Source organism: Bos indicus x Bos taurus, chromosome 7 (assembly GCF_003369695.1).
Source record: "Bos indicus x Bos taurus breed Angus x Brahman F1 hybrid chromosome 7, Bos_hybrid_MaternalHap_v2.0, whole genome shotgun sequence".
Classification (NCBI taxonomy): Eukaryota; Metazoa; Chordata; class Mammalia; order Artiodactyla; family Bovidae; genus Bos; species Bos indicus x Bos taurus.
The window spans coordinates 96,606,582-96,678,670 of NC_040082.1; the positions used below are offsets into that span (position 1 = coordinate 96,606,582).

The window sequence follows — 72,089 nt, forward strand, 5'->3', positions numbered from 1 at the left end:
TTTGTGTTTCCTGTCTAGAGAATATCCTTTAGTATTTGTTGGAGAGCTGGTTTGGTGGTGCTGAATTCTCTCAGCTTTTGCTTGTCTGTAAAGCTTTTGATTTCTCCTTCATATTTGAATGAGATCCTTGCTGGGTACAAGAATCTGGGCTGTAGGTTATTTTCTTTCATCACTTTAAGTATGTCTTGCCATTCCCTCCTGACTTGAAGAGTTTCTTCTGAAAGATCAGCTGTTATCCTTATGGGAATTCCCTTGTGTGTTATTTGTTGTTTTTCCCTTGCTGCTTTTAATATTTGTTCTTTGTGTTTGATCTTTGTTAATTTGATTAATATGTGTCTTGGGGTGTTTCGCCTTGGGTTTATCCTGTTTGGGACTCTCTGGGTTTCTTGGACTTTGGTGATTATTTCCTTCCCCATTTTAGGGAAGTTTTCAACTATTATCTCCTCAAGTATTTTCTCATGGTCTTTCTTTTTGTCTTCTTCTTCTGGGACCCCTATGATTCGAATGTTGTAGCGTTTAATATTGTCCTGGAGGTCTCGGAGATTGTCCTCATTTCTTTTAATTCGTTTTTCTTTTATCCTCTCTGATTCATTTATTTCTACCATTCTATCTTCAAATTCACTAATGCTATCTTCTGCCTCTGTTATTCTACTATTTGTTGCCTCCAGAGTGTTTTTAATTTCATTTATTGCATTATTCATTATATATTGACTCTCTTTTATTTCTTCTAGGTCCTTGTTAAACCTTTCTTGCATCTTCTCAATCTTTGTCTCCAAGCTATTTATCTGTGATTCCACTTTGATTTCAAGATTTTGGATCAATTTCACTATCATTATTTGGAATTCTTTATCAGGTAAATTCTCTATCTCTTCCTCTTTTGTTTGGTTTGATGGGCGTTTATCCTGTTCCTTTATCTGCTGGGTATTCCTCTGTCTCTTCATCTTGTTTAAATTGCTGAGTTTGGGGTGTCCTTTTTGTATTCTGGCAGTTTGTGGAGTTCTCTTTATTGTGGCGTTTCCTCGCTCTATGTGGGTTTGTACAGAAGGCTTGTCAAGGTTTCTTGGTTAGGGAAGCTTGTGTCGGTGTTCTGGTGGGTGGAGTTGTATTACTTCTCTCTGGAGTGCAATGAAATGTCCAGTAATGAGTTATGGGATGTCTATGATTTTGGGGTGACTTTGTGCTGCCTGTATCTTGGAGCTCAGGCCTGTGTTCCTTGCTGCTGGAGAATTTGCTTGGTATGTCTTGCCCTGAAACTTGTTTCACCCAGAGAGGTTTACAGCGTTATATGGAGAAGAGAAGAGTGAGGAGGGAGTTAGAGGTGACCCGAATGAGATGAGGTGGAATCAATAGAGGAGAGAGTGGGCTATTTAGTAATCTCTTCCTTATGTGCACTCCACAACTGGCCCGCTCAGAGTTGTTCACAGAGTTATACAGAGAAGAGAAGAAGGAGGAAGGTGGCAGAGGTAGCCAGGAGGATAAATGGGGGGAATGAAAAGGAGGGAGACAGATCCAGCCAGTAATCAGTCCCTAAGTGTTCTCCACCGTCTGGAACACACAGAAATTCACAGAGTTGGGTAGAGTAGAGAGGGGTTAGGGAGGAGACACAGGCGACCTGGTGGAGAAAAAGGAGAGTCCAAAGGGCGAGAGAGCAGTTAAGCCAATAATCTCGCTGCCTAGTGAAAAATGGGTACTGAAGTTTGAGTTCTTAAAGGTACAAACTTGGTAACAAATACATAAAAGCAAAAATTAAAAATCTAGAGTAGAGTTTGGGATTTCAAAAATACGATGTTAAAGAAAAGAAGAAGGAAAAGAAAGAGAGAAAAAACTAACAAACAAAAACAAACAAGGTCACGAAAAGTATAAAGAAAATATAGGTGCAAGATTGATAACTAATACAAAAAGCAAAAGTTAAAAATCTAGAGTAGAGTTTGGAATTTCAAAAATACAATGTTAAAAAAAGAAGAAGAAAAAGAAAGAGAGAGAAAAACAATCAAACAAGAACAAACAAAGTTGCATAAATTATATAAAAAAATACAGGTACAAAATTGATAACAAATACGAAAAAGCAAATTAAAAATCTAGAGTAGAGTTTGAAATTTCAGATATACAATGTTTTTTAAAAGAAGAAGAGAAAGAAACAGAGAAAAAGAAAAAATAAAAAAGGGTCACAGAAATTATAGAAAAGAAAAAAGAAAAAAAAAAAAAACTATAGGTACAAAATTGATAACGAATACCAAAAAGCTAAAATTAAAAATCTAGAGTAGAGTTTGGAATTTCAAAAATACAATGTTAAAGAAAAGAAGGGGAAAAAAAAAAGGTCAAAAAATTATAAAATATATATATATATATGAAGTTTGCTTTAAAAATAAATACGGTCTTCTTTTTTTTCTTTGTGCCAAGTATTCGGTTATAAAAGTGGGAATTAAAGGAATAATAGAGGACTTAAAATTTTTCTGTAAAAATTTAAAAAAATAATTAAAAAAAAAAGAAAGAATGATCATACAAATAGTAAAAATATATCTAGGACTTTCTCCGGTTTTGTTGTGAGTGTTGTGGGTTCAGTTCATTTTTGGCTAGTTCCTTGGTCCGACTTATATTTCTCAAGATCTATAGGCCCCTTCCTATGTAGTTGGTTGTAACCACAGGGTTTTAATCTATTGCCTGTAGCTTCCAAGGCGGTTCCCTCTGTAATAGCTTCTGTTTGCTGGTCTCTTCAGTGTCTGGTTTCCACCCTGACGCAAAGAGGATGGTGGAGGACACTTTTTTTTTTTTTTTAGGCTCACTTGTTCAGTCGCGCTGTGGGGAGGTAGGGAGGGATGATGCAAACAAATAACACTGGCGTGTGCTCGCAGTGCTTCAGCCACACTGGGTCCGCCCCCCCCCCCCCCCCCCCCCCCCCCCCCCCCGTTCACGGCGCGTGTAGCCTCTCTGCCCACGCTGCTCAGGCTCTAGGTTGCTCTGCTGGGAACCATCTGTGGCTGGCCCTGGGCTGCCTGTACTTCCCAGGTCCAAGCCGCTCAGGTTCAGGCACTCGGGTAGTTCTCAGAGGCACAGACTCTCAGTTGGGCCTGTGTTTTGTGCTCTTCCCAGATCTGAGCAGCTCAGGTGATGAGGTGTTTAGCAAGCGCAATTGCTGCGACTTATCGCCTCCCCACCGCTCGTTTATCTAGGTGTGCACCCGCACACCTTCTCAGGCAGATGTTGACCGTCTAGACCCCCAAGAAGTTTTAGTTAGCAAAGAAGCCTGCTTACAGTTTTATAGATAATGTCTCTCTGGGGCTGCGATTGTCCCCTTCTGGCTCTGGCTGCCTATCACCGGAGGGAGATGGTCTGCTGCCAGCTATCTCTGTTCAGTCCTTTGTTCCGTGCATGGGCCTGGCGGTGTCATAGGTTAGGGCTGGTTTTTCGCTTGGTAGATATCCCACAGTCTGGTTTGCTAGCCCAAATTATTTCACTCAGATAGCGCTCGGGGTATTCAGGCCAGATTCTTGCAATGCAGCCTGCGCCACACCTCACTGCCCAGCCCCCGCTTGCTAATGGTGGATGCAGGTGTCTGCACTGCTTCTCCGCTGGGGGAGTTACCATAGGGCTGGCAATGTGCGGGTTTTAATTGTTTATTTATTTTTCCTCCCTGTTATGTTGCCCTCTGTGCTTCCAAGGCTCAGCACAGATTCAGCAGTTAGAAGGTTTCCTGGTGTTTGGAAACTTCTCTCTTTTTAAGACTCCCTTCCCGGGACGGAACTCCATCCCTCTCTCTTTTGTCCATTTTTTTGTCTTTTATATTTTTTCCTACCTCCTTTCGAAGACTTGGGTTGCTTTTCTGGGTGCCTGATGTCCTCTGCCAGCATTCAGAAGTTGTTTTGTGGAATTTACTCGGCTTTTAAATGTTCTTTTGATGAATTTGTGGGGGAGAAAGTGTTCTCCCCATCCTACTCCTCCGCCATCTTAGCTCCTCCCTTATGATATTATTTTAAATAGTGAAATGTGAATATGTGTCTATTGACAGATGAATAAAGAAAATGTGCTGTGTATATATAAATGATGGGCTATTATTTAGCCATAAAAACAAGGAAATCTTGCCATTTGTGACAACATGGATGGACCTAAGAAGTATTTGCATATTAAAATATATACACCAGACATAGTCAAATACTGTATGATCTCACTTATGTATGGAAGCGAAGAATATCAAGCTCTTAGCACTATAGTTTAAACTGTAGTTGTGAGGATTGGTGGTGGAGAAAGTGGGGAGATGTTGGTCAAAGGGTACAAACTTTCAGTTATAAAATGAGTAAGTTCTGTGGATCTAATGTACACAGTGCAGAATTATTAGCTATAATCACTTGATTATAGCTAATAATTCTGCACTGTGTTGTTGAGATTTGCTAAAAGAGGTTGGCTTACCTGTTAACACACACACACACACACACACACACACACGCATACACACACACAAAGAAACTATGCGAGGTGACGGATATATTAATTAACTTGACTGTGGTAATCATTCCCTGTGTGTATATGTATTTAAATCATCCTTTTGTATATCTTTAAAACGTTTCATCTCACACAACCCACCCAAATATACGCCATTTTGTCAATCACGTCAATAAACTGAAAAAAAGAAAAACAATGAAGTAGTATTATCCTGTCAGTACAGAACAGAGTTCAAGAAATGTAAAGTGGCCTCATACTTCAGACATTTTACTGAGATGGTTCGAAACAAATAATCCTGTATAAGATAAAAAATTTCAAGAGGGTCACTTAAATTTCATTATCATTTAATCATCGACAATACTGTGCACATGAACATTATCTATGTAGTCACCAACACATTAGATCTTGTCCTCTTAATTAAACAAAGTTGATTAGAATTTCAAGTCCACCAAAGTCAAAGATATGGAGTATATACTAAATGACTTCTGAAAGACAGCTCTGATATTTGAGTAATCTCTATTTCATGAAGGAAGGAAGACAGAAAAACAAAGGGTGAATAAAACTCTGAAGATCAAAAAAATGTTTCCAATTATGAACATTCATCTTTGATTTAGAATCCAGGTGACATAGTCTTGAATTTCATAGAGATTTGTAAATAGAAAAGTGAGAGAAATATCTAGAATTGTATTTGAGAAAATAAGATTTATATAAATGACTTAATTTTTTAATATTTGAATTATTATATATTTCTTAGACAGGGAAGGGGATCTCTTATTCTATAAGGGAGTCTCTTATCATCTCTAAAGAAGTAGGCTGTATTTAACTGAGGTCATGAATATATTACCTCTGACGTTCTTATTTCTTTCACTTTTCAGTGAAGTTTTATAAAGTAAGAGTGCATAGACAGATGTGAATAACACAGAAACCAATGAAGAAAGAATTCTAAGCAGATAGTACTTGTCACACTGAGAAATATTGCTGAAGGAAATGGGGTGTATGGTCTTAGAAATGAATTGCTTGAATCCAAAATATGGACACAGTACTGCATGTCATTTACTTGTTTTCTTTCTTCCAAATCTCGTTTCTTTTTTAAAGGTGTCCAAGGTACATACAACCACAAAATCTAACACAGAATCTAACCAGTGTCTCAGAATTCTTCCTCCTGGGCCTCTCAGATAATGCAGAACTGCAGCCTTTGCTCTGTGTCCTGTTTCTGTACATGTACCTGGTCACCATGCTGGGGAACCTGCTCATCATCCTGACTGTCACCTCTGACCCCCACCTCCACACTCCCATGTACTTCTTCCTCTCCAACCTCTCCTTGGCTGACATTGGTTTCGTTTCCACCACAGTCCCCAAGATGATTGTGAACATCCTAACTCACAGCAGAGTCATCTCCTATGGGGGCTGCCTGACACAGATGTCTTTTTTAATCCTTTTTGGATGTATGGATGGTATGCTGCTGTCTATGATGGCCTATGACAGGTTTGTGGCCATCTGTCACCCACTGCACTACCCAGTCATCATGAACCCACGCCTCTGTTTCTCTTTAGTTTTTGTGTCTTTTTTTGGTAGCCTTATGGACTCCCAGGTACACAATTTGATTGTTCTACAACTTACCTGCTTCAAAGATGTAGAAATTTCTAATTACTTCTGTGACCCTTCTCTGCTCCTTAAGCTTGCCTGTTCTGACACTTTCACCAATAATATAATCCTGTATTTTTCTGGTGCCATTTTTGCTTTTGTCCTTGTCTCAGGGATCTTTTTCTCTTATTACAAAATTATTTCCTCCATTTTGAGAGTCCCGTCATCAGGTGGGAGGTATAAAGCATTCTCTACCTGTGGCTCTCACCTGACAGTTGTTTGCTTATATTATGGAACAGGTCTTGGTATGTACCTCAGCTCAGCCATCTCACAGTCTCCCAGGAAGGATTCACTGGCCTCAGTTATCTACACTGTGGTCACCCCCATGCTGAACCCCTTCATCTACAGCCTGAGGAACCGAGACATCAAAAGGGCCTTGTGCAGATTCCTCAACAAAACAATCTAACCTCCATTTGGAGTGTGGGTTGGAAAATGTAGCAAAATTAACACCTGGATCTGAAAATTCTCTCTCTCTGATGACATCATTTGTAGCCCTTAGGGCCTTCTTGCCTCTCCTTGTTTTATACCTGAATATTGCTTTTTAGATATGTTTTTGATGGGGCTGGAAGGGTCTTCTGGGATTCTGTAGATGTCAAAAATACTGCATAACTGAATCTTATTGTATTTAAGGAGGAGTCTCTCATTTATCGTGGTGACCCACATACTAGAAAAATGAACAACTCCATTTTTACAGATTACTATGATTTAAAGCTGTGTATGCAGTCTATGTGGAGGAGGCAATGGCAAACCACTCCAGTACTCTTGTCTGGAAAATCCCATGGACGGGGGAGCCTGGTGGGCTGCAGTCCATGGGGTCGCAAAGAGTCGGACACAACTGAGCGACTTCACTTCCCTCATTTCACTCCCTTCATACTTTATCACTGGAGAAGGAAATGGCAACCCACTCCAGTATTCTTGCCTGGAGAATCCCATGGACGGAGGAGCCTGGTGGGCCATTGTCCATGGGGTCACAGAGAGTTGGACATGACTGTAGTGACTGAGCACACATGAACACACTGTGTTAGGATACATGTCACTGCTTCTCAGCCTTGGCTTTTCTCAAAATCATCTGGGAGGCTTAAAAATACTCACTGTTTTGCAACATTGTGAATCAACTATACTACAATAAAATAAACTAAAAAATAAACTGACAACTGAGTCTCACTGCCAAAGAGTCTATTTATTTTATTCTTATTTATTTATTTTTAAATTTATTTACTTATTTTAAAGGAGGATAATTCCTTCACAATGTTAGACTTAGGGTGTCCTAAACTGAAGATTTAAAAAAATTACTTATTTTTATTTTTGGTCATACCATGCAGCATGTGGGGTCTTAAGTCCGAGACCAAGGGTTGAATTCATGCCTCCTGCATTGAAAGGTGGAACCTAATCCACTGGAGCACCAGGGAGGTCCCAGCATGAGGGTTTTTAAACACACTGAGGCTGGTTTTAGCATGTGGCCAAGGTTTGAACTTCTGATCTAAGCCAAATCTTTCAGTCAAATGTGACCTTTATGTCATGTGTCCTAACTCCTCATGGACAAATGTCCCAGATCCTAAAGAGATCTGAACTCATGGGGGAAAATATGAAGAGCCTGCTGTAGTAACAGGCAATGTGCCTGTGTGCATACTCAGTCAGTAAGTTGAGTCTGACTCTTTAGCGACCCTGTGAATCGTAGTCTGCCAGGCTCCTCTCTCCATGATATTTTCCAGGCAAAAATACTGGAGTTGCCATTTCTTTCTCCAGGGGGTCTTCCTGACCCAAGGATGGAACCCACATCTCTTAAATTGGAAGGCAGTTTCTTTACTACTGAGAAGCCCAACAGGCAGTGTGTTTTCCCCATTATTGCTGATAATGATTCTTCACATATAGCCTCTCTACACCATAGAATTTGGTCTCCATAGCCTATGTGCTGTTTATAAAACTATTGTCTCTACTCCAAACTCACACTTATATACACTGCTTTGGGGTGTGGCTCTTGAAATGTTTGTTCCATTTTCTAACTTACCTACATTCAATAGTGGTCAGTAAATTCTCTTTGCCGTAAATGCTCAGCTCTTCATTTTATACTCCTCAAGCCCTTGGTGGAGTAACATCTTTCTTTGCTCATAAATGCTATGTTACTGCTTTGTTATTTTTTTGCCTGTTAGCCTCTCAATATCTTTTAAACGAACTCCCAGTTTCAGTTTAGTTTAGTTCAGTTGCTCAGTTGTGTCTGACTCTTTGCGATGCCTTGGACTACAGTATGCCAGGCCTGTTCATCACCAACTCCCAGAGCTTGCTCAAACTTATGTTGATCGAGTCGGTGATGCCATCCAACCATCTTATTCTCTGTCGTCCCCTTCTCCTCCTGCCTTTGATCTTTTCCAGCCTCAGGGACTTTTTCAATGAGTCAGGTTTTCACATTAGGTGGCCAAAGTATTGGAGCTTCAGCTTCAGCATTAGTCCTTCCAAAGAATATTCAGGACTGATTTCCTTTAGCATTGACTTGTTTGATATCCTGGCTGTGCAAGGGACTCTCAAGAGTCTTCTCCAACACCACAGTTCAGAAGCATCAATTCTTTGGTGCTCAGCTTTCTTTACAGTCCAACTTTCAGACACATACATGACCACTGGAAAAACTGTAGCTTTGATTAGATGGACCTTTGTCACCAAAGTATGTCTCTGCTTTTAATATGATGTCTAGGTTTGTCACAGCTCTTCTTCCAAAGAGCAAGCATCTTTTAATTTCATGGCTTCAGTCACCATCTGCAGTGATTTTAGAGCCCAAGAAAATAAAGCCTCTCACTATTTCCATTGTTTCCCCATCTATTTGCCATGAAGTGATGGGACCAGAAGCCATGATCTTTGTTTTTTGAATGTTGAGTTTAAGCCAGCTTTTTCACTCTCCTCTTTCACTTTCATCAAGAGGCTCTTTAGTTCCTCTTTGCTTTCTGCCATAAGGTGGTGTCATCTGCATATCTGATGTTATTGATACTCCTCCCTGCAATCTTGATTCCAGCTTGTGCTTTATCCAGCCTGGCATTTCATACAGTATACTCTGCATATAAGTCAAATAAGCAGGGTGACAATATATAGCTTTGATGTACTCCTTTAGCAATTTGGAACCAGTCTTTTGTTCTATGTCCAGTTCTGTTACTTCTTGACCTGCATACAGATTTCTCAGGAGGAAGGGAAGGTGGTCTGGTATTCCTATCTCTCTAAGAATTTTCCACAGTTTGTTGTGATCCACACAGTCAATGACTCTAGCATACTCAACGAAGAAGTAAATAGTTTTCTGGAATTCCCTTGCTTTTTCTATGACTACTTGATCTCTGTTTCCTCTGCCTTTTCTAAATCCAGCTTGTCCATCTGGAAGTTCTTGGTTCACATAGTGTTGAAGTTTAGCTTGAAGGATTTTGAGCATTACCTTACTAGTGTGTGTAAGTGAGCACAAAATGTGCAGTGGTTTGGACAATCTTTGGTATTGCCCTTCTTTGCAGTTGGATGAGAAATGTCGTTTTCCGGTCCTGTGAAAAATGGAAAACTCTGAAAATGGATAGTGTATCACATCATTGGTCTAGACCTCATGCTGCAAAGATTTCAAGATTGATACAATGAATTTCAACATATCAAAATCACACATTGAGTGGTAAATTGAGAAAAAAAGGTCTGATGTTACGTTAAGATCCTGCAGCTTGGAAGTAAGAAGCAAGAGTACGTGATATTTCCTCCTGAGATGAAAAGGGACCCAGACCCTTCCCAGGACATTCACTCTTCTCCTTTTCCTGTTCTTTTAATATTAACAAGTCCCCAGAGATGAGGACAACATGGACCAAGTGGCTAATGATGAGCTTTGGGTGTTGAGCTCTAAGGTCATGCCATTGTAAATAATTGGCCAATGCCTCCAAGCTCATTATTTTGGCTGTTCTAATATTGTGAATCCACACCTATGTCTCCATCCTTTGTAGGAACCTACATCAGAATGTCCAGGCTGAGTCTGTTTTCCTGCCCATCCTGAGGAGGGACCCTGAGACTTCATCACACACCAGGCAGGAGAGAGGCAGTGAGTCTGTGGTCCTTGGTCATGCTTCAGCAGAGATACAGCCGACCTAGTAAGTGCTAGGGAGACAGGAATGGTGAAGAGGTGTTGGGAGCAATCCACAAGGGTTTGGAATAGAGTGCTTTGAAGTTCACATTCTTTGTTTTGGTTGAGCTGTGAGAACTTTCGTTCAGAGTTCTGCTTTCACCCTCACTGGCTCTGGCTGGCATCCCTCCCAATAGAGAAGCAAGTGTACCTCTGTAAACTTTCCCCTTGTGCAGTTGTGGTTCAGTCACTCAGTCATGTCTGACTCTTTCCAACCCCATGGACTGCAACACCAGGCTTCCCTGTCCTTCACCATCTCCTGGAGTTTGCTCAAACTCATGTCCATTGAGTCGATGATGCCATCCAACCATCTTATCCTCTGTCCCCCTCCCCTCTACCTCTTCAGTTCATCATGGGATCAGTGATGAGGATGAGGACAAGCATGATGAGGATGACATGAGCCATACCATCCTGTTCTGGTATTGAAGGCCTCCTAAGTGTCGGGCTCTGATGTATACATTTTGTATTTCCTTCTTGATTATATGCACATAATTTCTCCCCAATGATATGTACATAACATTACTATTATTTTAATAAGAGGAAAGAAGTGAAACATTTTATATAACATGTGCCAGTTCTTGGGGCTTCCCTGGTGGCTCAAGTGGTGAAGGATCTGCCTGCCAATACAGGAGACTTAAGTTTGATCCCTGGGTCATAAAGATCCCCTGCAGAAGGAAATGGCAACCCACCCCAGTGTTCGTGCCTGGGAAATCCCATGGACAGAGGAGCCTGGCGGGCTACAGTCCTTGGTGTCACAAAGAGTCAGACACAACTTAGGGACTAAACAACAGCAACCAGATCATGAATTAAAGAATGGTAAAATCATGTTTGAAGTCAGTCATTTTGGACAGACTGATTCCAGATGCTAGGTATGTGGGCAATGCCTCTGCCACCCCAAACCATCATGTCACTAACTTCCCTGTCAGTCCTGGCAGAGACTCCTCGATCCCTGCTCACTGTTATGGGAACACTTGTACTCGGTTAGTGGGAATGAATAATGATACAGCCATTACAGAAAACAGAATGGAGGTTCCTTAAAAAAATTAAAAGCTGCATCTAATTGAAATAGAACTACCATAGGATCTAGCAACCCACTTCAGGTTAGGTGCCAAAGAACTCAAATCAGAACTTCTAAGAGATATTTACATTCCCCTGTCATCATCATTTATTTTAAATAGTGAAAATGTGTTTATTGACTGTTGAATAGGTAAAAAATGTTGTGTGTTTATATAAATAATGGGATATTACTCAGCCATAAAAACAAGGAAATCCTGCCATTTGTGACAACATGGAATGATCTGGAGAATATTATGCCTGTTAAAAAAATAATTTATTTTAATTGGAGCATGATTACAATGTTGGGATGGTTTTTGCCATACATCATCATGAATCAAAATTTCAAGAGAGTTTCTTAAATTTTATTACCATTTAATCATTAACATTGTTCTGTACAGTAATACCACCTTTGTAGTCATCAATGCATCATGATCCTGCATTTAATTACGCCATACTGATCAAAATTTGAATTCAACTAAAGTCAAAGATATGAAGAATATACTAAAAGCTTTAAAAGACCCCTCTGATGTTTGAGTAATGACTTATTTCATGAAGAAGGGAAGGTAGAAAACAAAGAATGATAAAACTCTGAATATCATATAAAATGTGTTCTCATTTTAACATTCATTTTTAATTAAGAATCAGGAGGACCTAGTTCTGCATTTCATAGATTTGTCAATATTGAAAATGAGGAAAATATCTAGAATTGTTTTTGACTGAATTAAGATTTGTATAAATATGCATGTCTTAATTTCTTTAGATCAAATTTTATATTTTATTAGAGGGGAAGAGAATTTCTCCTTCTACATTATATCTAAAGAAGTTGGCTATATTTAACTGAGACCATGGATGTTTTAACTCTAATATTCTTGTTCCCTTTCATTTTTCCATGAAGTTTTATAAAGTAAGGGTGTATAGGCAGAGATGAATAACATAGAAACTAAGGAGAAAACATTTCTAAGCAGGTAGAATTTGTCACACTGAGAAATATTGCTGAAGATACTGGGATGTATAATCTTAAAATGAATTGTTTGAATCCAAAGTATGGGCACAGCGCTCAGTGCCCATTTACTTATGTCCTTTGTTTCCAGACCTCTTTTCTTTTTCCAGAGGTGTCCAAGCTACATAGAAATGGAAATCTAACAAGTGTCTCAGAATTCTTCCTCCTGGGCCTCTCAGATGATGCAGAACTGCAGCCTTTGCTCTGTGTCCTGTTTCTGTCCATGTACCTGGTCACCGTGCTGGGGAACCTACTCATCATATTAGCCGTCACCTCTGACCCCCATCTCCACACCCCCATGTACTTCTTCCTCTCCAACCTGTCTTTGGCTGACATCAGTTTCATCTCTACCACTGTTCCCAAGATGATTGTGGACATCCAAACTCACAGCAGAGTCATCTCCTATGGGGGCTGCCTGACACAGATGTCTATTTTTATCCTTTTTGGGTGTATGGATAGTATGCTTCTGTCTGTGATGGCTTATGACAGGTTTGTGGCCATCTGTCACCCACTGCATTATACAATCATCATGAACCCATGCACCTGTTGCATCTTCATTTTGGTGTCTTTTTTTGTTAGCCTTTTGGATTCCCAGATGCATAATGTGATGGTGTTACAACTTACCTGCTTCAAGGATATAGAAATTTCTAGTTTCTTCTGTGACCCTTCTCAGCTGCTCAACCTTGGCTGTTCTGATACTTTCATGAATAATATAGTCAGCTATATTATCGTTGCCATCTCTGGTTTTCTCCCTACCTCAGGAATCTTTTTCTCTTACTATAAAGTTCTTGTCTCCATTCTGAGAGTCCCCTCATCAAGTGGGATGTATAAAGCCTTTGCCACCTGTGGCTCTCACCTGGCAGTGGTATGCTTGTTTTATGGAACAGCCCTGGGGGTATATCTCAGCTCAGCCATCTCCCTTTCTCCAAGGAAGGATGTAGCAGCCTCAGTGGTTTACACTGTGGTCACCCCCATGCTAAACCCCTTCATCTATAGTCTGAGGAACAAAGACATCAAAAAGGCCATGTGGAGGTTCCTCAGCAGAACAATCTCAGCTTAGGACCTGGCCACCCATTTGAGTGTAGGCTAGAAAATGTAGCAAAAAAACAAAAACAAAAACAAAACCAAAACCTGGAGATTTAAAATTCTACTTTTATTATGTCATCAGTTTTGCAACTCTTATGACCTTCATATTTTTCTTTGCTTTCCACCTGAATATTGTTTCTGTTTCTGGTTTAACATGACAGTGGGAGATCGAGGATCCTTTGTGTGTCATAATCACTTCTTACCTGAATTTCTTTATATCTATGGAGATTCTATGATTTATCTTTGGTGGCACAAACATCCTTGAAGAATGAGTACTTCCCTTTCAATATACTGAAAATTTATGAGTTTTGCACAGCTGTTACATCATTTCCATAGTAAATTCTGTATCTATGTTTTAAATTCACACATACAGTTATGGGTGAGGAGGCATGTCACTGCTTCTCAACCTAGGCTTTTATTGAAAATATCTGGGAAGATTAAAAATACTGACCTTGTGTTTCACCACCAGACACTCTAACTGTACTTGGTTGTGGCCTAAATATGAGTATTTTTCAAAGCACTCAGGTGGTTCTAGTGTGTGGCCAAGATTGAGAACTACTGATGTAAGTCAGAATTTTCCTTTAAAAGTGACCTTTATACTTTGGGTCATAACTGCTCATGGACAAATGCTAAAGATCTAGAAGAGATCAGAGGTCAAAGGGTGGAAGTTATGAAGACTCTGCTGTAGTAACAAGCAATGCATTTACCCCATTATTTCCAATAATCTTCACATGGATTATTCTACACCATATGCATGGACTTTGCTCTGGGGTGGGATGCTCAGAATCACTCCTCTATATTGCATCTTGTGTTGATCTTACGTACTTTCAACATAATCTGTAAATATCTCTTTGCCCTAAATGCTCAGGTGATCCCTTTAAACCCCTCAAGCCCTTGGTGGAGTAGCTTCTTCCTTCACTTATGATGGCTATGTTACTTCATTTTCTTTCTTTCTTTCTTTTTTTTATCTTTCAGCCATTCAATAACTATTTAACCAACTCTCTGTGTTAAAACTTTTCACTAAAATGATTAAATGAATTATTCCTGGATGACTGCCACTCAGCCAAAAAAATAATGAAATAATGCCATTTGCAGCCACCTGAATGGACCTAGAGATTGTCATACTGCATGAGGTATGTCAGAGAAAAATAAATATCATATGATATCACTTATATGTAGGATATATGCTGTTGCTAAGTTGCTTCAGTTGTGTCTGACTCTGTGCGACGTCATGGATGGCAGCCCACCAGGCTCCCCTGTCCCTGGGATTCTCCAGGCAAGAATACTGGAGTGGGTTGCCATTTCCTTCTCCAATTCATGAAGGTGAAAAGTGAAAGTGAAGTTGCTCAGTCCTGTCCGATTCTCAGTGACCCCATGGACTGCAGCCTACCGGGCTCCTCCATCCATGGGATTTTCCAGGCAAGAGTACTGGAGTGGGATGGATTATCTACAAAACAGAAATAGTGTTACAGATGTAGAAAACAAATTTATGCTGAGTAAGGGGCAGTAAGGGATAAATTGGAAGGCTGGAACTGACATATGAAAGTGATGAAGTCGCTCAGCCGTGTCCGACTCTGTGCGACCCCGTGGACTGTAGCCCACCAGGCTCCTCCATCCATGGGATTCTCCAGGCAAGAGTACTGGACATATAAACACAACTGTATCCAAATAGATAGATGTTAAGAACCTGCTGCTGCTGCTGCTAACTCACTTCAGTCGTGTCCAACTCTGTACGACCCCATAGACGGCAGCCCACTAGGCTCCTCTGTCCTTGGGATTCTCCAGGCAAGAATACTGGAGTGGGTTGCCATTTCCTTCTCCAAAGAACCTACTGTATAGCAAAAGGAAGGAACTCTACTCACTACAGTGTAATGAACTATATACAAAACATTCGGAAAAAGAATGGACACATGTATAACAAATTCACTGTAGTGTACACCTGAAAGTAACACAACATTGTAAATCAACTCTAGTCCAATAAAAATTTTTTGAAAAAACACTAATTGGTTTTTCTTTACTTAACTGACTCTTGACTGATACTATAGCACTGGGTATAAAGATTTGCTCTTATGTACCTGTGATTGGAAGATGCAAAATGCGCCCAGGAAAGACAGGTGGAAGTCAAGTGTATGTCTTAGCTTTGGGTACACAGCTGGAGAATAGGTGGTATCATATTCCAATTGCTATGTGAGTCCAATGATGCCTGAGGTACATTGAGTCACCCAAGTCTTCATAGTAAGTTTACCTTCTTTCAAGGGAGGACTTTTCCTTTTACTAGAAACAGCCTGGTTAGGACTTCACTTGATTGCCATGCCTTCCTGTTCTCTGTCTCAATAATTACACCTTAGGTCTCCTATTGAGTTCTTCAAGACAAGTCAGTTCAGTTCAGTCTGACTCTTTGTAACCCCATGGACTGCAGCACGCTGGGCCTCCCTGTCCATCACCAACTCCCAGAGCTTGTTCAAACTCATGTCCATCGAGTTGGTGATGCCATCCAACCATCTCATTCTCTGTCCTCCCCATTCCTCCTGTCTTCAGTCTTTCCAAGCCTCAGGATCTTTTCCAATGAGTCAGTTCTTCGCATCAGGTGGCCAAAGTATTGGAGCTTCAGCTTCAGCATCAGTCCTTCCAATGAATATTCAGGACTGATTTCCTTTGGGATGGACTGGTTTGATCTCCTTGCATTCCAAAGGACTCTCAAGAGTCATCTCCAACACGATAATTCGAAAGCATCAATTCTTTAGTGCTCAGCTTTCTTTATGGTTCAACTCTCACATCTGTACATGACTATTGGAAAAAGCATAACTTTGACTATATGGACCTTTGTTGGCAAAGTAATGTCTCTGCTTTTTAATATACTGTCTAGGTTTGTCACAGCTTTTCTTCCAAGGAACAAGTGTCTTTTAATTTCATGACTTCAGTCACCATCTGCAGTGATTTTGGAGCCCAGGAAAATAAAGTTTGTCACTGTTTCCATTGTTTCCCCATCTATTTACCATGAAGTGATGAGACCAGATGCCATGATCTTCGTTTTCTGAATGTTGAGCTTTAAGCTAACTTTTTCACTCTCCACTTTCACTTTCATCAAGAGGCTCTTTAGTTCCTCTTCACTTTCTGCCATAAGGGTGGTGTCATCTGCATATCTGAGGTTATTGATATTTCTCCTGGCAATCTTGATTCCAGCTTGTGCTTCATCCAGCCTGGCATTTTGCATAATGTATTCTGCATATAAGTTAAATAAGCAGGGTGACAATATACAGCCTTGATATCCTCCTTTCCCACTTCATTACCATGCCTCTGTCAGAATCTTTACATCTTAGGGCTCCTATTGCATTCTGCAAAATAAGTATCCATCACAAATTGAGATGTCACTTATTGTTTTTGTGGTAGTAATCTTGGCTGACTGAAAGCTGTGCAGATCTACTATAGTTACTTTCCATTTTACCTCTTAAGAAAATCACCAACCAACTCTACTGATGAGAGACTTTGTTTGTTTTTTTTATTTATTTATTTATTTATTTTAAAAATTTTATTTTTAAACATTACAAATTGTATTAGTTTTGCCAAATATCAAAATGAATCCGCCACAGGTATACATGTGTTCCCCATCCTGAACCCTCCTCCCTCCTCCTTCCCCATACCCTCCCTCTGGGTCGTCCCAGTGCACTAGCCCCAAGCATCCAGTATCATGCATCAAACCTGGACTGGCAACTCGTTTCATACATGATATTCTACATTAAAAGAAAGAATATATTTGAAAAAAGATAAATTATTACTAGTTTAGGGAAAGAGATATCAACTCCAAAAAGTTACTAAAATCACTAAAATACTATATCTGCATATCCATTTAAGCTAACCTAAGTGACAGTCAAAGAATCTTGAAAGAAGCCAAAGTAATGCTACTTTGTGTGTGTGTGGTTCTGTGGTTTAGTTTTCTGTTTATGTTCTGTTAAACTTCTATCACTTTGTTTCTTATTAGATTGTGTTAAATTCTCATAGCAAATGAATACAGGGCACTTTAAATCCATAAATATTATAAGAGAAAGTATACACTTGAATAATAATCCTAGGTGTTCTACAATGTTCATGGAATGATTTTCTGCAATGTTCACAATTGGTAATATGTCAGAAAATACATTCTGCTTGTATGAGTTTAATATATTACATTCCACAGAGAAGAGAAATCCATATTCCATGTCTTTCACTGTCTGACTTATTTCACTTATCATAATGACCTAACAGAAACAGAAGAGATTAAGAAGAGGGGGCAAGAATACATAGAATAATTGTATAAAAAAGCTCTTAATAACATGGATAACCACGATGGTGTGCTCACTCACCTAGATCCAGACATTCTGGAGTGTGAAGTCAAGTGGGCCTGAGGAAGAATTATGACTAACAAAGTTAGTGGAACTGATGGAATTCCAGCTGAGCTATTTCAAATCCTAAAAGATGACCCTGTTAAAATGCTACACTCAATGTGCCAACAAATTTGGAAAACTCAGCAATGGCCACAGGACTGGAAAATGTCAGTGTTCATTCCAATTGCAAAGAAGGGAAATGCCAAAGGATGTTCAAACTACTGCACAATTGTGCTCATTTCACATGCTAGTAAGGTAATGCTCAAAATCCTTCAAGCTAGGCTTCAACAGTATGTGAACCAAGAACTTCCAGATGGACAAGCTGGGTTTACAAAAGGCAGAGGAATCAGAGATCAATTAGTCAATACCCATTGGATTATAGAAAAAGCAAAGGAATTCCAGAAAACTATCTACTTCTTCTTCATTGACTACACTAAAGTCTTTGACTCAGTGGATCACAACAAACTGTTAAAAATTCTTACAGTGAGGGGAATGCCAGACCACCTGACCCATCTCTTGAGAAACCTGAATGAAGGAAAGGGATCAATAGTTAGAACTGGACCTGGAACAGTGGACTGTTTCAAAATTGGGAAAGGAGTATATCAAGGTTGTATATTGTCACCCTGCTTATTTAACTTATATGCACTGTGAACATCATACAAAATGCCTGATGGATTGGCTGACTCACAAGCTGGAAAGAAGATTGCCTGCGGAAATATCAGCAACCTCAGATATGACAGCAACCTGACACCACCCTAAATGCAGAAAGCAAAGAACCTCTTGATGAAGGTGAAGGAAGAGGAAAGTGAAAAAGCTGGCTTAAAACAAAAAAATGAAAAAACTAAGATCATGGTATCTGGTCCCATTACTTCATGGCAAATAAATGGGGAAATAAGGGAAACAGTGACAGATTTTCTTTTGTCTCTAAAATCACTCCCTACAGTGACTGCAGTCATGAGATTAAAAGATGCTTGTTTCTTGGAAGGAAAGCTATGACAAACTGAGATAGCATATTGAAAAGCAGAGACATCACTTTGCCAACAAACGTCCACATAGTCAAAGCTATGGTTTTTCCAGTAGTCATACATGGATGTGAGAGTTGGACTGTAAAGAAGGCTGAGCACTGAAAAGTTGATGCTTTCAAACTGTGGTGTTGGAGAAGACTCTTGAGAGTCCCTTGGACAGCAAGGAGATCAAATAAGTCAATCTTAAAGGAAACCATCACTGAATATTCATTGGAAGGACTAACGCTGGAGTGGAAGCATCAATACTTTGGCCACCTGATGTTAAGAGCTGACTCATTAGAAAGTACCTTGATGCTGGGAAAGATTGAAGGCAGCAGAAGGGGATGACAGAGGATGAGATGGTTGGATGGCATCACCAACTCAATGGACATGAGTTTGTGCAAGCTCCAGGAAATGGTGAAGCACAGGAAAGCCTGGTGTGCTGCGGTCCATGGGGTTGCAAAGAGTTGAACATGACTGGGCGACTGAAAAACAACAACACCTGGGAAGCCCATGATCAAATCTACTGAGTTGCTATTTGGTCATAATGATAGGAGGCATTGAGACCTGGGAAAAGAATATGACATATGTAACATTTTATGGTACAAACATAAGTACCTTGGTTTCCTTGTCTCATGTCTCATAAATTCGTCTTTGTCCTAGAATCTTATTCCTAGATCTCAGTATGAAAGCATTTCAGTTTAGTGATACATTTTTGCCACGAACTAAATACTTAAATGCTACAACACCCAGTGACTTCCTCTCATATCCACCTGTGCATATCTGGTATGCGATTTCCCTTAAAAATATCCTGTCACTTATTCATCCACGGTTGCATAACATTCTTTCCTTCATATCCAATCTGATACGGTTTAAGTTAAAATTCTCTTCATGTCACTTAAGGACAAACCACCTCTGCATTCCTCAGAAGAGCACTCTCTGTCAGGAGGATTGCATGGACAGGATTGAGAAGGTTACATCCCAACACTCTCCACATACACCCCACTTTATCCCATAGCAAAAATGGGTAAGCCAAATCCGTATTTTATTAAAGTCCTCAAGAGCTGAGACCACAAAGAAACCAAGAGAAAACATATCCAGGTTTGAGTGGATTCCATTTGAATTACCAGAAATCAGAAACATGTGAAACATAGCATGTGGAAATTTGTTACATCTGTTCATGGAACAGCTGCAGGTTGTCCAGACATTGATGCAGGGGCTCTCCTAGTGTATCAGAAACCAGGGGTCTACTTGAGACTGCATGACCTGAAGTTGTAGAAGTACCCAGGGGAGAGGAAGGTCTACCCATTTCTAGTTTGTTTCCAGGGAAATTTTATTGAGATCATGTTGGTGCAGTGAATCTGGGAATATACTGAAAAGCAGATGGGCAAGACTTAATCTTGGAAGGGTTTGGGGCACAAAGTTCTTATAGAGGATGAGGCCTGTATGGTGGGCAGTATCTGAGATGGTCTCACTTATCCCACCTCTTGGTTTTCATTCCATTGTATGTTTCCTCCCATCAACTGTGAACTAAAGTAAAGAGATGAAAGCATGTTATCTTTACAGACAGTTATTAACTCTGAAAATGGAAAGTGCATCACATCATTGGTTAGACCTCTTGCTACATAGATTTCATAATTGATAAAATGGACTTCAACACATCAAAACCACACATTGAATGGATAAAATTGAGAAAAAAATGTCTGAGGTTATGTTAAGATCCTGCAAGTTGGAAGTAAGAAGCAAGAGTACATGGAATTTCCTCCTGAGATGAAGAAAGACCCAGACCCTTCCCAGGACATTCACTTTTCTCCTTTTCCTGTTTTGTTAGTATTAACAAGTCTCCAGAGAGTGGGACAACATGGAGCAACTGGCTAATGATGAGCTTTGGGCATTGAGCCCTAAGGTCATACCTTTGTTAATAATTGGTCAGTGTCTCTAGCTCGTTATGTTGCTAGTTCTAATATTGTGGTCCATCCATACCTACTTCTCCATCTTTTGTAGGAACCTTCATTAGAAGGTCCAGCCTGAGTCTGTCTTCCTGTCCATCCTCTGGAGTGACCCTGAGACTTCATTACACACCAGGCAGGAGGAGGGCAGTGAGTCTGTGCTCTTTGGTCATGTTCCAGCAGAGATGCAGCCCAGGCCAGTAAGTCCTGAGGGAGACAGTGATTGGTGAATTAAAGGAGCTTGGGGAGCATGATTTTATGCACAACATGGCAAACGTGACAGTTGGGATAGACAGATGGGAGGGCACCAGTATACAAATTTCAGATTAGAGCCCTATGACACTTACGTTCTGGTGTGTGAGAACTCTGATTCAGAGTTCTGCTTTCACCAGCACTGGTGTGGCTCTGCCTGGTATGCTTCCCACCAGAGCAGTGAATAGATCTCTGAAAAATTTCCCACTTCCCTCCCCTGGTAGCTCAGAGGTTAAAGCGTCTGCCTGCAATGCAGGAAACCTAGGTTTGATCCCTGGGTCAGGAAGATCCCCTGGAGAAGGAAATGGCAATCCAGGACTCTTGTCTGAAAATCCCATGGACAGAGAAGCTTGGTAGGCTACAGTCCATGGGGTTGCAAAGAGTTGGACACAACCAAGCCACATCACTTTCACTTTCAAACTTCCCCATGAGCACATCAGATAATTCTGCAAGTGCTGATGAAGATGGTGAGGAGGATGACATTAACCATAATATCAGGTACTGTTACTTAAGACTTCATAAGTGTCAGGCTCTGAGGTATGTTTTATGTTTCATTTTTTATTGCATCTGCACCAAATTATGGTCTTCCCAGGTGGTGCTAGAGGTAAAGAACCTGCCTGCTAATGCAGGAGACATGAGAGACTTGGGTTCGATCACTGGGTAGGAAAGATCCCCTGAAGGAGGTCATGGCAACCCACTCCAGTATTTTAGCCTGGAGAATTCCATGGACAGAGGATCCTGGCCATCTACAATCCATGGAGTCACAAAGAGTCAGATTCAACTGAAGTGACTTAGCACACAGGCATGCACAAAATTATAACTGCCTACATTATTATTAATAAGAGAAAAGAAGCACAACATTTTATGTCATATGTATCAGGTAATGAGTTAGAAAGTGTTAAAGCCAAGTTGAAGCCAGTCATTCTAGCAGTCTTCCTCTTGCCACCCAGTCAGTCAGTCACTTCCTTGTGAGTCTGGGCAGAAACTCCCTGCTCACTGTGCCCTTCCCTTTGGAGTTTTCTGGAGGACACATTGGAGGTTACTAGGTAGCACTTACTGCATCAACTGTAGGAAGGATGTCTGAAATCACAGACAAAAGTCATAGAATTATTTGGCACCTGATACTTCAGAGTGGGCTTCCCTGGTGGCTCAGACAGTAAGGAATCACCCTGCAGTGAGGGAGACCTGGGTTTGATCCCTGGGCAGGGAAGATCCCCTGGAAGAAGGCATGGTAATCCACTCCAATATTCTTGCCTGGGGAATCGACATGACAGAGGAGCCTGGTGGGCTACAGTGTATGGGGTTGCAAAGAGGCAGACATGACTGAGTGACTGAGCACAGCACAGCACTTCAGCATAGATCTCTGTTGACTCTGTTCCTGGGTTTCCATTCACCTCTCCACTTTCTCCTATGTACTTAAAATCAGTTTCCTCAATCATGAAAGGCGACACAGAATCAGAGCCTTGTGGTCTGTTCCTACTCAGAAAAATGAAAACAGTTCAAAATAATGTATTACAGATGTATGTGTTGTTAAATCTCATGTACTTCTGCCAAACACTTTCAGGAAGTTTGAAAAGAGTGAAGTTTAGGGTATGGGACTCAGAGAAGAAAAACTTAATTTTGAATTTTCTATGCTGCACTCATTCTCAGTGTGTTATGGGAAATTTTTTAGAATCTGAGATTTAGCCATGTCAACTGAGCTGATGGTTCACAGACAGAAATCCACTGAAGTTGGACTAAAATAATAATAGTGCTGTGTAATAATTGTATGATAGGCATACGAGAAGGGCAAGATACGTTTTTGATTTTTTATTTTTACTAATAATGACTATGCTAATTTTCGTGTTACCAAATTTAAATATCTGTTGATCTGATGCCCTGATTCCTGACAGGACATTTTATTTTTGTTTACATAAGTACATTCTTCATAGATGAAGAGAAATGACTAAGACTCATTAATTTCTGATTCTCCAGAGACTCTATCTTGTTGACACAGAGGCAGCAACAAGAATAAAATAAATCCATTTTGATATTTGGCAAAACTAATACAATTATGTAAAGTTTAAAAAAAAAAGATTAAGGACAAGGGCAAGAAAAAAAAAAGAATAAAATAAATCTAGTAAATTTTGTTTAAACCCTTCCATTTTTCATAGAAACAAAGTGTGCACCCAAGACATGACACTGGTTGCTATTAGGGAGGTGTATGCAGAGAAATGGATTAGAGCTGAGACACCAAGAGAAGTTAAATTTTATTGTTAATGTTTCAAATCTGTATGAATATGAAATCTGAAGCAAATATTAGAAAAAGTTTCTGTTTTAAAAATAGTGTGAATTCATGATTATACAAATAGATGATGGTCATTGAGCTTTTTCTAAGTGTTAGACTGTATTCTAAAGCAGTGTTTATCAAGCCCAGCTTCAAAGAAAGGAGACCAAGAAACTCACATGTAGAGATCCCGAAATTGATTTGAGGCTGAGGCTGGGGTAAGTGAGTATTTTTAAAGTAAGCACATGTAAATAATAGATCAACTGAAACTGAAAACCACTTGTTTAAGCAATATTAATGATGTTTAAAAAACTATCTTGTAATAGTCCTATTCTGTAGGTTTAATTACTATCATAATTTCATAGATAAGGAGACTGCCCAGATGTGTTTGCATTATTCTGTTTTAATCTTTTTTTCACAATTAAGTCATAGTTTGAAAGCCAAAATAAAGAACTTGAATTGCCTATAAAAAGCAGAATTAGAAGAATTACAACCCCTCTATCAGGAATGATTGGCAGGAAAATTTGTTACCTTGACATAAGAAGGCTGGGTCCTGACCTGGGAGTGGGACTTTCCTTAGCGTTAACCTCCTCAACAGTAAACAGGAGGATTCATGATCAGGAGAACAAGACCACTGGGTAAAAGGTACTCAACATCAGGTAACATTAGGACATACAAGACCAAATGGAAATCAAATATCACCTCACATCTGTTAGGATGGCCATTATATACAAAAAGACAACAAATATTGGGTAGGATGTGGAGTTGAAGGGAACACTTGTACTTGGTTGGTGGGAATGAATATTTGTACAGCTATTACACAGAAATCCCTTGCATTCCTATACACTAATAATGAGAAAATATAGAGAGAAATTAAGGAAACAATTCCATTCACCATTTCAACAAAAAGAATAAAATACTTAGGAATATATCTACCTAAAGAAACTAAAGACCTATATATAGAAAACTATAAAACACTGGTGAAAGAAATCAAAGAGGACACTTAGAGATGGAGAAATATACTGTGTTCATGGATCGGAAGAATTGATATAGTGAAAATGAGTATACTACCCAAAGCAATCTATAGATCCAATGCAATCCCTACCAATGGTATTTTTCACAGAGCTAGAACAAATAATTTCACAATTTGTATGGGAATATGAAAAACCTCGAATAGCCAAAGCAATCTTGAGAAAGAAGAATGGAACTGGAGGAATCAACCTGCCTGACTTCAGACTCTACTACAAAGCCACAGTCATCAAGACAGTATGGTACTGGCACAAAGACAGAAATATAGATCAATGGAACAAAATAGAAAGCCCAGAGATAAATCCATGCACCTATGGACACCTTATCTTTGACAAAGGAGGCAAGAATATACAACGGAGAAAAAGTCTCTTTCACAAGGGTTGCTGGGAAAACTGGTCAACCACTTGTAAAAGAATGAAACTAGAACACTTTCTAACACCATACACAAAAATAAACTCAAAATGGATTAAAGATCTAAACGTAAGACCAGAAACTATAAAACTCCTAGAGGAAAACATAGGCAAAACACTCTGACATAAATCACAGCAGGATCCTCCATGACCCACCTCCCAGAATATTGGAAATAAAAGCAAAAATAAACAAATGGGACCTAATTAAACTTAAGAGCTTCCGCACAACAAAGGAAACTATAAGCAAGGTGAAAAGACAGCCTTCAGAATGGGAAAAAGTAATAGCAAACGAAGCAACTGACAAACAACTAATCTCAAAAATATACAAGTAACTCCTACAGCTCAATTCCAGAAAAATAAACGACCCAATCAAAAAATGGGCCAAAGAACTAAACAGACATTTCTCCAAAAAAGACATACAGATGGCTTGCAAACACATGAAAAGATGCTCAACATCACTCATTATTAGAGAAATGCAAAGCAAAACCACAAGGAGGTACCATCTCACACCAGTCAGAATGGCTGCAATCCAAAAGTCTACAAGCAATAAATGCTGGGGAGGATGTGGAAAAAAGGGAACCGTCTTACACTGTTGGTGGAAATGCAAACTAGTACAGCCACTATGGAGAACAGTGTGGAGATTTCTTTAAAAAACTGGAAATAGAACTGCCTTATGATCCAGCAATCCCACTGCTGGGCATACACACCGAGGAAACCAGAATTGAAAGAGACTCGTGTACTCCAATGTTCATCACAGCACTGTTTATAATAGCCAGGACATGGAAGCAACCTAGATGTCCATCAGCAGAGGAATGGATAAGAAAGCTGTGGTACATATACACAATAGAGTATTACTCAGCCATTAAAAAGAATACATTTGAATCAGTTCTAATGAGGTGGATGAAACTGTAGCCTATCATACGGAGTGAAGTAAGCCAGAAAGAAAAACAACAATACAGTATACTAATGCATATATATGGAATTTAAAAAGATGGTAATGATAACCCTGTATGCAAGATAGCAAAAGAGACACAGATGTATAGAACAGTCTTTTGGACTCTGTGGGAGAGGGCGAGGCTGGGATGATTTGGGAGAATGACATTGAAACATATATAATATCATATATGAAAGGAATCACCAGTCCAGGTTTGATGCATGATACAGGATGCTTGGGCCTGATGCACTGGGATAACTCAGAGGGATGGTATGGGGAGGGAGGAGGGAGGGGGGTTCAGGATGGGGAACACGTGTACAACCGTGGCAGATTCATGTTAATGTTGACAAACCAATACAATATTGTAAAGTAATTAGCCTCCAATGAAAATAAAAAAATTTATATTAAAAAAATAGAAAACAGAATGAAGGCTTCTTAAGAAATTAAAAACTGCAACAAATTGAAGTAGAACTACCTTAGGATCCAACAACCCTACTTCAGGGTAGATGCCAAGGAAATGAAATCAGAACCTTAAAGAGATATCTGTATTCCCATGTCATGGCATTATTATTTTACATAGTGAAAATATGGGTATGTGTCTGTTGACAGATGAATAATGAAAGAAAGCATCCTGTGTGTATTTAAAGAATTAGATGTTACTCAACCATAAAAACAAGGAAATCCTGCCATTTATGACAACAGGGATGGACCTGGAAAATAATATTCTTATTAAAAAACATATACTAGATGTAGAGTCAGATACCATATGATCTCATCTATGTGTGGAAGCTAAGAAAGTAAAAATCTTAGGATCATGGATTAGAACTGTAGTTGTGAGAACTGGTGGTAGAGAAACTTTCAGTTATGAAATGAATAAATTCTGGGGATCTAAATACAATCTGTTGATTATAGTTAATAATAATATATTATATTCTTGAAATCCGCTAAGAAAGATCTGCTTAACTGTTACTACACACACACACACACACATGAATAGAAATTCTGTGAGGTGACACACATGCTAATTAACTTGATTGTGGTATTTGTTCACAATGTTGATGTATACTAAATCATCATTTTGGACATCTTTTAAAACACTTCATTGCATAACCCAAATATATGCAATTTTGTCAAACTTCAATAAACCAAAAAAAAAAAAAGAAAAAAGAAAAAAGTATTATCCCACCAGTACAGAATAGAGTCCAAAAATGCAAGTGGTATCACACATCAGACATTTTACTGAGGCAGAATTGAAACAAATACCCCATATAAAAGAAAAGATTCCAAGAGGCTTTCTTCCATCTTGTAGTCACCAGTGCATTATGATTATGTGCACTTAATTAAACCATATTAACTGAAATTTGAAGTCCATCAATGGGGCCTCACTTGTGGCTCAGCTGGTAAAGAATCTTCCTGCAATGTGGGAGACCTGGGTTCGATCCCTGGTTTGGGAAGATCCCCTGGAGTAGGGAAAGGCTACTCACTTCAGTATTCTAGCCTGGAGAATTCCATGGACTATAGAGTTCATCAAAGATATCAAGTATACTAAATGGCCTTCAAAAGAAAACCTTGACATTTGAGTAATCACCTATTTCATGAAGGAAGGAAGACAGAAAAATAAAGAAGGATAAAACACTGCATATCATATAAAATGTGTTTGGATTATGAACATTCATCTTTAATTTAGAATCCAGATGACATAGTCCTGTTTCACAGAGATCTGTAGATATTCTAAATGAAGGAATTATCTAGAATTATATTTGAATAAAACAAGATATATATATATGTATATATATATGTATATATATTGCTTTATTTCTTTAAATTAGAATTTAATTTTTCTTAAAGAAGGAAGAAAATGTCTCATTCAGGCTAATGGAGAGAGTAGCATGGAAACATATACACTAACATATGTAAAAAAGAAGGTTGCATTTTACTGAGATCCTGGAGGTATTACCTCTAATGTCCTCCCTCCCTTTCACTTTTCAGTGAAGTTGTATAAAGTATGGGTGTATCAACAGAGGTGAATAACACATGAACCAAGAAGGAAGCAGTTCTAAACAGAATTTGTCACTGAGAAATATTGCTGAACGTACTGGGGTATATGGTCTTAGAAATGAAGCTTGAATCCAAAATATGGACACAGTGCTCAATGCCCATTTAGTTATTTCCTATTTTTCAAACCCTCTTTTATTCTTCCAAAGGTGACCATGCAGCACAGAGCTGGAAATCTAACAAGAGTCTCAGAATTCTTCCTTCTGGGCCTGTCAGATGATCCAGAACTGCAGCCTTTCCTCGTTGGACTCTTCCTGTCCATGTACCTGGTCACTGTGCTGGGGAACCTGCTCATCATCCTGGCTGTCAGCTCTGACCCCCACCTCCACACCCCCATGTACTTCTTCCTCTCCAACCTGTCCTTGGCAGACATTGGTTTCATCTCCAGCACTGTCCCCAATATGATTGTGAACATCCAAACTCACAGCAGAGGCATTTCCTATGTGGGCTGCCTGACACAGATGTCTACTTTTACCCTTTTTGGTTGTTTGGATGATATGCTTCTGCTTGTGATGGCCTATGACAGGTTTGTGGCCATCTGTCAGCCACTGCACTACACCGTCATCATGAACCCACGCCTGTGCTGCTCCTTAGTTTTGGTGTCCTCTTTTGTTAGTCTTTTGGAGTCCCAGGTGCACAATTGGATTGTGTCACAAGTCGCCTGCTTCAAGGATGTGGAAATTTCTAATTTCTTCTGTGACCCTTCTCTACTCCTCAAGCTTGCCTGTTTTGACACTTTCACCAGTAACATAGTCATGTATTTTGGTGGTACCATCTTTGGATTTCTTCCTGTCTCAGGTATCTTTTTCTCTTACTATAAAATTTTTTCCTCCATTCTGAGAGTTCCCTCATTAGGTGGGAGGTATAAAGCCTTCTCCACCTGTGGCTCTCATCTGGCAGGTGTTTGCTTATTTTATGGAACAGGCCTTGGTGTATACCTCAGCTCAGCCATCTCACAATCTCCCAGGAAGGATGCAGTGGCCTCGGTGGTATACACTGTGGTCACCCCCATGCTGAACCCCTTCATCTACAGTCTCAGGAATAGGGACATCAAAAAGGCCATGTTCAGGTTACTCAGCAAAACAATCTAATCTCAGTACCTGTGTCATTCATTTAGAATGTAGGTTAGAAAATGCAACAAAACTATGCATGTGAACCTCAAATTCTACCTCTCTCATCACCTCACTTTTGTAGTTCTTCTGGCCTTCAACACTTCCCCTTGCTTAACACCTGAGTGTTGCTGAGTTTGATATGTCTTTAATGAGACTGTGAGAGTATTCTGGGATCCTTTGTATAGCTTAATAAATGCAGGATTGAATATTATTTTACTGTGGTGATGCTTCATTTTATTATTAGCAGCCCAAGCATCCTGGTAAGATGAATAACTTTTTTTTACATATTTACAATTTACATCTTTCCCATAGTTCTTGTATATTTTCCATGTGTGTGCTCAGTTGTTCAGTTGTGTCTGACTTTTTGTGACCTCATGGATAGTAGCCTTAGTAGCCTGCCAGACCCCTCTGTCAGTGGAGTTTTCCAGGCAAGAATACTAAAGTGGGTTGCCATTTCCTCCTCAAGGGAATTTTCCCAATCCAGGGATCAAAACTGTGTCTCCTATGTCTTCTATATTTGCAGATGAATTCTTTACTGCTAGCACCATCTAGAAAGCCCAAAAGCAATAGACAGAGGAGCCCAGTGGGTTACTGTCTAAAGGGTTTCAAAGAGTTGGACACGACTGAGCCACTAAGCCCTTCCACTTCCATGAAAGGACAGAGGAGTTCTCATTGTTCTACATCCTCACCATCACATTGATATTTTCCATATTGCTTCTATTTATCAATTCTGCATATGGAGTTTACGTGGGAGGATACATATAACCTCTTCTCAGTCCTGGTTTTTATGAAAATCATCCAGGAAACATAAAAATACTGACAATTGGGTCTCAATAACAGAGATTCTGATTTAACTGGACTTCGTTGTGCCCTGAGGATGAGGATTATTAAAAGCACTCAATGGTCCTGCTGAGAATTACTGATATGAACCAATACTTTCATTCAAAGGTGCCCTTTATGCCTTGGGTCCTAACTGCTCATGGACGAAGATGCTAAAGTGATCAGACTTCAGTAGGGGACAATATGAAAAGCCAACTGGCAGTTTATTTCCCCCATTATTCCTGAAAATGATTTGCACATATGGTCTCTCTTCACACCATACAATTGGGTCTGTGTGCTGGTTGTGAAGCTATCATCTTTGCCCCAAACTCACATTTATATACTTTGTTTGGGGTGGAGCTCTAAAATCCTTGCTCTATTTCCCATCTTGTGGTCATCTTATATACATTCAATTGTGATCAGTAAAAGTTTCTTTACCCTAAATCCTCGACTGTTCCCTTTTTATCCCTCAAGGCCTTGGAGTTGTAGCTTCCTTCACTTTTTTTCTCCTTTTTTACTCATTCATCAACCATTTATTTTTCTCAATTGGATTTTTACAAAAACAACATCCACTCATTGTGACAAGCCAGCGATAGAATTATAAAGAAAATCATCCTTCCCCTCCTTTCTCCAACCTCACTTGCTGGATTAATTGAGTATTGCACCTAGGATTTCTTTCATCCTCTTCTCTATATTCAGACAGGCAAAAGCAAATGCAAGGAGTTTTTTTTTGTTTTTTTGTTTTTTTTTTACCTTTTACAAAGAATAAGGTTGTTCCATACATATCACTCTGAAATTACAACCAATATGCATGGGTATTTTTTTGGTTTTTAATATTTATGTTGTCTTATAATTGGAAGAAAATTGATTCACAATGTTGTGTTGGTATCTGCCATACAACACGAATCAGTCATATTTATACATATATCACCTTCCTCTTGAGCCTCCCTCCTCTCCCCTGATCCCTACCATCTAGGTCATCGAAGAGCACCAGACTGGGCTCCCTGTGTTCTCACCGGGTATCCATTTTACACATGATAGTGTGTATATGTCAATGGTACATTCTCCTTTCATCCCACTCTCTCCTTCATTCACTGTGTCCACAAATCCATTCTCTACATCAGGTGCTCCATTCCTGCCCCACAAATAGGTTCATCAATACCATTTTTCTAGATTCCATATATATATATATATACATATATACATTAATATATGATATTTGTTTTCTTTTTCTGACATGTCACTCTGTATGACAGACTCTAGGTTCATCTACCTCACTACAATGGACTCAGTTTCATTTCTTTTATGGCTGAGTAGTATTCCATTGTATACATGTACCACATCTTCTTTATCCATTTCATCTGTAGTTGGACATCTAGGTTGCTTCCATGTCTCAGCTATTGCAACTAGTGTGCTGATGAACTTTGGGATACATATGTCTTTTTGAATTATGGTTTTCTCAGGGAATATGCCCATAGTAGAATTGCTGTGTCATATGGCAGTTGTATCCTAGTTTCTGAAGGAACTTCCATGCTGTTCTCCATAGTTGTAGATAGAATTTTAAAAATCACATCATACCACTATCCACAAACATCCCACTTTATCCACTATTAAAAAACAGGTGAGCCCAAACCACATTTTGTAAAAGTGTTCAAGCACTGAGACCACAAAGAAACCTAAAGAAAATATATTCTGGAGCGAGTAGATTCCCACGTAGTTAGCAGAAATTGGAAGATTTATTACATTCATCCATGAAATGGCTGCAGGTTGTCCTGATGTTGGTGGAGGAGCTCTCTTTCTGCTGCTAAGTCGCTTCAGTCGTGTCCTACTCAGTGTGGCCCCATAGACGGCAGCCCACCAGGCTCCCCAGTCCCTGGGATTCTCCAGGCAAAAACAATGGAGTGGGTTGCCATTTCCTTCTCCAATGCATGAAAGTGAAAAGTGAAAGTGAAGTCGCTCAGTCGTGTCTGACTCTTCGTGACCTCATGGACTGCAGCCCAACAGGCTCCTCCGTCCATGGGATTTTCCAGGCAAGAGTACTGGACTGGGGTGCCATTGCCTTCTCTGGGAGGAGCTCTCTTAGTATATCAGAAACCAGGGGTCTACTTCAGCTGTATTATGTGAAGCAGTAGAGTAGGATCTGCAGAAGTACCCAGGGGAGAATAAGTTCTACCCATAATCTAGCTTGTGTCCAGGAAATTTTTGTTGAGATCATGGTGGTGGGATGAATTTGGGGATATGCTGGAAAGCAGATGGATAAGCCCTGAGTCTTGAATGGTTTGGAAGACAAAGTCTTTATAGAGAACAAGGATTGTGTGGTGGGCAGTATCTGAGAAGCTCCCAATGTCCCATCTCTTGGTTTTCATTGCTTTGCATATTTCCCTTCCCACTGAGTGTGAAATGTACATAGAGACCCACTTCCAACGATGAGAATGTGGAAGAATGTTGGGAAGTCAATTCTGGGAAGCGAGTAAAATAATCTGGCTTTGTTCTTGCTGCATCTCTCTCTTGTTTTATTGATAGTCCACACTGATAAAACCCAACTCCCCCACCAGGCAAGGAGGTCAAGTGTCAAGGAACTGAAGGAATTCTTTGGACAATATTGTGTGGACAGGTGAATCCTCCCAACAGGTTCATGAGTGTGCTTGAAAGTGGACACCTGCTGATTCAATCTTGAGATGCCTGCAGCCCTGGCTATCACCTTGAATGCAACCTTCTGGGAGACACAGTGAAATATTTAAAGTATCAGTAATAAAATCATAAGTAAAGATCAACAGTTTTCTAATATGCCAATGTAATTCATTTAGAGAAAAAACTTAGAACCGAAGATTCATTCAAATTAGCAAAACAGTGAAGTCCACCATTTCCAATACCAGCTGAGCAAGGGTGAGGAAAGGAAAATAAGAAGTTATCCTTAGAAAAAAATATTAACTGTGAAAATGGAAAGTGTATCATATCCTTGGTATGGATCTAATGCTGCATAGACCTCATGATTGATACAATCAATTTGCAGATATCAAGACCACACTAAGTGTTTTAGATTGTGAAATAAAATCTGAGTTTTATGTTAAGAACCTGTAAATTAGAAGTAAGAAGCAAGGGTACAGGCGAATTTCCTTCTGAGAAGAGGAACTGAGTCACTGCCCAGGACATTCACTTTTCTCCTTTTCCATTGCTGTTAATATTAACAAGTCCCCAGAGATAGAGACAACACTGTCCCACTGGCTAATGATGAGCTCTGGGCCTTGAGCCCTAAGGTCAAATCATTTTAAATAATTAGCCTGTGCCTAGAGCTCTTTAGTTTGCCAGTTTTAATATTGTGACTCCACACCCATGTCTTTATCCTTTGCAGGAGCCTGCATCATAAGGTTCAGCCTGATTCTGTCTTTCTGCCCATCCTGAGGAGGGACCCTGTGACTTCATCACACATCAGGCAGGAGAGAGTCAGTGAGTCTGTGCTCCTTGGTCATGTTCTAGCAGAGATGCAGCCCAGCCCAGTAAGTGCAGAGGGGAATGTGTAGAATGTTATTATATCTACAGAGATTCTATAGTTTATCCCTGGCAGCCCAAGCATACTCAAAAGATGAGTAATTCCCTTTCATTTATACATCAGCATATGCAAAATAAATAGCAAGTGAGAATTTGATATGTGACACAGGGAACTCAACCCAGTGCTCTGTGACAACCTAGAGGGATGGGGTGGGATGGAGATGGGAGGGGGACTACAGAGGGAGGGGACATATGTATACCTGTGTCTGATTCATGTTGATGAATAGCAGAAGCCAACACAATATTGTGGGAGAAGGCAATGGCACCCCACTCCAGTGTTCTTGCCTGGAGAATCCCATGGACGGAGAAGCCTTGTAGGCTGCAGTCCATGGGGTCACACAGATTTATGCATGACTGAAGCAACTTAGCAGCAACAGCAACACAATATTGTAAAGCAATTATCCTCCAAGGAAAGAAAAAGAAAAAATATCTATGCAAGGAGATACAAACAAGTAAAAATTAGTTTTCATGTCTTTTTTTTTCCTGGAATTATCTTTTACTTATTATTTTTTTTAATTTAATTTTATTTTTTAACTTTACAATATTTATTGGTTTTGCCATATATCAATATGACACCACCACAGGTATACACGAGTTCCCATCCTGAACCCTCCTCCCTCCTCCCTCCCTGCACCATCCCTCTGAGTCGTCCCAGTGTACCAGCCCCGAGCATCCTGTATCTTTCATCGAACCTGGACTGGCGACTCGTTTCATATATGATATTATTCATGTTTCAATGCCATTCTCCCAAATCGTCCCACCCTCTCCCTCTCCCACAGAGTCCAAAAGACTGTTCTATACATCAGTGTCTCTTTTGCTGTCTCGTATACAGGGTTATTGTTACCATCTTTCTAAATTCCATATATATGCGTTAGTATACTTCATTGGTGTTTTTCTTTCTGGCTTACTTCACTCTGTATAATAGGCTCCAGTTTCATCCACCTCATTAGAACTGATTCAAATGTATTCTTTTTAATGACTGAGTAATATTCCATTGTGTATATGTACCATGGCTTTCTTATCCATTCATCTGCTGATGGACATCTAGGTTGCTTCCATGTCCTGGCTATTATAAACAGTGCTGCGATGAACATTGGGGTACATGTGTCTCTTTCAATTCTGGTTTCCTCAGTGTGTATGCCCAGCAGTGGGATTGCTGGATCATAAGGCAGTTCTATTTCCAGTTTTTTAAGAAATCTCCACACTGTTCTCCACAGTGGCTGTATCAGTTTGCATTCCCACCAACATTGTAAGAGGGTTCCCTTTTCTCCACACCCTCCCCAGCATTTATTGCTTGTGGACTTTTGGATCACAGCCATTCTGACTGGCGTGAAATGGTACCTCATAGTGGTTTTGATTTGCATTTCTCTGATAATGAGTGAAGTTGAGCATCTTTTCATGTGTTTGTTAGCCATCTGTATGTCTTCTTTAGAGAAATGTCTATTTAGTTCCTTGTCCCATTTTTTGATTGGGTCGTTTATTTTTCTGGAGTTGAGCTGTAGGAGTTGCTTGTATATTTTTGAGATTAGTTGTTTGTCAGTTGCTTTATTTGCTATTATTTTCTCCCATTCTGAAGGCTGTCTTTTCACCTTGCTGATAGTTTTCTTTGTTGTGCAGAAGCTTTTAGGTTTAATTAAGTCCTATTTGTTTATTTTTGACAAAGACTGTGAAAAGAGACGAAGAAGGTCACTACATAATGATCAAAGGATCAATCCAAGAAGAAGATAAAACAATTAAAAATATATATGCACCCAACATAGGACCACCGCAATATGTAAGACAAATGCTAACAAGTATGAAAGGAGAAATTAACAATAACACAATAATAGTGGGAGACTTTAATACCCCACTCACACTCATGGATAGATCAACTAAACAGAGAATTAACAAGGAAACACAAACATTAAATGATACAATAGACCAGTTAGACCTAATTGATATCTATAGGACATTTCACCCCCAAACAATGAATTTCACTTTTTTCTGAAGCGTACACGGAACCTTCTCCAGGATGTTTCTTGACTTCCTACTTTTGCATTCCAGTCCCCAATAATGAAAAGGACATCTTTTTTGGGTGTTAGTTCTAAAAGGTCTTGTAGGTCTTCATAGAACTGTTCAACTTCAGCTTCTTCGGTGTTACTGGTTGGGGCATAGACTTGGATTACTGTGATATTGAATGGTTTGCCTTGGAAATGAATAGAGATCATTCTGTTGTTTTTGAAAATGCATGCAAGTACTGCATTTTGGACTCTTTTGTTGACCATGATGGCCACTCCATTTCTTCTGAGGGATTCCTGCCCACAGTAGTAGATATAATGGTCATCTGAGTTAAATTTAACCATTCCAGTCCATTTCAGTTCACTGATTCCTAGAATGTCATTGCTACGAACAAAGCTAGTGGAGGTGATGGAATTCCAGTTGAGCTATTGCAAATCCTGAAATATGATGCTGTGAAAGTGCTGCACTCAAGATGCCAGCAAATTTGGAAAACTCAGCAATGGCCACAGGACTGGAAAAGGTCAGTTTTCATTCCATTCCCAAAGAAAGGCAAGGCCAAAGAATGATCAAACTACTGCACAATTGCACTCATGTCACATGCTAGTAAAGTAATGCTCAAAATTCTCCAAGCCAGGCTTCAGCAATATGTGAACCGTGAACTTACTTATGTTCAAGCTGGTTTTAGAAAAGGCAGAGGAACCGGAGACCAAATTGCCAACATCCGCTGGATCATGGAAAAAGCAAGAGAGTTCCAGAAAACCATCGATTTCTGCTTTATTGACTATACCAAAGCCTTTGACTATGTGGATCACAATAAACTGTGGAAAATTCTTCAAGAGACGGGAATACCAGACCACCTGATCTGCCTCTTGAGAAATTTGAATGCAGGTCAGGAAGCAACAGTTAGAACTGGACATGAAACAACAGACTGGTTCCAAATAGGAAAAGGAGTACGTCAAGGCTGTATATTGTCACCCTGCTTATTTAACTTATATGCAGAGTACATCATGAGAAACGCTAGACTGGAAGAAACACAAGCTGGAATCAAGATTGCTGGGAAAAATATCAATAACCTCAGATATGCAGATGACACCACCCTTATGGCAGAAAATGAAGAGGAACTCAAAAGCCTCTTGATGAAAGTGGAGAGTGAAAAAGTTGGCTTAAAGCTCAACACTCAGAAAACGAAGATCATGGCATCCGGTCCCATCACTTCATAGGAAATAGATGGGGAAACAGTGGAAACGGTGTTAGACTTTATTTTTCTGGGCTCCAAAATCACTACAGATGGTGACTCCAGCCATGAAATTAAAAGACGCTTACTCCTTGGAAGGAAAGTTATGACCAACCTAGATAGCATATTCAAAAGCAGAGACATTACTTTGCCAACAAAGGTTCGTCTAGTCAAGGCTATGGTTTTTCCTGTGGTCATGTATGGATGTGAGAGTCGGACTGTCAAGAAGGCTGATCACCAAAGAATTGATGCTTTTGAACTGTGGTGTTGGAGAAGACACTTGAGAGTCCCTTGGACTGCAAGGAGATCCAACCAGTCCATTCTGAAGGAGATCAGCCCTGGGATTTCTTTCGAAGGAATGATACTAAAGCTGAAATTCCAGTACTTTGGCCACCTCATGCAAAGAGATGACTCATTGGAAAAGACTCTGATGCTGGGAGGGATTGGGGGCAGGAGGAGATGGGGATTACAGAGGATGAGATGGCTGGATGGCATTGCTGACTCCATGGACGTGAGTCTGAGTGAACTCCGGGAGTTGGTGATGGACAGGGAGGCCTGGCGTGCTGCGATTCATGGGGTCGCAAAGAGTAGGACACGACTGAGCGACTGATCTGATCTGATCTGACCTGAGTAGGTTATAAAAGTGAAAATTAAAGGAGTAATAGAGGACTTAAAATTTTTTAAAAAATTAAAAAAGAAAAGAAAGAAAGAAAGAATGTTCGTAAAAATAGTAAAAATATATCTAGGACTTTCTCTGGTGGTGTTGTGGGTATTGTGGGGTCAGTTCATTTTCGGCTAGTTCCTTGGTTGACTTATATTTCTCAAGATCTATGGGCCCTTTCTTATGTAGTCAGTACTAACCACAGGGTTTTAATCTATTGCACCTGTCGCTTCCAAGGTGGTTCCCTCTGTTTTAGCTTCTTCTGTTTGCTGGTCTCTTCAGTGTCTGATTTCCGCCCTGACACAAATGGGGTGGTGGTGGACACTTTTTTTTTTAGGCTCACTTGTTCAGTCGCGCTGTAGGGAGGGAGGGACGCTGCAAACAAATAACACTGGCGTGTGCTCGCAGTGCCTCAGCCACTAAGGACCTGCCCCGCTCATGGCATGTGTACCCTCCCTGCCCACACTGCTCAGGCTCTGGGTTGCTCTGCCGGGAACCATCCAAGGCCAGCCCTGGGCTGCATGCACCTCCCAGGTCTAAGCCGCTCAGGTTCAGGCACTCGGTTAGTCTTCAGAGGCGCAAACTCGGTTGAGCCTGCGTTTTGTGCCCTTCCCAGGTCCAAGCAGCTCAGGTGATGGGGTGTTTGGCGAGTGCGGTCGCTGCGACTTATCGCCTCCCCACCACTTGGTTTTCTGGGTGTACAACCGGCGCACCTTCTCAGGCGGATGTTGACCGTCCAGAACCCCAAGAAGTCTTAGTTAGCAAAGAAGCCTGCTTACAGTTTTATAGATAATGTCTCTCTGGGGCTGCGATTGCCCCCATCCGGCTCTGGCTGCCTGCCACCAGAGGGGGATAGTTTGCAGCTGGCTATCTCTGTTCAGTCTTTGTTCTGTGCATGAGCCTGGCAGTGTCTTAGGTTAGGGCTGGCTTTTCGCGTGGTAGTTATCCCCGCAGTCTGGTTTTGCTAGCCCAAGTTATTTCACTCAGATAGCGCTCGGGGTATTCAGGCCAGTTTCTTACTCTAAGCGATGTAGTCCGCGCCTCCCTGCCCAGCCCCCGCTTGCTAGTGGCGGGTGCAGGCATCTGCACTGCTTCTCCACTGGGGGAGTTGCCGTTGGGCTCGAAATTTGTGGGTTTTAATTGTTTATTTATTTTTCCTCCCTGTTATGTTGTCCTCTGTGCTTCCAAGGCTCGGCACAGACTCGGCAGTGAGAGTGTTTCCTGGTGTTTGGAAACTTCTCTCTTTGTAAGACTGCCTTCCCGGGATGGAGCTCTGTCCCTCCCTCTTTTGTCTCCTTTTTTGTCTTTTATATTTTTTCCTACCTCCTTTCAAAGACAATGGGCTGCTTTTTTGGGTGCCTGATGTCCTCTGCCGGCTTTCAGAAGTTGTTTTGTGGAATTTGCTTGGCGTTTAAATGTTCTTTTGATGAATTTGTTCGGGAGAAAGTGGTCTCCCCATCCTATTCCTCCACCATCTTAGCTCCTCCTCTAGTTTTCCTGTCTTTTTATATTATTCTTCAGGTTTTAGTTCTTGATTTGTAGTTACCTTTTGTATTATGGTATAGTGGCTAATAAAAATAAAGTCTTTAAAATTTTTTCTTTTAATATATTGAAAATTTACAATTTTTCTGTAGCCCTTATGTATTTTCTCTGTGTATGTGCCTAGTCGCTTCAATCATGTCTGACTCTTTGGGACCCCATGGCCTGTAGCCCGCCAGGCTTCTCTGTCCATTGGGATTCTCCAGGCAAGAATACTGGAGTGGGTTGCTGTGCCCTCCTCCAGGGGATCTTCCCAACACAGGGATCGAACCTAGGTCTACCACATTGTAAGTGGATTCTGAGCCACCGTCTGAGCCACCAGGGAAGCCCATATGTTTTCCATAGTAAATTCTATTTTTCAAATCTCTGCATGCAGTTTTGTGTGAGGATGCATGCCTCTGCTTATCAACATTGGCTTTTATCTAAATCATCTGGGAAGCTTAAAAATACTGATCACTGGGTCTCACCACCAGATATTCCTATTTAACTGACTTGGGTATGGTCTTGAGTACGAGGATTTAAAAAGTACTCAGGTGTTTCTACTGTATGGCCGACATAGAAAACTACTGAGGTAAGTCAGGTGTTTCACTCAAAGGTGACCTCTAAACCTTGGGTCCTAACTGCTCATGCACAAATGTTCAAGATCTGAAAGAGATCAGAGGTTGGAGGGGCAAGATATAAAGAGCCTCTACTCTAGCACGAGACAATGTGTTTACACATTGTTTCTGATAATTTTCTTCATTTAGCTTCTCTACATCATACCACCTGGGCTTTGCTTTGGATTAGGGGACTTGAAATCACTGCTCTATTCTCCATCTTGTCGTCACCTTACATACTTTCTGTAGTGGTCAGTAAAACCCCTGTGCCCTTAAAGTTCACCTGGTCCCTTCATACCCTTCAAACCCTTGGGACATTAACTTCAACCTTCACTTAGGATTCCTATGTTACTTCTTTATTCTTTCTTGCCTTTCAGTCCTTCAGTAATTCTTTAACCAACTTTACTCTATTAAATTTTCTCACTCAAAGAACTAATTTCATTATTCCTGGCCAGTGGCCACTCAGCCACACAAAATAAATAAATAATGCTATTTTTAGCAACATGGATAGACCTAGAGGTTGTTCTACTGGGTAAAGTACATCAGAGAAAGACAAATATCATATGATATCACTTATACATGGGATTTTAAAAACAGGCACAAATAAACCTATCTGCAAAACAGAAATAGTGGGGTTCAGGAGGGAGGGGACATGCATGCCTATGGCTGATTCATGTTGATGTATGGCAGAGGCTATCACAATATTGTAAAGTAATTATCCTCCAATTAAATTAACTTAAAAAAGGAAAGAAAACAAAAGGTTAAGACTCACAGAATATAGGTTGGGGTTTGAAAAGTACTACAAATAACAAAGGGACAAAAAGTGAGGATAGAAATTTCTCAATTTCATTTCACATGGTGAAAACATTCCCATTTCCTGAAAAGATACTCATGTTTGTGAAGAGGAATTGGGAAAAGGTAATCACTAATTTTATTATATGCACATCAGTATCTGTGTCTTTCATACACCATGTCCTGTACACACATCTTTGGCAGTGACTCTGGTATCATATCCCTTCTACCCAATATGCCATGAGTTTAGGTTAATACTATTTTTGCTACTGTCCAAATGTTTTAAATGATTCCAAATCTCACTTCCACTTTCTCTAATCCACCTCTGCTTACTTACCACTTAGTAAAGGACACTTATCATGAGAACTGGGAAAAGTACAAAGCATATGTCCCATTTTTGGTCCAAACATAACTAGTACTGGTTTTCATATCGCATGTGCTGGAAATCATGTTTGTTACTGATGGTCAGTTGCTTCAGTTGTGTCTGACTCTTTGTGACCCCATGGACTGTAGCCTGCCAGGCTACTCTGTCCATGAGATTTCCCAGGCAAGAATACTGGAGTGGTTTGCCATTTCCTCCTCCAAGGGATCTTCTCAACCCAGGAATTGAACCCACGTCTCCTGCATTGGCAGGTGGATTCTTTACCACTGCACCACCTGAGATGCCCTTTTGTCACTGAACCTAGTACCTTATCTTATCTATTCTATTCATTATCGAATAACTTCTGTTTAATAACATATTTTTGCACTGGACTCATTATTTTAAATGCCTCAACACTCAGTCTCTCTCTCTCTCTCATATCCACTTCTACATATCTGCCATGTGCTCTTGACTAATTGGTCCCATCACTTTTTGGAAAATAGATGGGGAAACAATGGAAACAGTGACAGACTTTATTTTCTTGGGCTCCAAAATCTCTGTAAATGGTGAATGCAGACATGAAATTAAAAGACACTTACTCCTTGGAAGAAAAGCAATGACAACCCTAGACAGCGTATTAAAAAGCAGAGACATCACTTTCCTGACCAAGGTCCATATAGTCAAAGCTATGGTTTTTCCAGAAATTATATATGGATGTGAGAGCTAGACAATAGAAAGGACTGGGTGCTGAAGAACTGATCCCTTTGAACTATGGTGCTGAAGAAGATTCTTGAGCATCCTTTGGACAGCAAGGAGATCAAACCACTCAATCCTAAAAGAAACCAGCCCTGAATATTCATTGGAAGGACTGTATTGAAGCTGAAGCTCCAATCCTTTGGCCACCTAATGCTAATAGCTGACTCATTGGAAAAGACCCTGATGCTGGGAAAGATTGAGGGCAGGAGGAGAAGGGGAAGACAGAGGATGAGATGGTTGGATGGCATCACCAACTCAAGAGGCATGAGTTTGAGCAAACTGTGGAAGATGGTGAAAGACAGGGAAGCCTGGCATGCTAAGTTCATAGGGTCACAAAGAGTCAGATCAGACTGAGCGACTGAACAACCACTCCCCTAACAATATTCTCTGTTTCTTATTCCCACACAGGTAACTAACATCCTTTCCTGGATATTGAATTTGAATTTGGTATAAATTAAAGTTTTCTTCATATTGTTTAATGATAAACCATTCTCTGCATTCCTCAGCACAGAGGTCTGTGAGTCAGAAAGGCTGCACGGACAGGATTTAGAAGGTTACATCACACTACTACCTGCTTACATCTCACTTTATCCACTAGAAGAAAACAGATAAGCAAAGACCATACTTTATTAAAGTCTTCAAGAGTTGAGAGCACAAAAAAATGTGAAGAAAATATGTTCTGGAGTAAGTTGATTCCTCTTTAGTGAGAATAAATTAGATTCACTGGGAGCGTTTGTTACATCTGTCAATGAAATGGCTGCATATTGGTCTGATGTTGATGGAGGCGCTCTCCTAGTGTATCAGAAAACAGGGGTCAACTTGAGACTGCATGACCTTAAGCTGTAGAGTGAGGTCTGCAGAAGTATTCAGTGAAGGGAAAGGTCTACCCATATGCTAATCTCTGTCCAGGGAATTTTTGTTGATATTATGGTGGTTCAATGAATTTGGGAATATACAGGAAAGCAGATGGACAGGATTTGAGTCTTGAATTGCTTGGAGAACAAAGTCCTTATAGTGGATGAGGCCTGTGTGGTGGGCAGGATCTGAGACGATCTCACTGATCCCAACTCTTGTTATTACAGTGTATTTCCTGCCCATTGACTTGAATTGCATATAGTGACTCAATTATAACAATGAGAAAGAAATTTTGGGAAGTCATGACAGGCATTAGATAAAAAGATAAATCTGGCTTTCTTCTTGCTGCTTCTCTCTTTCTCTTTTGGTTGATAGAACCCAACTTCTATGTTGTGCTCTACTCCTTCAGGGGCCCATGTAACAAGGAATTTCTAAATTCTCTGAATAATATCCTGGGTACTTGTGAATCCTACCAAAAGCCCTGTGAGTGAGCTTGAAAGTGATCCTCTGTTCATCAAGACTTCAACTGCCTGCAACCCCAACCAATATCTTGGAGGTGCTCTGAAGTATTTCAGCAAATTTCAGTTACCAAATAATAAGTAAAAACTAAAGACTTTCCTTTTTTTTAATACTGAGCTTGCATGAGCTGTTCGTATATTTGGGAGATCAATTTCTTGTGGGTTGCTCCATTTGCAAATATTTTCTCCCATTCTGAGGATTGTCTTTTTGTTTTGTTTATGGTTTCCTTTGCTGTTCAAAAGTTTTTAAGTTTAATTAGGTCCCATTTGTTTATTTTTGTTTTTACTTTCAGTACTCCAGAAGGTAGATCAAAAAAAGATGCTGCTGCAATTTGTGTCAGAGAGTGTTCTGCCTCATTTTTCTTCTAATAGTTTTATATTATAGTAACTTGTATTAAATTTAGGTCTTCAGTCCATTTCACATTAACAATCAAATTTTTAAAAATGAGCAGAAAAAAAAATGAGCAGAAAATCTAAATAGACATTTCTCCAAAGAAGCCATACAGATGGCTAAAAAGCATATGTTGACAATAAGTTCTTTTTTTTTTCTTTTTCTTTTATTATATGGTTTACTACCTGGGAGAATAAAAAAGCCATTTTAATTGTGAAATTATTAAATGTAAGATTTGTCTAACTTTTAAAATATTATATGCTGTATCACTCCTGATATAAATTTATTGTTTGCATAATTAAAAAAATAGAAAGCACATGAAAAGAGGATCAACATCACTAATTACTGGAGAAATGCAAATCAAAACTATAATGAAATATCCCCTCACACCAGTCAGAATGACAATCATCAAAAAATCAATTCTTCAATGCTCAGCTTCCTTTATAGTCCAACTCTCACATCCATACACGACTACTGGAAAAACCATAGCCTTGACTAGACAGACATTTGTTGGCAAAGTAATGTCTCTGCTTTTGAATATGCTATCTAGGTTGGTCATAACTTTCCTTCCAAGGAAAGTTTTTTAATTTCATGGTGGCAATCACCATCTTCAGTGATTTTGGAGCCCAGAAAAACAAAGTCTGACACTGTTTCCACTGTTACCCCATCTATTTGCCATGAAGTGATGGGACCAGATGCCATGATCTTCGTTTTCTGAATGTTGAGCTTTAAGTGAACTTTTTCCACTCTCCTCTTTCACTTTCATCAAGAGGCTTTTTAGTTCCTCTTCACTTTCTGCCATAAGGGTGGTGTCATCTGCATATCTGAGCTTATTGATATTTCTCCCCCCAATCTTGATTCCAGCTTGTGCTTCTTCCAGCCCAGTGTTTCTCATGATGTACTCTGCATAGAAGTTAAATAAGCAGGGTGACAATATACAGCCTTGACGTACTCCTTTTCCTATTTGGAACCAGTCTGTTGTTCCATGCCCAGTTCTAACTGTTGCTTCCTGACCTGCACACACGTTTCTCAAGAGGCAGGTCAGGTGGTCTGGTATGCCCATCTCTTTCAGAATTTTCCACAGTTTATGGTGATCCACACAGTCAAAGGCTTTGTCATAGTCAATAAAGCAGAAATAGATGTTTTTCTGGAACTCTCTTGCTTTTTTAATGATCCAGCGGATGTTGGTAATTTACTCATCCATAAAAAGAATGAAATAATGTCATTTACAGCAAAATGGATGGACCTAGAGATTGTCATACTAAGTGAAGTAAGTCAGACAGAGAAAATCAAGTATCATGGTGTCACTTATATGTGGAATCTTAAAAAAAGGTACAAATCAATTTATCTATAAATAGAAATAGACTTACAGATGTAGAAACTAAACTTATAGTTACTATGGGGTAATGAAGGGATAGGGATACATGGGAGATTGGGACTGACATATATACACAACTATATATAATAATATATAACTAATATGGACCTACTGTATAGCATAGGGAACTCTTTTCAATACCCTGTAGTGACTAATGTGGGAGAAATCTAAAAAACAGTAGGTATATATGATGTATAAATGATTCACTTTCCTGTACACCTGAAACTAACACACCATTGTAAATCATTTATATTCAATAAATTAAAAAAATAAAATCATTTTTCTAATATGGCAACATAATTCCGTTAGAGAAAAACTCAGAAACAAAGACTCATTCAAATTAGAGACAAAATGTAAATCTTCACGATATAAAATGTCATTCAAAGCAAGGAGTAAGGCAATGAAAATAAAAATTTATACTTACTTACAGACAACTATTAACTGAGAAAATGGAAAGGGTATCATATCCTTGGTATAGAAGTCCTAATACACCTAGATTTCATGATAAATAAAGTGGACTTACAAATATCAAAATCACACATTGTGTGATTAAATTGAGAAAAAAGTCTGAATTTTACGTTATCCTCGCACAACTTGGAAGTAAGAAGTAAAGAGGAGAGGTGCACAACCACCTGAGGAGAGGAGGAACATTCCCAGGACATTCACTTTTCTCCTTTTCTTGTTCTGTTAATATTAACAAGTCTCCAGAGATTGGGACAACATGGACCATCTGGCTAATGATGAGCTTTGGGCACTGAGCTCTAAGGTCATACCACTGAAAATAATTGGCCAGTGCCTCCAGTTCTTTAGTTTGCCTGTTCTAATATTGGGAGTCCACACCTATGTCTCCATCCTTTGGAGGAACCTGCATCAGAAGGTCCAATCTGAGTGTGTCTTCCTTCCTCTCCTGAGGAGGGACCTGAGACTTCATCACACACCAGGCAGGAGAGAGGCAGAGTCTGTGGTCCTTGGTCCTGCTTCAGCAGAGATGCAGCCCAGCCCAGTAAGTGCTGAGGGAGACAGTAATTGACAGAAGGACTGTTTGAGCATTCTTTCCCCCTCAAGAGCAGCAAACATAATAGTTTTCATAAAAGGTAGGAAGGCACCCATCTACATGGTTTTGGAATAGAGACTTTTGAAATTTATCTATTAGGTTCTGGTTGGCATATGCAGAACTCTCATTCAGAGTTCTGCATATGCCTTACTTGTTCTGGTTCTGTCTGGCATCCTTCCCACAAGAGCAGCTAATGGGTCTGTAAACTTCCCTTCACTCATTTAAATCATATGAAAGCAGTGATGAGAATGAGGAGGATAAAACTGATCATAACATCATGTACTGTTGTTCAAGGCTTCTTAAGTGTCAGACTCTGAGGTACGTTTTATGTTTCTTGTTCGATTCTGTCTGCATAATCTCTCCCAAATTGTTAGTGCACACATTATTATAATTTTAAAAAGAGGAAAGAGGCACAGCATTTTATGTCACATCTACCAGTTCATGAGTTAGAAAGTATTAAAGCCAAATCTGAAGCCTGTCAATCTGGGGAGACTGACTCCAGACACATGGCATCTGGGCAGTCTTCCCCTTTTCACCCAAACAGCCCTGTCACTTCCTGGCACTCCCTGCTTACTGTGCCCTTCCCCTTGGAATTTCCTGGAGGACACAATGTTGGGGAGTAGGTGGCACTTGCCTCATCAACTATGGGAAGAACGTCTGAAGTCACAGACGAAGCCATAGAAATAATTGGCACCTAATACTTTAGGGTAGATCTCTGTTGATGCTGTTCTGTGATTTCACTTCACCTGTCCACTGTCTCTTCTACAGTTATAATGAGCTAAGTCAATCACAAAAGGAGACACAAAATCAGTCTTGTGGTCCAGACTTATGCAGGAAAATGAAAATGCTTAAAATAATATACTCCAGATGCATCTGTAGTTATACCTCTCTACCTCTGCTGAAAACTTTCAGAAAGTCTGAAAATGAAATTCAGGGCATGGGACTCAGAGAAGAAAACCTTAATTTTGTTTGTTTGTTTGTTTGTGTTTTTTTTGAAATTTTTTTAAAAATTTTATTTTATTTTTAAACTTTACAATATTGTATTAGTTTTGCCAAATATCGAAATGAATCCGCCACAGGTATTCCTGTGTTCTCCATCCTGAACCCTCCTCCCTCCCCCCTCCCCATACCCTCCCGCTGGGTTGTCCCAGTGCACCAGCCCCAGGCATCCAGTATCGTGCATCGAACCTGGACTGGTGACTCGTTTCATACATGATATTATACATGTTTCAATGCCATTCTCCCAAATCTCCCCACCCTCTCCGTCTCCCACAGAGTCCATAAGACTGATCTATACATCAGTGTCTCTTTTGCTGTCTCGTACACAGGGTTATTGTTACTATCTTTCTAAATTCCATATATATGCGTTAGTACACTGTATTGGTGTTTTTCCTTCTGGCTTACTTCACTCTGTATAATAGGCTCCAGTTTCATCCACCTCATTAGAACTGATTCAAATGAATTCTTTTTAATGGCTGAGTAATACTCCATTGTGTATATGTACCACAGCTTTCTTATCCATTCATCTGCTGATAATAGCATCTGCAGCATTTAGTCACTGAGAAGTCATTGAAGAGATTTTCATGAATATGAGGGGAATAAAAGAGAAAAGAATAGGACATGTATATTTTAATGCATGGGCTGAGACTTATTTTAGGGTTTCATGTTAACTGTGCTCCAGCTCTGAGATAGGAAAGGCTTTGATCTCTCTGCTATATACTCCATGATACATCATTACATTTTGGGCATTGTATTTTATTAATAAACATACATGCCTGCTAACTCGCTTCAGTTGTGTCCAACTATTTGCAACGCCATGGACTGTAGTCCACCAGACCCCTCTGTCCATGGAGTTTTGCAGGCAAGAATACTGGAATGCGTTGCCATGCCCTCCTCCAAGGGATCTTTCTGATCCAGGGATCAAACCTGCATCTCATGTCTCCTGCATTGGCAGGTGGGTTCTTAACCACTAGTGCCTCTTGGGAAGCCCTATTAATAAGCACACTATCCCAATAATGATTAAAATTATTTATACAAATGACCAAATATTGTTTCTAATTTCCCTTTGGTGCCATATATGTTCTAGAGTGGGTGGTAGATCTTTATGTCCAAGAAGAAGAGAAGCACAGAGAGCTTGAGATATTTACACACATTTCACTTACAGGGGTGAAAGACCCAGGACTCAAATCACTGATCTGATTTTTCATGTACCAGCTCTCAGTCACCTCCACTGTGGCTCATGTGTTTCTTTTCAAACCTACTTGGGTCCCAGAGGTGAAAGGAAGGTAGAGAATTGTTTCGTCCCCTTTTGGTTCAGTGAGTATCTGTGAATCACTGGACTAAGGCCGCAGTTTACAGAGATCATAATGGCACTAACATGGATGACTATAAGGTTTTCAATGAATAATCATGCATTGCAGTACAGCTTTCAAATTTAAGGTTGAAAAGATTTCCTATATAAGGTGAAAATGTTATGAATGCAGTTGACAGAATGTTATTTTTGCACTGAAACAAATATAAGGAATTAGCTTCCCTGGTGGCTCAGACAACATAGAATCTACCTGTGATGCAGGAGGCCCGGGTTCAATCCCTGGGTCAGGAAGATCCCCTGGAGAAGGAAATGGCAACCCACTCTGCCAGGAGCCAGCATGGGAGTCCCCACCCATGACAAGGTCATGTGGGAGAGTTCTGGTGGGCAAGGCGAGCAAGAACTCGAGGGGTGCCCCTCTGGGCCTGCCTGAGTGTCTACCCCAAAACCAGAGTCTGTCTGTTTTACTGCTTCATGACTTTCACCAACTCCTCTGACAGTCATGGTAGGCTATCCCCGACCACCTTTTCTCTGAAGGAAATCAACTTAGAGCTCTAGCTAATTAGCCTCCTGGGCATAATAGGAGTGTTTCAATCCAAAGCCCTCAGACGGCTCTCTAATTTGCCTGACAGGTTTACCCGGACTCCTACAGCTATGCATACAATTGTTTACAGTCTCCCAACCGTGAGAGGCATGGGAAGCCTAAGATATTCAAATAGTATAGAGCCTCTTGGGGAGTTAGAAATTGTTAGAACTAGTAGAAGATTTCATTGTTGAACCAATGCTTGCTGCCAAGTTTCCACATCCCCTGTATTGTATCCTTAAAAATGTATTAATTAATATAGTTGGTACATAGGAAAAATAAGTAGTGGCCTTGGTGCTAACAACTTTAGACCCTTAAGGTAATAAATTCTTTCCTTGTTGTAAACCCACTGCACCTCTGCCCTATAGGAATGCAACTTTATCTAGCACCTTCGGAGGATGGCGCCAAACTTTAAAATAATTACTCTTAGAGAAAATAAGTCTCATGGTTGACAAACCTTTATCAGAGTCATAAAATGTTAACACGCCTTCTGGCCAGAAAATGATGTAAATCACCCAAACCATTTGTATACGATAAGCTTGCAGAAGAGAAAGCCTGGTCTCTATAAGGATCAAAGACTGCTGACTTCCCATGATTTCACCCCTCCTATTATTCTCTAGGCAGAACTTAAGGTATGTAAGGTCCCTTTGAAAATAAAGCTATGGGCCTTGCTCAAAGCTTGGTCTCCCGGTGTCGTTCTTTCTTGTTTCCTTTTCCTCCTTTTCTTTTCTGTTCTTCCTTCAGGACATTTAATTGGAGTGTGGGGGTCCTCTGGGACTACTTATTTGCCTGGGCTTCTAAGACCCACTCGAGAAGGCACCCAAGGTGGAGCACCTTCTGCTATTCGAGAGGGCGCCTGCGGCCTCCATAGTCAGAGCAAGTTCGGTGTCACGAACTTTATTGATTTCCTGCGTAAACCAGTTATTAATGAGCCTCTAAAATCTCTCAGCCTTTGCTATTATAATCGCCAACACCGTCCTCCTGAGGGAATCCCTGGATCCTGCCGGGGCTGGACTCTGGTACTACTCCAGTATTCTTGCCTGGAGAATCCCATGGACAGAGGAGCCTGGTGGGCTCCAGTCCATGGGATCACAAAGAGTCAGACATGACTGAGCACACACACACACCAAACTGGTTATGCACCCATTTTGAGAACTTAACTAATTGCCACTCACATGTTATGTACTAATTTCCATTTGTCTGAAACAGAGAGAGGTACAAGAATTTTCATAGGATTGTTGTAAGCAAAAACTGATATAAATAAAAAATAATATATGTAATGTAAACTAAATACTTATTTAATATATAAAATATATTAAATTATATATTACTGCATTTAAATGTGTAAAATTTGTTAAAGTGAAATTAATTTATATAAACTTACCAACTGAAGAAAATGGTATCTTTCCTTATGTAATAACATGTGTCAGGAAATTGTTTGATGTAGTTGTATGCACTTCACAAGAGGCTTAACCAAAATGTTGGGTAAAGAAGTGCATTCAGAGGCAATATGGATAGTATTCTATTTAGGGAAAAGTTTTTAAAAGCTGGTTATGCATAACGTCAAATGAATATTGACATTATGGAAACATTTACAAGGAAACATCTATCAAGTTCATCACACTAGTTACTTTTGGGGACATGTATGCAGAGAAATGGGATACAACTGAGATTCCAAAAGAAGTTAAATTTTATCATTAATGTTTCAAATTTCTATAATATGTGGAATCTGAAGCAATATTATTAAATGTTTATATTTTAAGAATAGGTAGGGTATTCATGCAATGGCACCCCACTCCAGTACTCTTGCCTGGAAAATCCCATGGACGGAGGAGCCTGGTAGGCTGCAGTCTATGGGGTCGCTGAGGGTCGGACACGACTGTGTGACTTCACTTTCACTTTTCACTTTCATGCATTGGAGAAGGAAATGGCAACCCACTCCAGTGTTCTTGCCTGGAGAATCCCAGGGACGGGGGAGCCCGGTGGGCTGCCATCTATGGGGTCGCACAGAGTCAGACATGACTGAAGTGACTTAGCAGCAGGGTATTCATGACAGTATTAATTGATAATATTCATGGAGATTTTTCTAAGTGTTGGGCAATATTCATTCTAAGGCAGTGTTGATCAAGCCCTGGTTCACAGAAGGGAGACCAAGACACTCGCCAGTAGAGATCCTGAAACTGGTTCTGGGCTGAAGTTGGGGTAACTAAGCATTTTTAAATGAGCACACATAAGTAATTGATGAAATGGAAGTGAGAATCACTGGTTTTTAAAAACTTTCTTGAATGGTATTATTCTGTAGGTTCAATTACTATCATAATTTCATAGATAAGGATACTGCAAGATGTGTTGGGATGATTCTATTTAAATCTTTTTAATGCATTCCCTTGTCATTGCAATATTATTTGAAATAGTGAAAATATGAATACATGTCTGTTGACAGATGAACAGGTAAAGAAAATATGGTGTGTATATAAACAATAGGATATTACTCAGCCATGAGGGGAGATATAGTTAGGGAGGGAATCAACATGTACACTCTGCTATATGCTTTTTTTGTTCTTTGTTACATTTATATTTTTAATTGATTTATTTATTTTACTGGAAGGTAATTAAAATATTATGATGGTTTTTGCCTTACATCAACATGATTTGGCCAAAGGTACACATGTACAACCAACAAGGACTTACTGTATAGCACAGGGAACTCTGCTCAATGTTATGTGGCAGCGGGGAGGGAAGGGGATTTTGAGGCAGAATGGATAGATTTATATGTATGGCTGAGTTCCTTTGCTGTTTGCCTGAAACTATCACAACATTGTTAACTGGCTATACTCCAATATAAAATAAGAAGTTTAAAAGAAAGAGCTGTAGTTTTGAGAACTGGTAGTGGAGAAGGTGGAGAAATGTTGGTCAAAGAATATAAACTTTTGTTATAAAATGAATACATTCTGGGGCTCTAATATGCAGTCTGATGACTATAGCTAATAATTTTGTATTGTGTGTTCTTGAAATCTGCTGTGAGAGGTCTGTTTAACTTACCACATAGGCGCGTGAGCACAAATAGAAGCTATGTAAGGTGACATATACATTAATTAATTTGATTGTGGGAGTTATTCACGATTTGTATTCGGTTAAATCATCATTTTAATGATGATTTTCATTTTTCAAAACCTCCTTTAAAAACCTTCATGTGGCACAACACAAATATATGCAATTTTGTCAATCATTCCAATAAACTGAAAACAAAAAAGCAAAACAATAAGGTAGTGTTATTTCACCAACACAGAATAGAGTCCAAAAGATCTAAAGTGGTCTCACACATTAGACATTTAAATGAGATGGTATGGAAACAAATAACACTGTATAAAATTAAAAAAAAAATTTCAAGAGCTTTTCTAAAATTTCATTATTGTTTAGTCATTGAAATGCTCTGTACACTAATGCTGTAATTATAGTTACTGATGCTGTATGATCATGTGCACTTAATTAACCCATGCAGATCAAAGTTTTCAGTACACTAAAGTCAAATGAAATATATACTAAGTGATTTTTAAAACAGAACCCTGATAACTGAGTAATTACTTATTTCATGAAGGAGGGAAGACAGAGAAACCAATAAAACTCTGAATATCACCTAAAAATGCTTTCTGACTGTGAACATTCATTTTTAATTTAGAATCCAGATGACCAAGTCCTTCATTTCATAGAGATTTAAAAAATATTCCAAATAAAGGAAATATCTAGAATTGAATTTAAATGAAATAAGATTTATACAAATATTTCATTTCTTTGAAGTATAATTTTTCGTAAAGGGGAAGGGAATTTCTCTTTCTGTATTATTTCTAAATAAGTAGGCTGTATTTAACTGAGATCATGGATGTTCTAGTTCCCTTTCACTTTTCTGTGAAGTTTTATAATCTAAGAGTTTATAGATAGACATGTATAACACAGAAATCAAGAAGGAAAAATTCTAAGCAAATGTAATTTGTCACAGTGAGAAATATTGTTGAAGGAACAGGGATATATAATCTTAGAAATAAGTTAGTTGAATCCAAAATATGGACACAGTGCTGCATGACTGACCATTTATGTATTTCCTGTTTTTCCAGTCCTCTTTTCTTTTTCCAAAGATATCCAACCTACATAGAACTGGAAATCTAACCAGTGTCTCAGAATTCTTCCTCCTGGGCCTCTCAGATGATCCAGAACTGGAGCCTTTGCTCTGTGTCCTGTTCCTGTCCATGTACCTGGTCACCGTGCTGGGGAACCTGCTCATCATATTAGCCATCACCTCTGACCCCCGCCTCCATACCCCCATGTACTTTTTCCTCTCCAACCTGTCCTTGGCTGACATCAGTTTCATCTCCACCACCATCCCTAAGATGATTGTGAACATCCAAAGTCACAGCAGAGTCATCTCCTATGCAGGCTGCCTGACACAGATGTCTACTTTTATCCTTTTTGGGTATATGGATTGTACTCTTCTTACCGTGATGGCCTATGACAGGTTTGTGGCCATCTGTCACCCACTGCACTACATGATCATCATGAACCCACGCCTCTGTTGCTCCTTAGTTTTGGTGTCCTTTTGTGTTAGCCTTTTGGACTCCCAGGTGCACAATATGATTGTGCTACAACTTTCCTGCTTCAAGAATGTAGAAATTTCTAGTTTCTTCTGTGACCCTTCCCAACTCCTCAACCTTGCCTGTTCTGACACACTCAAAAATAGTATAGTCAGGTATATTATTGGTGCCATGTCTGGTTTTATCCCTACCTCAGGGATCTTTTTCTCTTACTATAAAATTCTTGTCTCCATTCTGAGGGTCCCCTCATCAGGTGGGAGGTATAAAGCCTTCTCTACCTGTGGTTCTCACCTTGCAGTTGTTTGCTTATTTTATGGAACAGCCCTGGGTGAGTACCTCAGCTCAGCTCTTTCACAATCTCCCAGGAAGAATGCTGCAGCCTCGGTGATGTACACTGTGGTCACCCCCATGCTGAACCCCTTTGTCTACAGTCTGAGAAACTGGGGCATCAAAAGGGCCTTGTGGAGATTCCTTAGCAGAACAATCTCCTCTTAGGATCTGGCCACCCATTTGAGTGTAGTCTTGAAAATGTAGCAAAACTAAACCTGGAGATATAAAAATTCTACCTCTCTCATGTTATCAGTTTTGTAAGTCTTATGACCCCCTTGCCTTTCTTTGATTGACACCTGAATATTGCTTCTTTTTCATGGTTTAACATGACAGTAGGGACATTGAGGATCCTTTGTGTATCATAATCACTCCTTGACTGAATCTCATTATATCTACGGAGATTCAATAATTTTCTTTGGTGGTGCAAGCATCCTTGAAAGGTGAATCATTCCCTTTTTTTGCCACTTTATTTTTTATTTTTATTTTTTGACATATGGTGCTTTATTATTTCAAGATAGGTAAAATCTCAACTGAGAGATGAGAAAGGATTTATATAGAAGGTGCTGTGACTGATTGAACATGTCCACAGTGGTTTGTGAAGTTCTGTACTGGAGATTTCTCACTGGACGATGCTCCATGGTTGGGTAGACAAGTTGAAGTTGATAGCGATCAAATCAAGATACGAGGTGAGAAAATAGTTTGCACCAGCTTGATTATGTTTATTGCTTTAATATCTGGATTTCACATAAGTGAAAAAGCCTTCTTGATCGTATTTCTGCTTGTGATTCTCTACTTAAATGTAAGGAAAACGTTCTGTTTTTAAAACAAATTGTGACAGGTGATGTACAGTGGATACTGTACAGTAATGTAGAATGGAAGAGATCATGGTGCAAGTGAAATGAATCACCACCAACCACACCAAAGGCTGGTGTTCACCCAAAGAAGGTGATGTATATGGTGGAATGGAAAGGAGTCCTCTGTTATTAATATAAGCTCCTCCTAGAAAATCAAATGATTAATTCCAACAAGTAATGTTCCCAGTTAGACCAACTGAAAACAGTACTCCATGAAAAGCATCCAGAAAATGCATAATTATCCAACTATGAATTATGAAGTTGCCTGGATTATGGCAGAAATTGTTAGAACAAAATTAATATGTTGTTCAATAAAATTCTTTGATGAAAGTGACAATTGTCTTTTATTTTTACTTAAAACCAGGATAATGCAAGACCACATGTTTCTCTTTCTGGTTTTTTTTTTGGTTTTGTTTCTTTACAAATTTTTTAAAATTATTTTTTATTGAAAGATAATTGCTTTACAGAATTTTTGAGTCATGTGATTTTGTTGTTCATGATTCATGTTGATTGATTCATGTTGAGGTTGTTGTCTTCTGTCAAAGCTCAACATGAATCAGACATAGGTACACATAAATCCCCTCCCTTTTGAACCTCCCTCCCATCTCACTCCCCATCCCACACCCCTAGGTTGATACAAAGCCTCTGTTTGAGTTTCCTGAGCCATACAGCAAATTCCCATTGGATATCTATTTTACATACGGTAATGAAAGTTTCCATGTTACTCTTTCCATACATAAACCCTCTCTTCCCCTGTCCCCATTTCCATAAGTTAATTCTCTATGTCTGTTTCTCCATTGCTGCCCTGCAAATAAACTCTTCAGAACCATTTTTCTAGATTCTCTATATACATGTTAGAATGCAACATTTATGTTTCTCTTTCTGACTTACTTCACTGTGTCTAATTGGCTTTAGGTTCATCCATGTCATTAGAACTGACTCAAATGCATCCCTTTCCATGGCTGAATAATATTCCATTGTGTATAGGTACCACAACTTCTTTATCCATTCATCTGTTGATGGCATCTAGGTTGCTTTCATGTTCTAGCTATTGTAAATAGTGCTGCAATGAACAGTGGGATACATGTGTCTTTTTCTTTTTTTTAATTTAATTTTATTTTTAAACTTTACATAATTGTATTAGTTTTGCCAAATATCAAAATGAATCCATCACAGGTATACATGTGCTCCCCATCCTAAACCCTCCTCCCTCCTCCCTCCCCATACCATCCCTCTGGGTCTTTTTCAATTTTGGTTTCTTCAGGGTATATGCCTAGGAGTGGGATTGCTGGGTCATATGGTGGTTTTATTCCTAGTTTTTTAAGGAATCTCCATACTGTCTTCCATAGTGGCTGTATCAATTTACATTCCCATCAGAAGTGCAAGAGTGTTTGTTCCCTTTTCTCCACACCCTTTCCAGCATTTATTGTTTGTAGACTTTTTGATGATGGCCGTTCTGACAGGTGTAAGGAGATATTTCATTGTAGTTTTGATTTTCATTTCTCTAATAATGAGCAATATAGAGCATTTTTCATGTGTTTGTTTCATGTGTTTAGCCATCTTATGTCTTCTTTGGAGAAATTTCTGTTTAGGTCTTTCCCCCACATTTTGATTGGGTTGTTTGTTTTTCTGGTATTGAGTTGTATGAGCTGCTTGTAAATTTTGGAAATTAATCCTTTGTCAGTTGTTTCATTTGCTATTATTCTCTCCCATTCTGAGGGTTGTCTTTTCACCTTGTTTATAGTTTCCTTTTCTGTGCAAAAGCTTTGAAATTTAATCAGGTCCCACTTGTTTACTTTTGTTTTTATTTCCATTACTCTAGGAGGTGGGTCATAGAATTTATGCTTTGATTTATGTCATCGAGTGTCCTGCCTATGTTTTCCTCTAAGAGTGCTATAGTTTTTTGTCTTATATTTAGGTTTTTAATCCATTTTGAGTTTACCTTTATGTATGGTGTTTGAAAGTGTTCTAATTTCATTCTTTTATATGTAGCTGTCCAGTTTTCTCAGCACCACTTATTGAAGAGGCTGTCTTTGCCTCATTGTATATTCTTGCCTCCTTTGCAAAAATAAGGTAGCCACAGGTGCATAGGTTAATTACTGGGCTTTCTATTTTGTTCCTTTGGTCTATATTTCTGTTTTTGTGCCAGTACCACACTGTCTTAATGACTGTAGCTTTGTAGTATAATCTGAAGTCAGGAGGGTTGATTCTTCCAGCTCCATTCTTCTTTCTCAAGACTGCTTTGGCTATTCAGAGTCTTTTGTGTTTCCATATGCATTGTGAAATTTTTTGTTCTAGTTCTGTGAAAAATGTCATTGGTAATTTGATAGGGATCATATTGAATCTGTAGATTACATCTGGTAGTATAGTATTTACATAACATTGATTCTTCCTACCCAGGAACATAGACTATCTCTCCATTTGTTTATGTTGTCTTTGATTTCTTTCATCAGTGTCTTATAATTTTCTCTGTACAGCTTTTTGTCTTCTTAGATAAGTTTATTCTTAGATATTTAATTCTTGTTGTTGCAATGATGAAGGGGATTTATTTTTTAATTTCTCTTTCTGACTTTTCATTGTTAGTATATAGAAATGCAAGTGAGTTCTGTGTATTGATTTTGTATCCTGCAACTTTGCTAAATTCACTGATTAGCTCTAGTAATTTTCTGATAATATCTTTAGAGTTTTCTATGTACAGTATCATGTCATCTGCAAGCAGTGAGAGCTTTACTTCTTTTCCAATCTGGATTCCTTTTTATTTCTTTTTCTTCTCTGATTGCTGTACTAGATTTCCAAAACTATGTTGAATAATAGTGGTGAAAGTGGACACCCTTGTCTTGTTCCTGATGTTAGGGGGAATGCTTTCAGTTTTTCACCATTGAAAAAAATGTTTTCTGTAGGTTTATCATATATGGCCTTTACTATGTTGAGGTAGGTTCCTTCTATGCCCATTTTTTGAAGAGTTTTAGTCATAAATGGGTGCCAAATTTTGTCAAAGGATTTTAATGCATCTATTGAGATTATCATATGGTTTTTATCTTTCAATTTATTAACGTGGTGTATCACATTGATTGATTTGTGCATATTGAAGAACCTGTGCATCCCTGGAATAAACCTGAATTGATCATGGTGTATGAATTTTTTGATTTGTTGCTGAATTCTGCTTGCTAAAATTCTGTTGAGGATTTTTGCATCTATGTTCATCAGTGATATTGGCCTGTAATTTTCTTTTTTGTGTGTTGTCTTTGTCTGGTTTTGGTATCAGGGTGATGGTGGCCTTGTAGAATGAGGAGTTTGGAAGTGTTCCTTCTTCTGCAATTTTTTGAAAGAGTTTTAGAAGGATAGGCATTATCTCTTCTCTAAATGTTTTTGATAGAATTCTCCTGTGAAGCCATCTGCTCCTGGGCTTTTGTTTTCTGGGAGATTTTGGATCACGGCTTCAATCTCAGTGCTTGTAATTGGGTTGTTCATAATTCCTATTTCTTCCTGCTTCAGTCTTGGAAGATTGAACATTTCTAAGAATCTGTCCATTTCTTCCAGTTTACCCATTTTATTGCCATATAGTTGTTCATATTAGTCTCTTATAATCCTTTTTATTTCTGCATTGTCTGCTGTAACCTCTCCTTTTTCATTTCTAATTTTGTTGATTTGATTCGTCTCTCTTTTTTTCTTGATGAGTCTGGCTAAATGTTTGTCAATTTTGTTTATCTTCTCAAAGAAGCAGCTTTTAGTCTTATTAATCTTTACTATTGTTCCGTTCATTTCTTTTTTTTGGGGGGGGGTGCTGTTTGCCCAGTTGCTCCCACTAGTCATATCTGACTCTCAGCTCTGGCCCATCCCTGCTGCTACTGCTGCTAAGTCGCGTCAGTCATGTCCGACTCTGTGCGGCCCCATAGACGGCAGCCCACCGGTTCATTTCTTTTTCATTTATTTCTTCTAGGATATTTATAATTTATTTCCTTCTACTAATTCTGGGATTTTTTCTTCTTCTTTTCCCAGTTGTTTTAGGTGTAAAGTTAGATTGTCTAGTCCATGTTTTTCTTGTTTCTTGAGGTAGGATTGTATTGCTATAAACTTCCTTCTTAGAGCTTCTTTTGCTGTACCCATAGGTTATGAGTTGTTGTGTTTTAATTTTCATTTGTTTCTAGAAAATTTTTTATTTCCCTTTTGATTTCTTCAGTAATCTGTTGGCTATTTAGAAACATATAATTTAATCTCCATGTGTTTTTGTTTCTTACAGTTTTTTTTCTTGAAATTTATATCTAGTCTCATAGCCTTGAGGTTGGAAAAGATGCTTGATATGATTTCAATTTTTAAAAATTTCCTGAGGTTTGATTTGTGACCCAAGATGTGGTTTAACCTGGAGAGTGTTTCATGTGCACTTGAAAAGAAGGTGTGTTCTTCTGCATTTGGATGAAATGTCCTGAAGATATCAATGAGGTCCACCTCATCTAATGTATCATTTATTGTGCTACTGTCTTTTTCTCCTTTTATATCTGTTAGTGTTTGTCTTATGTACTGAGGTGCTCCTATGTTGGGTACATAGATATTTACAATTGTTATGTCTTCCTCTTGGATTGATCCCTTGATTAGTATGTAATCTGATCTCTTGTAATCTTCATTTCTTGTAATCTTCTCTGTTGTAAAGTCTATTTTGTCTGATATGAGGATTGTTACTCCAGTTTGCTTTTGCTTCCTATTTGCATGGAATATATTTTTCCATCCTCTCACTTTCAGTCTATATGTGTCTTTAGGTCTGATGTGGGTTTCTTGTAGACAGCATATATATGGGTCTTGTTTTTGTATCCATTCAGCCAGTCTGTGTCTTTTTGTTGGAGCATTTAATCTATTTACATTTAAAGTAATTATTGATATATATGTTCCTATTGCCATTTTCTTAATTGTTTGAGTTGATTTTGTAGAACTTTTCCCTTCTCTTGTATTTCTTGACTATATAAGTCCCTTTAACGTTTGTTTTAAAGCTGGTTTGGTGATACTGAATTCTCTTAACTTTTGCTTGTCTGAAAAGCTTTTTATTTCTCCATCGATTTTGAGTGAGATCCTTGCTGGGTACAGTAATCTTGGTTGTAGATTTTTCCCTTTCAGTACTTTAAATATATTCTGCCATTCCCTTCTGGCCTGTAGAGTTTCTGCTGAAAGATCAGCTGTTAAGTGTATGGGGTTTCCCTTGTATGTTACTTGCTGTTTTTCCCTTGTTGCTTTTAATATTCTTTCTTTACATTTAATCTTTGTTAGTTTGATTAGTCTGTATCTTGGTGTGTTTCTCCTTGGGTTTGTCCTGTATAGGACTCTTTGTGCCTCTTGGACTTGATTGACTATTTTCTTTTCCACATTGGGGTAATTTTCATATATAGTCTCTTCAAAAAATTTCTCATACCCTTTCTTTTTCTCTTCTTCTTCTGGGACCTCTATAATTTGAATGCTAATACGTTTGATATTGTCTCAGAGGTCTGAGTCTGTCCTCAGTTCTTTCCATTCTTTTTACTTTATTCTGCTTTTCAGAAGTTTTCCCCACCATTTTATCTTCCAGCTCACTGATTCATTCTTCTGCTTCAGATATTCTGCTATTTATTCCTTCCAGAATATTTTTAATTTCAGTAATTGTGTTTTTTGTCTCTGTATGTTTGTTCTTTAATTTTTTAGGTCTTTGTTAGTTGATTCTTACATTTTCTTCATTTTGTTTTCACGGTTTTTGATCATCTTTACTATCATTATTCTGAATTCTTTTCCAGGTATTTTGCCCATTTCCTCTTCATTTATTTGAACATCTGTGTTTCTAGTTTGATCCTTCATTTGTGTAGTATTTCTCTGCCTTTTCATTTTTTTTTTTTCAACTTAGTGTGTTTGAGGTCTCCTTTTCTCAGGCTTTAAGGTTGATTTTTTTTCTTTCTTTTGGTTTCTTCCCTCCTAAGTTTGAACAGTGGTTTGCACAAGCTTCATATAGGGTGAGATTTGTGCTGAGTTTTTTATTTGTTTGTCCTCTGATGGGCAAGGTTGAGAGAGGTGGTAATCCTGTCTGCTGATGATTGTACTTTTTTTTGTTTGTTGTTTAGATGAGGCATCCTGCACAGGGTGCTGCTGATGGTTGGGTGATGCCACATCTTCCATTCAAGTGGTTTCCTTTGTGTGAGTTCTCTCTCTTTGATACTCCCTAAAGTTAGTTCTCTGGTAGCTTAGGGTCTTGGCATCAGTGCTTCCACTCCAAAGGCTCAGGGCTTGATTTCTGTCAGGAACAGATTCCACAAGTGGTTTGTTATGGCATTAAATGATATTAAAACAAATACCAAAAAAAATGAGAAACCAAAATGAACCCCAGACAAATGGCAGTTACAAAATCAGGCAAATAATAATGAAAATATTGGAATATACACATATACATATACACCCATAAGCAAAGTCAAACAGTTCAACAAAAATAAAGTACAGTAGATTGGCTTGGCAAACAAAGGAAATAAAAAATTACATTTACCAGTTAAGAACAAAACTAACTTAAGCACAAACTGAAAAGCAAAATTAAAGCAAGGTGTTAATTGGGGAATAAATTAATGCAAACAAAACTAACAAATATGTTGAAAGGAAAGGAAAGAACGAAAAGAAAGAAAGAATAGATACACAAAGTTAAATAGAGGTAGATGAAGATTTATATATATTAAAGATTAACTGCAAGGGGAAAAGAACAGTAGAAAAGGCAAACAAAGGAATAAATGTAGAAAAAAATTAAAATTAAAAATTAAAATCAAAAAAAGAGAGAGAGCAAAAAAGGAAAATTCCACAGAACTGCAAAAACCCAACATAGAGGCAGAGGTTTATAACAACAATAAAAAATGTTACTGAGAAAAAAGAAAGCTCAAAACCTTAATTAGGTTTCATAGTGCCATTAAAATCAACAACTACAACACAGGGGTGAAAATAGGAAATGAAAGAAAAAAATTCCAAAAGAATCTACAGAACAAGTCAAATCATAAGAATAATAAATGTTTTTCTTGAGTCACTGCTGTCAGAGTCCTTTCCCTCACTGGGCGTCACAGTCCACCTCACTTCCTTAGGATGCCCTCCAACACTGTGCTGTTCGCTGGACCTGCTGTGGGAACAGCTCAGATTCTAATCTGGTCCTATTCCTGTGTGTTCTTGCCTCCAATGTCCACAGCTATCAGAACTAGTGCATTTTCTTTTGTGGGAGCTCTCAACGTCCTTTTATATATTCCATAGACACAGAGTTTGCCTTGTTGATCGTGTAGAATTTGCAGCTTGTACAGCTAGTAGGAAGGTTTTGGGTCTTCTTCCTTAGCCATACTGCCCCTGAGTTTCAATTGTTTTATTTTCACTTCTGCATGTGGGTAATCCACTGGGGTTTGCTCCTGAGGCTGCCCTGGAGAACTTGGGTTTACCCCTGTGAGGGCCAAGTGTGGAAGTGGTTCAGCTGCTTGAGTTTGGGGGTTCTGGCAGCCCCAGTTACTCAGGAGAGTCAGCGGCAAGGGCAGCAGGAAATATAGTGTTCTAGAAGGGTATGGTGACTGCAGCCATGAAATTAAAAGACGCTTACTCCTTGGAAGGAAAGTTATGACCAACCTAGATAGCATATTCAAAAGCAGAGACATTACTTTGCCACCAAAGTTCGTCTCGTCAAGGCTATGGTTTTTCCTGCGGTCGTATACAGATGTGAGAGTTGGACTGTGAAGAAGGCTGAATGCCAAAGAATTGATGCTTTTGAACTGTGATGTTGGAGAAGACTCTTGAGAGTCCCATGGACTGCAAGGAGATCCAACCAGTCCATTCTGAAGATCAGCCCTGGGATTTCTTTGGAAGGAATGATGCTAAAGCTGAAACTCCAGTACTTTGGCCACCTCATGCGAAGAGTTGACTCGTTGGAAAAGACTCTGATGCTGGGAGGGATTGGGGGCAAGAGGAGAAGGGGACGACAGAGGATGAGACGGCTGGATGGCATCACTGACTCGATGGATGTGAGTCTGAGTGAACTCCGGGAGTTGGTGATGGACAGGGAGGCCTGGCATGCTGCGATTCATGGGGTCGCAAAGGGACACGACTGAGTGACTGATCTGATCTGATCTGATCTGAGAAGGATATGGCAGCCACTATTGGTCAATATGATCCTATATTTCTGCCTGATGAACCCCCCTGACAGAGAAGCCTGGAAGGCCAGTGTACAGGATCACAAAGAGCTGGACATGACAGAAACGACTCTGTGCACATAGATGCAAGACTTTTTTTTTTTTTTGCCTGTGGCAGCTCTGCCCCAGTGCGAGTTGAGCGTGAATGTGGCACAACTCCTTGGCTTGCAGGGACTCTGGTAGTGCCAAGTGTGCAGGGAAATGGACTGCCTCTGCCACAGGTGTTATGGCCCTATCAGAATCTTTATTCAAGCCTCTTATAGTTGGTGATCAGAAGGCCTCTTTGGCCAGCCTTTCTCCATAGCTCTGCCCATTCTGGTACTTAGAGGACTCCCTTGCCTGGGATCCTTCATCATTTGGCACATCAGGCACATAGAGGGCCCCCTCCTAGCTGGGGTCTTACTCTGTAGATCGGCATGTCAAGCACGTAAAGGAGCACCCTGGGTGGGGCCCCACTTTGTAGTTCAGCTAATCAGGCATTTGATGGCCCAGCCTCTCTATTGTTCAGCTGCCAATGCTGGCATGTGGGGAGAGAGGCTATGATGATGGCTCCACCTCCCTATGCATGACTCGGCAGTATCACCTTGCTTCCATGGCTGCCTGGCTTTCTTCTGTGGGCATTTCCCACCACAGTCTCCTCCCTCATATCCCCTCAATCCCCCTGGGATTACTCCACAATCCTTAAACTCCAGCTCCCAGTCTCTGCACCTTCCAGGGGACCTGCATCCTTGTCTAGGGTATGTACGGCTATGGCAAGGACTGCCTGATTCTCATTCCATTTAGGCTGCCACAGATCAGCTGTTTCACTCTCAGCCTTACACGTTTCTCCTCCGACTCAGACAATTTCCCTGATGTGGGGTTAGGACCCCTGCTTCAGTTCCCCCACCCACTGAGGGCAGGTCCAGTCCCATTAATACTCCTGTTTTCCCCCTAATTCCTTCATCCTACCGAGTTTTGCATGGTTCTATATATTCTTTTCCACTGGCCAGGTACTTCTGTCCACTCTCAGCTGGTGTTCTGCATGCATTTCTGTGTCTGAAGGTGTATTCCTGATGTATTTGTTAGAGAGAGATATACTCCATGCCCACCTACTCCTCTGCCATCTTGTTCTCTCCCTGCCACTTAATTTTTTAAATTGAAGGATATTTGCTTTACAGAATTTTGTGGTTTTATGTTATGCATCAACAAGAATCAGTCATAGGTACACGCATGTCCCCTTTTAATACACTGAAAATTTGCAATTTTGTCACAGTCCTTACGTATTTTTCACAGTAAATTCTGTTTTTCAAATGTCTGCATGCAGTTATGTGTGAGGAGACATGCTACTGCATCTCAACCTTGGGTTTTATTGCAGTCACCTGGGAAGGTTAAAAATACTGACCATTGGTTCTCACCACCAGATATCCTGATTTAACTGTATCTGGGTGTGTTTTGGAGTTTTTATGGTGGCTGAGATGGTAAAGAATCTGCCTGCAATGAGGGAGACCTGGGTTTGACCCCTGGGTTGGGAAGATACACTGGAGGTGGGCATGGCAACCCACTCTGGTATTCTTGCCTGTAGAATTCCCATGGACAGAGGAGCCTGGAAGGCTACAGTCCATGGGGTGGCAAAGGTTGGACATGACTTAGTGACTAAGCACAAGGCATGTTCTGAGCATGAGGCTTTTGAAAAGCACTCAGGTGGTTCTAGTGTGTGTCCAAGGTTGTCAACTACTGATCCAAGTCAGATCGTTCCTTCAAAGGTGAACTTTACATCTTGGGTCTTAACTGCTCATGGACAAATGCTAAAGATCCAGAAGAGATCAGAGGGCAAAGGTGGGGGGGGGGGATATGAAGATCCTGATGTTGTAGCAAGTGATGTGTTTTTCCCATTATTTCTAATAAATTTCTTCACATAACTTCTCTACATCATATATATGGGCTTCAGTTCCAAGTGAGGTGCTTGAAATCACTACTGTATGTTGCATCTTGTATTAAACTTACATATTTTCAACAGTGGTCTGGAAATGTCTTTTTGCTTTAAAAACTCAGTCGGTCCCTTTACACCCCTCAAGCTATTGGTGGAATAGCTTCTTCAATCAGTTATGATTGCTGTTACTTCTTTGTTCTTTCTTGCCTTTTGTCCTAAAATAACGCATTAACCAACTGTCTTTTAAATGTTCATCATTAAAAGGACTAATTTGCTTCTATTGCATCTTTAGTTTGGCAGTTCTGAATTTGTGGCTCCACACCTATGTCTCCATCCTTTGTAGGAATCTGCATCAAAGGCTTCCATCCTGAGTCTGCCTTCCTGCCTATCCCAAGGAAGGACTTTGAGACTCCATCAAACTCCAGGAAGGAGAGGGGTAGTGAGTCTGTGCTACTTGGTCATGCTCCAGCATGGATGCAGCCCAGCCCAGTAAGTGCTGAGGGAGACAGAGAGGGATGAAGGGAGTGTTGGGAGCATGATTTCCTTCTCAAGCAGAATTAACATGATAGTTGTCTACAAGACACCCACCTCAAAATAAGGGACACATACAGACTGAAAGTGAAGGGCTGAAAAAAGATATTTCACACAAAAGGAGACCAAAAGAAAGCAGGAATAGCAATACTCATATCAGATAAGATAGACTTTGAAATAAAGGCTGTGAAAAGAGAAAAAGAAGGTCACTACATAATGATCAAAGGATCAATCCAAGAAGAAGATATAACAATTGTAAATATATATGCATCCAACATAGGAGCACTGGAATACGTAAAGCAAATGCTAACAAGTATGAAAGGGGAAATTAACAATAACACAATAATAGTGGGAGACTTTAATACCCCACTCACATCTATGGATAGATCAACTAAACAGAAAATTAACAAGGAAACACAAACTTTAAATAATACAATGGATCAGTTAGACCTAATTGATATCTATAGGACATTTCACCCCCAAACAATCAATTTCACCTTTTCCTCATATGCACATGGAACCTTCTCCAGGATAGATCACATTCTGGGCCATAAATCTAGCCTTGGTAAATTCAAAAAAATTGAAGTCATTCCAAGCATCTTTTCTGATCACAATGCAGTAAGATTAGATGTCAACTACAGGAAAAAAAAAAAAAAAAAACTATTAAAAATTCCAACATATGGAGGCTAAACAACACGCTGCTGAATAACCAAAAAATCACAGGAGAAATTAAAAAATCACAGGAGAAATCAAAAAAGAAATCAAAATATGCATAGAAATGAACGAAAATGAAAACACAACAACCCAAAACCTGTGGGACACTAAAAGCAGGGCTAAGGGGAAGGTTCATAGCAATACAGGCTTACCTCAAGAACAAGAAAAAAGTCAAATAAATAACCTAACTCTACATCTAAAGCAACTAGAAAGAAATGAAGAACCCCAGGGATAATAGAAGGAAAGAAATCATAAAAATTAGGGTGGAAATAATTGCAAAAGAAACAAAAGAGACTATAGCAAAAATCAATAAAGCTAAAAGCTGGTTCTTTGAGAAGATAAATAAAATAGATAAACTACTAGCCAGACTCATCAAGAAACAAAGGGAGAAGAATCAAATCAACAAAATTAGAAATGAAAATGGAGAAATCACAACAGACAACACAGAAATACAAAGGATCATAAGAGACTACTATCAGCAACTATATGCCAACAAAACAAACAACTTGGAAGAAATGGACAAATTCTTAGAAAAGTATAACTTTCCAAAGCTGAACCAGGAAGAAATAGAAAATCTTAACAGACCCATCACAAGCACAGAAGTCAAAACTGTTATAAGAAACATTCCAGCAAACAAAAGCCCAGGACTATACGGCTTCATAGCTGAGGTCTACCAAAAATTTAGAGAAGAGCTAACACCTATTGCCAGGAGAAATATCAATAACCTCAGATATGCAGATGACACCACCTTTATGACAGAAAGTGAAGAGGAACTAAAAAGCCTCTTGATGAAAGTGAAAGAGGAGAGTGAAAAAGTTGGCTTAAAGCTCAACATTAAGAAAACGAAGATCATGATATCTGGTCCCATCACTTCATGGAAAAAGATGGGAAAACAGTGGAACAGAGTCAGACTTTCTTTTGGGGGGCACCAAAATCACTGCAGTTGATGATTGCAGCCATGAAATTAAAAAATGCTTACTCCTTGGAAGGAAAGTTATGACCAACCTAGATAGCATATTCAAAAGCAGAGACATTACTTTGCCAACAAACGTCTGTCTAGTCAAGGCTATGGTTTTTCCAGGATCATGTATGGATGTGAGAGTGGGACTGTGAAGAAAGCTGAGTACCGAAAAATTGATGCTTTTGAACTGTGGTGTTGGAGAAGACTCTTGAGAGTCCCTTGGACTGCAAAGGGATCCAACCAGTCCATTTTAAAGGAGATCAGTCCTGGGTGTTCATTTGAAGGACTGATGCTGAAGCTGAAACTCCAATACTTTGGCCACCTCATGCGAAGAGTTGACTCATTGGAAAAAGACTCTGATCCTGGGAGGGATTGGGGGCAGGAGGAGAAGAGGACGACAGAGAATGAGATGGCTGGATGGCATCACCGACTCAATGGACATGAGTTTGGGTAAACTCTGGGAGTTGGTGATGGACAGGGAGGCCTGTCACGCTGCGATTCATGGGGTTGCAAAGAATCAGACACGACTGAGTGACTGAACTGAACTAAATACCTATTCTATTCAAACTCACCTGAAAATTGCAGAGGAAGGTAAACTTCCAAACTCATTCTATGAGGCCACCATCACCCTAATACCACAACCGAACAAAAATGTCACAAAAAAAGAACACTACAGGCCAATAACACTGATGAACATAGATGCAAAAATCCTTAACAAAATTCTAGCAAACAGAATCCAACAACATATTAAAAAGATCATACATCATGACCAAGTGGGCTTTATCCCAGGGATGCAAAGATTCTTTAATATCTGCAAATCAATCAGTGTAATACAGCACATTAACAAATTGAAAGATAAAAACCATATGATTATCTCAATAGATGCAGAGAAAGCCTTTGACAAAATTAAACATTCATTTATGATAAAAAAAAACCCTCCAGAAAGCAGGAATAGAAGAAACATACCTCAACATAATAAAAGCTATATATGACAAACCCACAGCAAACATTATCCTCAGTGGTGAAAAACTGAAAATATTTCCTCTAAAGTCAGGAACAAGACAAGCGTGCCACTCTCACCACTACTATTCAACATAGTTTTGGAAATTTTAGCCATAGCAATCAGAGAAGGAAAAGAAATAAAAGGAATCCAGATTCAAAAAGAAGACGTAAAACTCTCACTGTTTGCAGAAGACATAATCCTCTACATCAGATCAGATCAGATCAGTCGCTCAGTCGTGTCCAACTCTTTGTGACCCCATGAATCGCAGCACACCAGGCCCCCCTGTCCATCACCAACTCCAGGAGTTCACTCAGACTCACATCCATCGAGTCAGTGATGCCATCCAGCCATCTCATCCTCTGTCGTCCCCTTCTCCTCCTGTCCCCAATCCCTCCCAGCATCAGAGTCTTTTCCAATGAGTCAACTCTTTGCATGAGGTGGCCAAAGTACTGGAGTCTCAGCTTCAGCATCATTCCTTCCAAAGAAATCCCAGGGCTGATCTCCTTCAGAATGGACTGGTTGGATCTCCTTGCAGTCCAAGGGACTCTCAAGAGTCTTCTCCAACACCACAGTTCAAAAGCATCAATTCTTTGGCACTCAGCCTTCTTCACAGTCCAACTCTCACATCCATACATGACCACTGGAAAAACCATAACCTTGACTAGACGAACCTTTGTTGGCAAAGTAATGTCTGCTTTTGAATATGCTATCTAGGTTGGTCATAACTTTCCTTCCAAGGAGTAAGCGTCTTTTAATTTCCTGGCTGCAGTCACCATCTGTAGTGATTTTGGAGCCCAGAAAAATAAAGTCTGACACTGTTTTCACTGTTTCCCCATCTATTTCCCATGAAGTGATGGGACCGGATGCCATGATCTTTGTTTTCTGAATGTTGAGCTTTAAGCCAACTTTTTCACTCTCCACTTTCACTTTCATCAAGAGGCTTTTTAGTTCCTCTTCACTTTCTGCCATAAGGGTGGTGTCATCTGCATATCTGAGCTTATTGATATTTCTCCCAGCAATCTTGATTCCAGCTTGTGTTCTTCCAGTCCAGCGTTTCTCATAATGTACTCTGCATATAAGTTAAATAAACAGGGTGACAATATACAGCCTTGACGAATTCCTATTTGGAACCAGTCTGTTGTTCCATGTCCAGTTCTAACTGTTGCTTCGGACCTGCATACAAATTTCTCAAGAGGCAGATCAGGTGGTCTGGTATTCCTATGTCTTTCAGAATTTTCCACAGTTTATTGTGATCCACACAGTCAAAGGCTTTGGCATAGTCAATAAAGCAGTCAATAAAACCCGCGTCCGAGGTCAGGGGTGGCGACAAGAGGAGTTACCTCTCATCAGAGAGGGGAGGCCACCAGGAGGAGATGCCCCATGCCCCCACGCCCGAGGCCAAGGGCGGCAGCCGGGAGGACCAACCCCATGTGCAAGGAGCCCTGGCTGCATGGGCGCAGGAGGGCCTAAAGGAGCATTCCCACGTTGAAGGTCAGGAAGGGCGCTGGTGAGGAGATACCCCTCGTCCAGGGTAAGGAGCAATGGCTGCTCTTTGCTGGAGCAGCCGTGTAGAGATACCCCACGCCCAAGGTAAGAGAAACCCGGTAAGACGATAGGTGTTGCAAGAGGGCATCAGAGGGCAAACACACTGAAACCATACTCACAGAAAACTAGTCAATCTAATCACACTAGGACCACAGCCTTGTCTAACTCAATGAAACTAAGCCATGTCCGTGGGGCAACCCAAGATGGACGGGTCATGGTGGAGAGATCTGACAGAATGTGGTCCACTGGAGAAGGGAATGGCAAACCACTTCAGTATTCTTGCCTTGAGAACCCCATGAACAGTATGAAAAGGCAAAATGATAGGATACTGAAAGAGAAACTCCCCAGGTCAGTAGGTGCCCAATATGCTACTGGAGATCAGTGGAGAAATAACTCCAGAAAGAATGAAGGGATGAAGCCAAAGCAAAAAGAATACCCAGCTGTGGATGTGACTGGTGATAGAAGCAAGGTCCAATGCTGTAAAGAGCAATATTGCATAGGAACCTGGAATGTCAGGTCCATGAATCAAGGCAAATTGGAAGTGGTCAAAGAGGAGATGGCAAGAGTGAATGTGGACATTCTAGGAATCAGCGAACTGAAATGGACTGGAATGGGTAAATTTAACAAGATGACTATTATATCTACTACTGCGGGCAGGAATCCCACAGAAGAAATGGAGTGGCCATCATGGTCAACAAAAGAGTCCGAAATGCAGTACTTGGATGCAATCTCAAAAACGACAGAATGATCTCTGTTTGTTTCCAAGGCAAACCATTCAATATCACAGTAATCCAAGTCTATGTCCCAACCAGTAACGCTGAAGAAGCTGAAGTTGAACGATTCTATGAAGACCTACAAGACCTTTTAGAACTAACACCCAAAAAAGATGTCCCTTTCATTATAGGGGACTGGAATGCAAAAGTAGGACACCAAGAAACACATGGAATAACAGGCAAATTTGGCCTTGGAATACGGAATGAAGCAGGGCAAAGACTAATACAGTTTTGCCAAGAAAATGCACTGGTCAATACAAACACCCTCTTCCAACAACACAAGAGAAGACTCTATACATGGACATCACCAGATGGTCAATACCGAAATCAGATTGATTATATTCTTTGCAGCCAAAGATGGAAAACCTCTACACAGTCAGCAAAAACAAAACTGGGAGCTGACTGTGGCTCAGACCATGAACTGCTTATTGCCAAATTCAGATATAATTGAACAAAATAGGGAAAACCACTAGACCATTCAGGTATGACCTAAATCAAATCCCTGATGATGATACAGTGGAAGTGAGAAATAGATTTAAGGGCCTAGATCTGATAGATAGAGTGCCTGATGAACTATGGAATGAGGTTTGTGACATTGTACATGAGACAGGGATCAAGACCATCCCGATGGAAAAGAAATGCAAAAAAGCAAAATGGCTGTCTGGGGAGGCCTTAAAAATAGCCGTGAAAAGAAGAGAAGAGAAAAGCAAAGGAGAAAAGGAAAGATATAAACATCTGAATGCAGAGTTCCAAAGAATAACAAGAAGAGATAAGAAAGCCTTCTTCAGCAATCAATGCAAAGAAATAGAGGAAAACAACAGAATGGGAAAGACTAGGGATCTCTTCAAGAAAATCAGAGATACCAAAGGAACATTTCATGCAAAGATGGGCTCAATAAAGGACAGAAATGGTATGGACCTAACAGAAGCAGAAGATATTAAGAAGAGATGGCAAGAATACACAGAAGAACTGTACAAAAAAATCTTCATGACCCAGATAATCATGATGGTGTGATCACTGACCTAGAGCCAGACATCCTGGAATGTGAAGTCAAGTGGGCCTTAGAAAGCATCTCTATGAACAAAGCTAGTGGAGGAGATGGAATTCCAGTTGAGCTATTCCAAATCCTGAAAGATGATGCTGTGAAAGTGCTGCACTCAATATGCCAGCAAATTTGGAAAACTCAGCAGTGGACACAGGACTGGAAAAGATCAATTTTCATTCCAATCCCAAAGAAAGGCAATGCCAAAGAATGCTCAAACTACCACGCAATTGCCCTCATCTCACACGCTAGTAAAGTAATGCTCAAAATTCTCCAAGCCAGGCTTCAGCAATATGTGAACCGTGAACTTCCTGATGTTCAAGCTGACTTTAGAAAAGGCAGAGGAACCAGAGTTCAAATTGCCAACATCTGCTGGATCATGGAAAAAGCAAGAGAGTTCCAGAAAACATCTATTTCTGCTTTATTGACTATGCCAAATCCTCTACATAGAAAACCCTAAAGACTCCACCAGAAAATTACTAGAACTAATCAATGAATAAGGTAAAGTTGCAGGATATAAAATTAACACACAGAAATCCCTTGCATTCTTATATACTAACAATGAGAAAACAGAAAGAGAAATTAAGGAAACAATTCCATTCACCATTGCAACAAAAATAATAAAATACTTAGGAATATATCTACCTAAAGAAACTAAAGACCTATATATAGAAAACTATAAAACACAGAAAGAAATCAAAGATAACACAAATAGGTGGAGAAATATATCATGTTCATAGATCGGAAGAATCAGTATAGTGAAAATAAGTATAGTACCCAAAGCAATCTATAGATTCAATGCAAACCCTATCAAGCTACCAACGGTATTTTTCAGAGAACTAGAACAAATAATTTCACAATTTGTATGGAAATACAAAAAACCTCGAATAGCCAAAGCGATCTTGAGAAAGAAGAATGGAACTGGAGGAATCAACCTACCTGACTTCAGGCTCTACTACAAAGCCAGAGTCATCAAGACAGTATGGTACTGGCACAAAGACAGAAATACAGATCAATGGAACAAAACAGAAAACCCAGAGATAAAGCCACGCACCTATGGACACCTTATCTTTGACAAAGGAGGCAAGAATATACAATAGAGAAAAGACAATCTCTTTCACAAGTGGTGCTTGGAAAATGGTCAACCACTTGTAAAAGAATGGAACTAGAATACTTTCTAACACCATACACCAAAATAAACTCAAAATGGATTAAAGATCTCAATGTAAGACCAGAAACTATAAAACTCCTAGAGGAAAACATAGGGAAAACACTCTCCGACATACATCACAGCAGGATCCTCTATGAACCACCTCCCAGAGTAATGGAAATAAAAGCAAAAATGAACAAATGGGACCTAGTTAAAATTAAAAGCTTTTGCACAAAGAAGGAAACTATAAGCAAGCTGAAAAGACAGCCGTCAGAATGAAAGAAAATAATAGCAAATGAAGAAATTGACGAAGAATTAATCTCAAAAATATACAAGCAAGTCCTGCAGCTCAATTCCAGAAAAATAAACGACCCAATCAACAAATGGGCCAAAGAACTAAATAGACATTTCTCCAAAGAAGACATACA

The 72,089-nt window shown here is 39.6% G+C and overlaps 1 protein-coding gene and 3 pseudogenes across 1 annotated transcript in view; all 4 read left to right on the plus strand.

Annotated features, from left to right (window-relative positions):
- Positions 1-6,487, plus strand: part of LOC113896357 (putative gustatory receptor clone PTE01) — a 10,937-nt gene extending 4,450 nt beyond the window's left edge. The window contains exon 2 of the mRNA XM_027548574.1: positions 5,533-6,487. Coding sequence (XP_027404375.1) covers positions 5,533-6,487 — 955 coding nt within the window. The remainder of the gene's footprint in view (positions 1-5,532) is intronic.
- Positions 6,488-12,376: 5,889 nt separating this feature from the next.
- LOC113896358 lies at positions 12,377-13,353 on the plus strand (annotated as a pseudogene).
- Positions 13,354-27,690: 14,337 nt separating this feature from the next.
- On the plus strand, positions 27,691-28,700 carry LOC113896359 (annotated as a pseudogene).
- Positions 28,701-46,434: 17,734 nt separating this feature from the next.
- Positions 46,435-53,233, plus strand: LOC113896360 (annotated as a pseudogene).
- The last annotated feature ends 18,856 nt before the right edge of the window (positions 53,234-72,089 follow it).